We start from the raw sequence: 72,089 nt of genomic DNA on the forward strand, positions 1-72,089 counted from the left end.
GTCTAGCTCTTACTCAGGCTGGTCTTGAACTCCTGAGCTAAAGTAATTGTCCTATCTCAACCTCCCAGAGTACTAGGATTACAGGTGTGAGCACCCATGCCTGGCTCTCTTTGATAATCTTACTATGTCACCCTTTGTAGAGTGTTGTGGTGTCATAGCTCACAGCAACCTCAAATTCTTGGACTCAAGCAATTCTCTTGCCTCAGCCTCCTGAGTAGCTGGGACTACGGGCACCCATCACAACACCTGGCTATTTTTTTTTCCTTAGCAGGCCCGAGCTGGGTTCGAACTCACCCTGGTGCATGTAGCTGGCACCCCCTAACCACTGAAATATAGGTGCTGAGCCCTCTTCAGTAACCTCAAGTAATGTCTTTAGCCCTGAACAGGCAATGCCTTCCCAATCTTTTCATTTATATGTTTTGTTGCTTTTTTTTTTTGCAGTTTTTGGCCGGTGCCAGGTTTGAACCCACCACCTCCTGTATATGGGGCTGGCACCCTATTCCTTTGAGATTTTTTTTTACACGCTAGGTATATATTAACTTCTTCTCCAGTCCCCGCATCCCATTTTACAGATGCCAAACTGTGACACAGAGAATTTAAACAACCTGCTCAAACGTCTGATGCATAAAGCAGAGCTCTTGGCTTTGTTTAAGGCTCTCTGGCTATTTGTGGTAACTGCTTCCTTATTACGCCCACACAATGCTTTCTGTACCTGCTTACCTGGAGCTACCTGGCTCCTCCCTAACTACCTCTAGGGGGTGCAGATCCATACAAGGCTGGTTAGGAATAGTAAAGAGGGTTCAGGCTCAGACCCTGTCCATGATTCTAGAAGAATTTTTTTTTTTTTCCTTTTTCCTGAGTGGGAGCAGATTCTCTACTCCGAGCTTTGTAGTGAAGTGTATTTGGCTTTGAGCAAGTTAGAAGCAAAGGGACTTGGGCTTCCTTATCTCAGTCAACAGAACCAAGACTATCTTACATCCAATCAGTTGGCTGCATAGTTTTTTAAGCCATCTGATTCTGGGTCTTCTCTTCCCATTTATTGTAAACCGAGATAAAATCTTTTTGTTTCTTTATTTTCTTTTGCAATTTTTGGACGGGGCTGGGCTTGAACCTGCCACCTCCAGCATATGGGGCCGGCACCTTACCCCTTTGAGCCACAGGTGCCACCCAAATCTTTTTGTTTCTTTGAGGCAGTCTCACTCTGTTGCCAAGGCTAGAGTGCCATGGCAATAGCCTCGCTCGCAGCAACCTCAAACTCCTGGGTTTAAGTGATCCTTCTGCCTCAGTCGCCCAAGAAGCTGGGACTACAGGTGCCGGCAATAACATCTGTAAAAATAGATAATTTTCCTATTTTTAGTAGAGACAGGGTTTGGCTCTTGCTTAGGCTAGCCACAAACTCATGAGGATTCAAGAGATCCTCCCACCTTGGCCTCCCAACAATGCTAGGATTTCAGGTGTGAGCCACCACACCTGGTCTCACTCACAATTTTAAATAGATAAAATCAGGCCATTAAGAAGATTTTATCTAGGTGCAATGCAGGTGCAATCATAATCCTAGCACTCTGGAAGGCAAAGGTGGGTGGATCACTTGAGCTCAGGAGTTTGTGACCAGCCTGAGCAACAGTGAGACCTCATTTCTTTTCTTTTTTTTTTTTTTTTTGTAGAGACAGAGTCTCACTTTATGGCCCTCTGTAGAGTGCCGTGGCCTCACACAGCTCACAGCAACCTCCAACTCCTGGGCTTAAGCGATTCTCTTGCCTCAGCCTCCCGAGCAGCTGGGACTACAGGCGCCTGCCACAACGCCCAACTATTTTTTGGTTGCAGTTTGGCCGGGGCTGGGTTTGAACCCACCACCCTTGGTATATGGGGCCGGCACCCTACTGACTGAGCCACAGGTGCCTCCCGAGACCTCATTTCTACTAAAAATTAAAGGGCGGTGGCTGTGGCTCAAAGGGGTAGGGTATGGTCCCATATGCCAGAGGTGGTGGGTTCAAGCCCAGACCCAGCCAAAAACCACACAAACACACAAAACATTAAAAAAATTAGCTGAGGGCGGCGCCTGTGGCTCAAGGAGTAGGGCCCCGGTCCCATATGCTGGAGGTGCTGGGTTCAAACCCAGCCCCAGCCAAAAACCAAAAAAAAAAAAAAAAAAAAAAAAAATTAGCTGGGCATCAAAGCAGGTGCCTGTAATCTCAGCTACTTTGGAGGCTGAGACAGGAGGATCACTTGAACCCAGGTATTTGAGGTGGCTGTGAGGTAGGCTGATGCTGTGGCACTCTATCCTACGGCAACAGAGTGAGACTCTCTCTCTCACACACACACACAAAAAAAAAAAAAAAAGAAAGAAAGTAAAAAAGAAACCTGAGTGAAAGGATTCCTACCCTGGGTTACACCAGCGTTAGCTTACCTCAGAGTGGAAGAATCTCACACCTCACACTTGCATGATCTTCACTTGATAGTGTCATGGAAACCAAAACAGAAATAAGAAACTTTCCTCCAACTCACTAGAAACTGAAAGGAGAAGAATACATAATTGATAAGATGAGCCAGCTTCTCTAAAGATAAACAGTGCTGGAGGCAGGAGAGGAGGAGTTCTTTGTGGAGGACTCAGTAGGTCTTCATTGAGAGTTCCAAGCACTCTGGGCACCTCCTCACCCTCTTCTCTGCAGCACCTCCCTGCCGGTCGTCTTTCCTTTCCCTAACTCTCAAGATTAGCACAGGACGTTCAGGAAGGCATTTAGACAGTGATTCTGCTTCCCTTTCTTTGTCCTCTCCCTTTGTATTCCTCTTCCTATTTCTTCTGTTTCCACTTTCCCTAAAGCCTGGTATTACTCCAGATGAAGTGAAGATTTAAGGCAGGAGAAGAAGGGAGGTTGAAAGTCACAGATTTTTTTTTTTTTTTTTTTTTTTGAGACAGAGTCTCAAGTTGTCATCCTGGGTAGAGTGCCAAGGTGTCACAGCTCACAACAACCTCAAACTCTTGGGTCTAAGTGATTCTCTTGCCTCAGCCTCCCAAGTAGCTGGGACTACAGGCACCGGCCACAATGCCTGGCTATTTTTCTGTTGCAGTTGTCATTGTTGCTTAGCTGGCTCTGGCTAGGTTAGAACCCACCAGCCTTGGTGTATGTGGCTGGCACCGTAACCACTGTGTACAGGCGCTGAGCCTCTTTTTTTTTTTTTTCCTGAGATAGTCTCAAGCTGTCTCCCTGGGTAAAGTGCCCCGAAGTCATAGCTCATAGCAACCTCAAACTTGTGGGTTTAAGTGATTCTCTTGCCTTGGCCTCCCAATTGGCTGTGCTCGCCAAAACGCTGGCTATTTTTCTTTGTTGCAGTTGTCATTGTTGTTTAGCTGGCCCTGGCCAGGTTGGCACCCACCAGCTTTGGTGTATGTGGTCAGCGCCCTAACCACTGAACTATGGACACAGCCCGAAGTCACAGATCCTTATTCTAAATTCTTCTCTTTCCCATTTTTAGGCCTTGAAACAAAAAGATGATCTCTCCCCACTCAAATAAAAAACCTTCTAAAAATGTAAATGTGAGATATAAGTCATTGATTTGACATGTTGGTGAATTAAACCACAGTACACAATCTAGTGCAAATGTCCGTATGGTAAAATGATTTTTATTTTCAGTAGATACCCAGAAATGGGATTGTGGGATCAAAAGGAAGGTCTACTTTTAGCTTTTTGAGTGTTCTCTATACTTCTTCGTCTTCTTCTTCTTTTTTTTTTTTTTTTTTGAGGCAGTCTCACTTTGTTGCCCTGGGTAGAGTGCCATGGCATTACAGCTCACAGCAACAGACTCTTGGGCTTGAGTGATTCTCTTGCTTCAGCCTCCCAAGTAGCTGGGACTATAGGTGCCTGCCACAACACCCAGCTATTTTTTTTTTTTTTGAGACAGAGCCTCAAGCTGTCACCCTGGGTAGAGTGCCGTAGCATCACAGCTCACAGCAACCTCCAACTCCTGGGCTCAAGCGATTCTCTTGCTTCAGCCTCCCAAATACCTGGGACCACAGGCGCCCACCAGAACACCTGGCTATTTTTTGGTTTCAGCTGTCATTGTTGTTTGGTGGGTCCAGGCTGTATTCGAACCCACCATCTCAGGTGTATGTGGCTGGCGCCTTAGCCACTTGAGCCACAGGCGCCGAGCCCACACCTAGCTATTTTTAGAGATGAGGTCTCACTCTGCCTCGGGCTGGTCTCAAAGCAGTGAGCTCAGGCAATCCACCTCAGCCTCCCAGAGTGCTAGGGTTACAGGCATGAGCCACAGCTCCTGACCCATACTTCTTTACATACTTTGCAATACCACTGGCAGTGTGAAAGTGTTTCCTTCTCTCCACATCCACACTAGCACCTGCAGCTTTGGGATTTTGTAACATGGGCTATTCTCACTGGCGTTAGGTAATATCTCAGAGTGATTTTGATTTGCATTTTTCTGATGATTTGAGATGATGAGCACTTACTCATGTGGTCATTCGCCTATCTTCAGAGAAGTTTCTCTTCACGTCTCTTGCCCACTTATCAATGGGATTGCTTACTCTCTTTTTTAAAATTAGAATCTAGTACTTTATCTATTTATTTTGTTGTTGTTGCAGTTGTCATTGCTGTTTTCGCCAGGGCTGGGTTCGAACCCGCCATCCTTGGTCTATGGGGCTGGCACCCTACCTACTGAACCACAGGTGCCACCTCTTTTTTTTTTGAGACAGAGTCTCAAGCTGTCCCCCTGTGTAGAGTGCTGTGGCATCACAGCTGACAGCACCCTCAAACTCTTGGGCTTCAGTGATTCTCTTGCCTCAGTCTCCCAAGTAGCTGGGATTACAGGAACCCACCACAACACCCAGCTATTTTTTGGTTGTAGTTGTCATTGTTGTTTGGCAGGCCTGGGCTGGATTTGAACCCATCAGCTCTGGTGTATGTGGCTGGCGCCCTAGCCACTGAGCTACAGGCGCCAAGCCTGCTTACTCTTTTCTTGTTGATTAGTTTGAGTTCTCTATAGATTTTAGTTATCAGCCCTTTGTCAGATTCATAACATGTGAATATCTTCTTCCATTCAGAAAGTTGTCTGTTTGCTTCAGTTGTTATACCCTTAGCTGTGCATATATGACATTCTTGAAGGGACAAAACTATAGAGAAAATAAAACAGATCAGTAGTTGCCAGGGGTCAGGAGAGAGAAAGGAGAGAGAGAGATAAATAAGCAGAACACAGAATTTTAGGGCAGTGAAACTACTCTGTATGATACCATAGGAGTGGACACATGTGTTATATATTTGGCCAAACCCATGGGATGTACAACACAAGGAATGATCCTAATGTAATTTATGAACTGTGGTGACAATGATGTGTCACCGTAGGTTCACTGATTATAACAAATCTACCACTCAGGGGTGGGATGTTAATACCCTATTTTCCCGAAAATAAGACATCCTCCAAAAATAAGACCTACTTACAGGAAAGATAAGATGTCCCCTGAAAATAAGACCTAGCCCAACTTTGGGAGCACACCTTAAAATAAGACACTGTCTTATTTTCGGGGAAACAGGGTAGTAGGGAAGGCTGCGGGGGGAGGTATAGGAGGATATATGGAAACTCTTTGTACTCTATGCTTAATTTTGCTGTGAAACTAAAACTTCTCTAAAAACAACCTATTAAAAAATAATTATTATTATCATCATACAATGTTGATTTTATATCAAATATGTGGAACTTCATTCCCTGTCTCTGGAACAGATTTGGCCTAAGGAAAGCATATTTTAATCCTTTGTACTCTAGAACTTAGAATGGAGTGGGAAAACAATTTGGGGACATGAGGCTAAAATAAAGGACCCATGACAGTATCTCCAGCACTTCATCTCCTCCGCTGCCTTAGTGGCAGGCCTAGCCAGGCCTTCTGCCAGGCTCTTCTCTGTCTTCACTCTCCTTCCTGTTGGCACAAGTTCTCAGTAGCTAGAACATAGGGTGTGGTGGGCAGATGTTTGTTCTTAGCTCTGTGCAATTCTAAAGAGCTGAACTGACTTCTAGTAGAAAAGCTGAGGTCAGCATTCCACCTTCAGATGCTTCCTGTCTTCTTGTTTGGCTCCTACAAAGTACAAAGTCTCACTTTGTTGCCCTTGGTAGAGTGCCGTGGTGTCATAGCTCACAGCAACCTCAAACTCTTGGGATCATCAACCTTTTCTTATTTTTGAGTTAAGCAAAGAGACTGTGCTCATTATTCATGAAGGTTACTCAAAATTCTGACTGGGAAACAGCACATACAAGACTGCCCTAGGTGCCTGAAAACATTCTCAGGTGTCGCTTTATGAAGAGAGAATTGCCCTCTTTTTTATCCTCTTATAAACTAGGAGAATATTGTCAAGATCATCTTAGGGTACTCCTCAAAAAAGATTTCAGCTTTTAATTATCTGCGATAAGTTTCTTATTTATTTATTTATTTGAGACAGATTCTTACTCTGTCACCCTTGGTAGAATACCATGACATCATAGCTCACAGCAACATCAAACTCATGGGCTCAGGCGATTCTCTTGCCTCAGCCTCCCATGTAGCTGGGACTATAGGTGCCCAACACAAAACCTGGCTACTTTTAGAGATGGGGTCTTGCTCTAGCTCATGCTGGTCTTGGACTTGTGAGCTCTGGCAATTCATCACCTTGGCCTCCAGGAGTGCTAGGATTACAGTTGTCAGCCACCACACCAGGCCTAGCAACAAGTTTCAGTGTCAGATTAGCTTTGGAGGAAGCCAGATGGCTGGATAAGAGAGAAGACTTTTGCATCATGGGCAAGGTTTTGAATTTAAGAACTGCTGATTTAGGTGGCGCCTGTGGCTCAAGGAGTAGGGTGCCGGCCCCATATACCGGAGGTGGCGAGTTTAAACCCTGCCCCGGCCAAAAACCGCAAAAAAAAAAAAAAAAAAAAAAGGGCTTGGCACCTGTGGCTCAAGTGGCTAAGGCGCCAGCCACATACACCAGAGCTGGTGGGTTTGAATTTAACCCGGGCCCACCAAACAACAATGACGGCTGCAACCAAAACATAGCTGGGCATTGTGGCGGGTGACTGTAGTCCCAGCTACTTGGGAGGCAGAGGCAGGAGAATCGCTTGAGCCCAGGAGTTGGAGGTTGCTGTGAGCTGTGATACCCAGGGCGACAGCTTGAGGCTCTGTCTCAAAACAAACAAACAAACAAAAAAACTGCTGATTTCAGGCCAGGCGTGGTGGCTCATGCCTGTAATCCCAGCACTCTGGGAGTCCGAGGTGGGTGGATCACCTGAGCCCTGGAGTTTGAGACCAGCCTGACCCATCACCTCACCTCTAGAGGTGAGACCCCTCACCTCTAGAAATAGCCGGGGGTTGTGGCTGGCTCCTGTAGTCCCAGCTATTCAGGAGACTGAAGCAAGAGAATTGCTTGAGCACAGGACTCTGAGGTTGCTGTGAGCTATGATGCCCACTGTACTTGGGGGGACAAAGTGAGACTGTGTCAAAAAAACAAAAACAAAAACAACCCTCTACCCCCCTGATGATTTCTAGCAGTGTAGCTTTTGGTAAATTGCCTATCATCACTAACCATAGCTTTTCTTATCTGTAAAGAAGGAAATTCCATGCTTATCTCAGATTGCTCTCAATTGGGACCATGTCCAGTGCACTGCCTGACCCATCAGCTGAGTTGTGTAAATGAAGAGCTCTTGTAACTCTTCTTCTAGGTTCCACTTTCCATACCAAATCCTAATCCAAGCTATGGTCTAGTAAGAATTCATCTTCGATATTATAAACTGGTAAGTGTCCAGAATTTTTAAGGCCCAGAGAGAATTATGAATTACCTATCCTGTATTCTTCCACAGATAAGGAAATGATCCCCTGGGGGATTAGGGAGACTTTCTCTGGGTAATTATAGAACAAAGGCTAGAATCCAGCATTTCTGTTTCTGAGTTGAGGTCTTTGTCCCTGGTACCACACCACCACGCTGGGTGCAGTGGCTCATGTCTGTAATCCCAGCTACTTGGGAAGCTAACGTAAGAGGATTACTTGAACGTAGGAGTTCAAGACCAGCCTGGGAAACACACTCATTTCAAAACAAAAACACACCAGTGGCTTCTCTCTTTACCCAGACATGTAAGGAACTCCCCCTTATAGAGTAGTCCTTCCTTATTTATGATTTTGCTTTCCACAGTTTTCAGTTACCCTCGGTCAACAGTGGTCCAAAAATATTAAATGGAAAACTCTAGAAATAAGGATTTCGTAAGTTTTAAATTGCACACCATTCTGAGTAGCATCCTGCTCTGTTCTCAGCTGGGATGTTATTTATTTGTTTGTTTGTTTGTTCGTTTTTGAGACAGAGCCTCAAGCTGTCACCCTGGGTAGAGTGCCATGGCATCACAGCTCATAACCTCCTCCAACTCCTGGGCTCAAGCGATTCTCCTGCCTCTGCCTCCCAAGTAGCTGGGACTACAGGCGCCTGCCAAAACGCCCGGCTAGGCCTTTTGGTTGCAGCCCTCATTGTTGTTTGGCGGGCCTGGGCTGGATTCGAATCTGCCCACTCAGGTGTACGTGGCTGGCGCCTTAGCCGCTTGAGCCACAGGTGCCAAGCCGGGATGTTATTATCCCCTTGTCCAACGTATCCACATTGTATCCCCTCTCTACCTTATCTGCCTGTTAGTCCCTTAGCAGCACTCTCAGTTACCACATTGACTATTCTGGTATCGCAGTGCTTGTGTTCAAATAAACCTTATTTTACTAAATAATGGTCCCAAAGTCAAAAGTACTGATGCTGGCATATTATTATAATTGTTATATTATTAGTTATTGTTGTTAATCTCTTACTGTGCCTTATTTATAATTAAACTTTATCATAGCTATGTATGGATAGGAGAAAATACAGTGTATATAGAAATCAGTACTATGAATTGCAGTTTCAGATGTCTTCTGGGAATCTTGGAACGTATCCCCCATGGATAAGGTGGGACTACTGCATATGCCAGAATTGCCTCTAGAATCATGCTTTGTTATATTTGGCATGGACAGAGTGCAGTGTATCACAGTACATGCCAGAACCACTGACATCCCCCACCAGCACTGAGCCCCACATTGTACTTTCTGTAATGTCACAGGCTTGAATCAGTCTCAGGATTCAGCAAACCCCTATCATCTGGGGAAAACATTTTCCTACTATTCCTTCTGTAAGAAGCCAGAGCTCTTGGCTTGACACCCGTAGCTCAGTGAGTAGGGATCCAGCCACATACACTGAGGCTAGTGGGTTCGAACCCGCCCGGGCCAGCTAAACAACAATGACAACTGCAACAAAAAATGTCCAGGCATTGTGATGGGTGCCTGTAGTCCCAGCTACTTGGGAGGCTGATGCAAGAGAGTCACTTAAGCCCAAGAGTTTGAGGTTTCTGTGAGCTGTGATGCCACGGCACTCTACCGAGGATGACATAGTGAGACTCTGTCTCAAAAAAAAAAAAAAAGAAGAAGAAGAAGAAACAAACACACAAAAAAACCAAGAAGCCACAGCTCCCAGACTCCTAAATAGAGAAGGGAAGAGGTTGGGTGTAGAACTTGCCTCCTACTTCCAGTGAGACAAGACAATGAAGCACAAAGCCTGGGGATTCTCCTTCCAAGTCGGTGAGGGCGGTAGGACCAGAGGAGCCACATCTCTGATCTCACAACTGAAAATACACCCCAACACTGGCAAGGATCCCAGAAGAATGACCCCCTGGGCCAGAGGTTTTCTATCCTTAGAGTTGGCAAAGGCTCCTAAGAAGCCACCAAAAAAGGAAAGAGGATGAACAGTCTCAGAGCCCCGCCCATATGCTGCCTGTGCAGTTCTCCTTTTATCTTCTTTATTTATTGCTATTCCATTTAAAACTTCATTTGAATAAGCACTTTTGCTGCTATTTATGCATACACACATTTTCTTAAACCAGACCTTTCTATTCCTTATAGCTTCCCTTATTTCTTTGCTTGAAAAAATATGCAAGCACAGGAGTCATGTTTGGCTTAATGTCCTCTTTGGGAGAGTTGCTATGCCCCAGTTGAGAGAAGAATAAAGACAGTATTTGGAAAAAGCTATACCTCCTAGGGTGAACAGTTTCTGTACATGATTTTTCACATCACAGTTACCAGCGCAGCGTTTTTTTTTTTTTTGAGACAGAGTCTCACTATGTCGCCTGGGTAGAGTGCTGTAGTGTCACAGCTCACAGCAACCTCCAACACTTGGGCTCAAGTGATTCTTTTGCCTCAGCCTCCCCAGTAGCTGGGACTATAGGCACTCACCACAATGCCTGGCTATTTTTTGGGTGAAGTTGTCATTGTTGATTTTACCTGGGCTGGGCTGGGTTCGAACCCACCAGCCTCAGTGTTTGTGGCCAGAGCCCTACCTACTAAGCTACAGGTGCTGCCACTTTTTTTGGAGGTGAGGATACAGAGTCTTATTCTATTGCTCAGGGTAGAGTGCAGTGGGGTCATCACAGCTCACTGCAACCTCAAACTCCTGGACTCAAGGGATCTTCCTATCTCAGGCTCCTGAGTAGCTGAAACTAAGGTGTGTACCACCATGCATGGCTAATTTTTCTGTGCTATTTATTTATTTATATTATTATTTTTTTTTTGCACTCTGGGAGGCCAAAGTGGGTAGAGTTGAGTGCCATAGAGTCATCATAGCTCACAACAACCTCAAACTCCTGGTCTCAAGTAATCCTTTTGCCTTAGCCTCCTGAGTAGCTGGGACTATAGGTACCTGCTATGACACTTGGCTAATTTTTCTATTTTTAGTAGACTTGGGGTCTCACTCTTGCACAGGCTGGTCTTGAACTACTGAGCTCAAGCGATGAACCCACCTCCCAGAGTGCTAGGATTATAGGCTTGCCCCTCCATGCCTTTTTCTGTGTGTTTTTTTTAAAATGTTATTTTATTTTTCTATTTTATTTTATTTATTGATTTATTTATTTTTGTGATTTTTTTTTTTTTTGGCCGGGGCTGGGTTTGAACCCACCACCTCCGGCATATGGGACCGGTGCCCTATTCCTTGAGCCACAGGCGCCGCCTATTTATTTATTTTTATTTTGAGACAGAGTCTCACTTTGTCACCCTTGGTAGAGTGCTGTGGCATCATAACTCACAGCAACTTCTTGGCTCAAGCCATTCTCTTTTTTTTTGGCTGGGGTTGGGTTTGAACCCTCCACCTCCGGCATATGGGGCTGGCGCCCTACTCCTTTGAGCCACAGGCGCCGCCCCTCAAGCCATTCTCTTGCCTCAGACTCCTGAGTAGCTGGGAAAATAGGTGCCCACCACAATAGCCAGGTATTTTTAGAGACAGGGTCTCACTCTGTCTCAGGCTGGTCTCGAACCTGTGAGCTCAGGCAATCCACCCACCTTGGCCTCCCAGAGTGCTAGGGTTATAGGCATGAGTCACCATGCAGGGCCTCTTTTCTGTGTTTTTTAGGGACAGGGTCTTGCTATGTTGCTCAAGCTGGTCTTGAACTCCTGGCCTCAAGTGATCCTCTCAACTTGACCTTCCAAAGTGCTAGAATTGTAGGTGTGAGCAACCACACCTGACTTTAGCACTGTATTTTTTAAGGTCTCCTGAATCTCTGTAAATGACTCTTCTTTACAAGTTGAGTCTCTGAACAACACTTGCCTATCATGTATCCCAGTTTATCAAGGATGCTGTCCTTGTGGGCCACAGGATGCCCCCAGTTAGCATGGCCACACTTGACATATTTGTTCTGTAAGGCTCAGGTATGGGTTGCCCTGCAAAAGAAGCCTCTTGTCATCCAAAGTCAGCTTCCTCCGGAGGACAAGGAAAGGGAAGGCTATGCAATGGTCTACAAGGTCCTAGTTCTTGTCCCAGGGCTGCATAGTCTTTTGGTGATGGGTGCAAAGAGATATAGAGGTACAGTAAGATGGGATTGGATTATATTCAGTGGGATCTCACACTGGAGAGGATCTCAATACAGAGAGTGTAGGGGAGTTTTCATGGGCAGATCCATAGTGACTCAACATGTGTCAAGTGGTAGGGGACAGCCACTGCTGTAATCACAGGGTGTAGCTGTATTTACTAAGAGACTTGTCACTTTGCTATCTCTGAATTCAGGCAAAAGGGCAAGAAAGTGTCAAGTCTGAGCTCCAGTCTCATCCAGTCTTGATGGTTTTTCATTATTACCCAATTGAGCTCAAAGAAGAGACCTGGGCCAGGTACAGTGGCTCACACATGTAATCCTAGCACTCTGGGAGGCTGAGGCAGATGGATTGCCTGAGCTCATGAGTTTGAGACCAGCCTGAGTCAGAGACAGACCTCATCTCTAAAGAAATAGCCAGGCGGGCGGCACCTGTGGCTCAGTGAGCAGGGCGCCGGCCCCATATGCCGAGGGTGGTGGGTTCAAACCCAGCCCCGGCCAAACTGCAACAACAACAACAAAAAAAATAGCCGGGTGTTGTGGCGGGCGCCTGTAGTCCCAGCTACTTGGGAGGCTGAGGCTAGAGAATCGCTTAAGCCCAGGAGTTGGAGGTTGCTGTGAGCTGTGTGAGGCCACGGCACTCTACCGAGGGCCATAAAGTGAGACTCTGTCTCTACAAAAAAAAAAAAAGAAATAGCCAGGCATTATGGCAGGCGCCTGTAGTCCCAGCTACTTGGGAGGCTGAGGCAAGACAATTGCTTAAGCCCAAGAGTTTGAGGTTGCTGTGAGCTATGATGGCACAGCTCTCTACTGAGGGCACCATAGTGAGACTCTGTCTCAAAAAAAAAAAAAATAAATAAAGATGAGACCTTAGTAAGAGAGAGTAACAACTGTTATGCTGAAATCAAGAGTCTGCATTACCAGGGAAACACAACTTATACATCCTCCTGGGGCGTCCTCCTGTCCCCGTAACCCAGCGGTTCTCCACCTGTAAGTCACGACCCCTTTTAACAATGAAAATACATTGTGGCATTGGGAAGGTTGAGAACCACTGCCCTAACCACTGGGTGAGTCAAGGGTTGTGATTTTTTTTTTTTTTTCTCGGTTGTGATGTTTTTTACATAGCTGAAATATCTGGGGCCCATCACTTAACTGATTTTGGTCTCAGGCTCTGAATCTGAAAATTTAGGAAGACTTGCTAGGTGTTTCCTAAGGAATATACTGATGATAACTAACATTCATACTGCACTTTAAACCTTAAAAAGCTTTTCAACACAGTTTGTCATTTGGTGCTCATTCAGCTACAAAGATGAAACCATCTTCATGCCACAGATGAAGAAATTGACTCAAAGATGCTAAAGGACTTCCTCGAAGTTTCTGTGTGAATGGCTTCTGATTGAGTCTAGTTGGAAAACAGTTAAAAACAAAGACAGATGCCTACGGGCAATAGGAGCATTGAGCAGGAGCAGCCAGTGCTGTTTGGAAGGTCTTCTGGGGGAACAGAGAGATGTGGAGGACAAATAGGAAGAGGTGGGAAGATATGAGGGGGCGAAGGAACAAAGGGGACAGAGAGAAAGAACTCAAAGGAATTCCATACCCAGCATTATCCAGTTGCATAACTAAAGGGGAGGGGAGGAGTGGCCAGTGGAGAGTTGTAAGCTAAAAGTGATGTAATTAAATTTTTGTTTTAAAAGGATCTCCTCATGGAGGCGGTGCCTGTGGCTCAAGGAGTAGGACACCAGCCCCATATACCGAAGGTGGTGGGTTCAAACCCAGCCCCAGCCAAAAACTACAAAAGAAAAAAAAAAAAGGATCTCCTCTCCTGGGGGGCAGAGTGAAGAAACTTCTAGGTTGGTATTGAAGGGGGCTGAGATCTTGAACCCAGGTGAGAGATAAGGATTAATGTGATGTTTATGGGGTTGGAGAGAAATGGCTTTATTAGAAAAATATTTAGGCAAGGAATAATGTATAGGGCTTGGTGGTTGATAACGTGTGGTGGTGTATGAGAGAGAGCAACTTAAGAGGATACCTGGGTTCTCAGGTAGCTGGGAGGCCGGTCAGGCCTTTCCCTGAGAAGATAGACACTTAGGGAGAGACAAGCTTGAGAGTAAGGATGCCCAGTTTACTGAACTAAATTTAGATACTGGGTGTGGTGTGGTGGCCACACTGCTAATCCTAGCACTCTGGGAGGCCAAGGATTGCTTGAACTTAGGAGTTTGAGGTTGCTGTTACTTAGGCTAATGTCATGGTGCTCTAGCTTGGGTCAATAAGTGGGACTCTGTCTCAAAAGAAATAAATAATGAACTGGGTGTGGTAGTTCATGCCTGTAATCCTAGCACTCTGGGAGGCCGAGATGGGTAGATTGCCTGAGCTCACAGGTCTGAGACCAACTGGAGCCAGAGCGAGACCTCATCTCTAAAAAATAGTCAGGCATTGTGGTGGGTGCCTGTAGTCCCAGCTACTCAGGAGGCTGAGGCAAAAGAATGGCTTGAGCCTGAGAGTTTGAGGTTGCTGTGATCTATGATGCCACAGCACTCTACCAACTACCAAGGGTGATAAAGTGAAACTTTGTCTCCAAAAAACAAACAAAAAAGATTAAAAATAAATAAGTAAACTTAGCTAGGCGTTGTGGCGGGTGCCTGTAGTCCCAGTTATTCGGGAGGCTGAGGCAAGAGAATCGCTTAAGCCCAGGAGTTGGAGGTTGCTGTGAGCTGTGTGAGGCCACGGCACTCTACCGAGGGCCATAAAGTGAGACTCTGTCTCTACAAAAAAATAAATAAATAAAAAAAAAAAGTAAACAAATAGGCCAGGTGCCGTGGCTCACACCTATAATCCTAGTACTCCAGGAGGCTGAGATGGGTGGATTATTAAGCTCAGGAGTTCGAGACCAGACTGAGCGAGAGGAAGCCTCTGTCTCTACTAAAAATAAAAACACTAGCCGGGCATTGTGGCAGGTGCCTTTAGTCCCAGCTACTTGGAAGGCAGAGGTAAGATCACTTGAGCCCAAAAGTTTGAGGTTGCTGTGAGCTAAGATGATGCCATGGCACTCAACCTAGGGTGACAGAGTGAGACTCTATCTCAAAAAAAAAAGAAAAGAAAAGAAAAGAAAAGGATTATCCTTTTTAAAGCAAAAATTATCACCAAAATCACCCCTAGAATCTGCCAGTGCTCACAAATTAGTGCCTGAATTAAGTTGGTGTTCGTTTTTTTTTTGTTTCACAGAGACCATTTTAGGGTTGGCCGTGAAAGGAAGCTTCTAAAAAGCCACTGGGGAAGAGTTGAATTTCTGAGGCTAAGGGGGTGGACTCAGTCTCACTTCCTCTGTCTTCTCATCTGGGCTTCCTGTCGTCACAGTGTGATCATATTTTTTCTCTGTTCACTTCTCCTTTCACACAAATAGCCCTGGACGCCCGTGTTACCAACCTTGTCTCAGCTGCCAAATTCTGCTTGAAGGACTGAAAAAGGTAAGACTCAAGACATTTTAACCCAGCTTGCCATCTTATGTGGGCTAGGCTATACCTTCACAGAAGTCTTAACTCCCTAGTACATGTAAAATTTCCTGCATTGTTTCACAAATGGTGAAGAAAGTTAAAAAAAAAAAAAAATCAGTAAGATCCTAATAATATCCCCAAAGGCAGTCAGGTCAGAAATAAGTTTTTTTTTTTGAGACAGAGCCTTGTTCTGTCACCCAGGCTAGAGTGTAATGGCATCGTCATAGCTCACAGCAATCTCAAACTCCTGGGTTCAAGAGTTCTTTTCTCCCTCAGCCTCCAGAGTAAATGGGACCACGGGTACCTGACACTATGGCCAGCTTATTTTTCTCTTTTTAGTAGAGACATGGTCTCACTTTGCTTAGGCTGGTCTTGAACTCCTAAACTCAAGCAATCCTTTCACCTCTCCCTTCCATACGGTTAGGATTACAGGCATGAGCCTCTGGGCTCAGCCCCGAAATACTTTTCTACTTACCCAGGTTTGCATTTTGTGATAGATCTCTTTGAGTTAGGGCATTCATGTGCTTAAATTGCTACAGAACTTGAATTACTGTGGGTAGTAATTTCTGTGTGAAATGAAGTTGGAGAGATTTTTCTATGTGCTCTTGGTCTTTGAAAATTGGTTGTGTGATTTCTTTTGTTTTTTTCTTTTAACTTTTCTTTATTTTGAAAATAAATTTGTCCTGCTTTGGGGGAGTTGGTTAGAATTGTCCTTTCTTTTATGAAAATATGATGTTAGTAGTTGAAATTTCTTGTTATATTGATTTGAAAATGAAAAGTTAGCAATATTGCATTGTTTCTCATCCAATCTCATCAAATTTCTTTTACTAGACTATGAAATCATATATTAAGGATGTCTTTTTTTTAATTTTTTTGAGATAGAGTCTCACTATGTCATCCTCGATAGAGTGCTAAGGCGTTACAGCCCACAGCAACCTCAAACTCTTGGGCTTAAGGGATTCTCTTGCCTCAGCCTCCCAAGTAGCTGGGACTACAGGTACCCGCCTTAACACCTGGCTATTTTTTGTTGCAGTTGTCATAGTTGTTTTAGCTCGTCTGGGCCCGATTTGAACCCACCATCCTTGGTATGTGGCCAGTGCCATAATCACTGTGCTACGGGTGCTGAGCCTTTTTTTTTTTTTTTGAGACAGTCTCAAGCTGTCACCCTGGGTAGAGTGCTGTTGCATCACAGCTCACAGCAACCTCCAACTCTTGGGCTTCAGTGATTCTCTTGTCTTGGCCTTCCAAGTAGCTGGGACTACAGGAGCCTGCCACAATGCCCGGTTATTTATTTATTTCTTTATTTTGGTTGTAGTTGTCATTGTTGCTAAGGAGGCCTGGGTCAGGTTCGAACCCGCCACCCTAGGTGTATGTGGCTGGTGCCCTTGCCAATTGAGCTACAGGTGCCGCCCCGAGCGTTTTTTTTTTTTTTTTTTTTTTCAGACAGAGTCTCACTTAGTTGCCCTGGGTAGAGTGCTGTAGTGTCACAGCTCACAGCAACCTCAAACTCCTGGGCTTAAGCGATACTACTGCCTCAGCCTCCCAAGCAGCTGGGACCACATGCGCCTGCCACAAGGCCCAGCTATTTTTTGGTTGTAGTTGTCATTGTTTTTTGGCAGCCTGGGCTGGATTCGAACCTGCCAGCTCTGGTGTTTGTGGCTGGGACCATAACCGCTAAGCTACAGGCGCCAAGCCTGTGTTTGTGTGATTTTTAAAAGTAAGAAGAAAATCCACATCCAGCTGGGAGATGTGGATCTTCTCCATTTGAGAAATTTTTAAAATTAAAGTGAATTATTCCTTGGATCCACTAAACAGAAAAGCAACTAATAATCACAGCACCAAGATGCCTTTAGTAACTGTATTTTAAGAGGTGAAAACTAGACACCTCTAAAAGATACTTAGATTATTGGCTTTTATTATTATTATTATTGAGACAGAGCCTCAAGTTTTCACCCTGGGTACAGTGTTGTGACATCACTGCTCACAGCAACCTCCAATTCCTGGGCTCAAGCGATTCTCTTGCCTAAGCCTCCCAAGTAGCTGGGACTACAGGCGCCTGCCACAATGCCTGGCAATTTTTTGGTTGTAGTTGTCATTGTTGTTTGACAGGCCCGGGTTGGATTCGCATCCGCCACCTCTGGTGTATGAGGCTGGTGCCTTAGCCACTTGAGCTACAGGCCCCGAGCCAGATTAATGGCTTTTGAAAAGCAGGAAGAGCATTTTGATATTCAGGGCTCCCCCAACTGTTTGATAAGTTAGTTATCAAACATGAACATTGATAAATATTATAAAAAGCAACCCACAAAACTTGATATTGCAATAATTTCCAATTCCTGCACTAACTAATGATTGAATTTGTAAGAGCTCAGAAAAGTGAGAGCCAAGCTTTGTCTTTTTTTTTTTTTTTTGTGGTTTTTGGCCGGGGCTAGGTTTGAACCCACCACCTCCGGCATATGGGACCGGTGCCCTACTCCTTGAACCACAGGCGCCAACCCCAAGCTTTGTCTTGACTTTTGTGACCACTGTATCAGAGCGTTCACCACAGCAAACTCCATATCAGAGTGTTCCTCTTCTAAGATCTGGGAGAATCTCCGATCTTATTATGATCTGATTATGCCTGGAGGCTTGAGGGGAAAGTTCTCTGCAACCACACCCACCCACCTGAGAGCTGGGGGTGGGGATGAGCGAAGGCTATAGATTTCCAAAGCACCTCAGGGGCTATCTGGCCTTCAATTTAAAAATAAGACCAGACACTTTAATGAATTCACTTAATATTTAAGTGTTGGGTGCCTCCAAGGGAGGTGAGATAACATACTATGTGCGTGCTTTGGAAGAAAATTGAGAAAAAGAAGAATCTTAAGTGCTGGATAAACAAAGAAGTTTTGCTTTCTCCATCTTGAGAGGAATCTGTACTGTTGTGAAATTGTGGTTGAATGAGAGCAAAGGCTGAACTGAAACATAATTTCCTGTGATGTTTCCTGTGTGGGCCAGTTAAGAGTGTTTAGTTTTTAAATGAAAGGATTTGGAATTTTGAGATCCTTGGCGAATGACTGAAAGCCCAAGCCTTCATAACTATGTTTACTACTATCCAAGTGACCTCCCTTTCTTCATTGACAAGAGGCACAGATTATAAAGACAAACTCCAATAAGCCTTGATTTCTTGTGCCCTCCGGCTGACCTCTGATAACCCAGAGGCCCTCAGTCTCCTGTTCTCCTTCTCCACTCCTCTTTTGCAACATAGTGATGGTCAGAAATAGTGCCTAGTGCTAGCAACACAAGGGTAACTGAAATGGTTATCCATCTCAAAGCCATTGTAGAGTCTAGCATGGAGGACAGACACAGCAATACACAATACCACATGTTCTTTTCTGTAACAGATGGAGAATGTGCACAAAATACGGGAGGAGTTTAGGAGTGTTCCAAAGACTCCTTGGAAGAGGCGATGACTACTGGGGTTCACTTTCAAAGAAGTATGAATTTGCTAGGGAGGCTGGGGGTAATAACATTCCAGACTGAGATGTCATTCTCTATGTCTTCACCATATAAGAGAAGCCACAGAAGTGTGTACCCCCGAGCATGTTAGAAATGGGCGTAAGCAAGTGAGGCTATAGTATAGCAAAGCAGTATTGTAGGACCCCAGCGAGTGGAAAGCCCTTCCTCTACTTGGTGCCTGAAAGTGGAAGTTGAAATCACTGACCAGATAGGTCATGGGCCTAACTCTGGGTGAGGCTACACCCAAGACAGCCACGTGGCAGAATTGATAGAATATGGCTTGAAATGAGGGAGAGTCAGGGTTTTTCCTCCTCAACTTAGTTTTCCACTAGATCAAAAGGAAGGGTGAAGCTTTTTGCAAGGTTACATTCTTTTTGCTCAGCTTCCGTTCCAGGAAACACTATATTAACTCAGTTACAGCAGTCTGGTTTCCTAGATTAGTCAGCCCATACCACTTCTTGTACGCAATGAACATCCACAGTGTGTAGATGACCCTGGGCCCTGGAGACCAGGCACCGACCCTCAGGAAGCTCCCTGGACTCAGCTGCAGAGTGCTGATCTGTGTAGCCCAGGGAAACCACACTGTTACGCAGAGCTGGACTCTGAGTGGCTGCTGGGGCAGAGGAGGGACGGATGGAGCTGGGGCCTTGGTGGTCAGTTAGGGAAGGCTGTCTGGAAGTAGGTTTTGGGAAAGAGAAAGGTATGCATTACCGTATTCCCTTTTCTTTTCTCTTTCTTTCTTTTTTTTTTTTTTTTAGAGACAGAGTCTTACTTTGTCACCCTCGGTAGAGTGCTGTTACATCACAGCTCACAGCAACCTCCAGCTCTTGGGCTTAGGCGATTCTCTTGCCTCAGCCTCCCGAGTAGCTGGGACTACAGGCGTCTGCCACAACACCTGGCTATTTTTTTGTTGCAGTTTGGCCGGGGCCGGGTTTGAAGCTGCCACCCTTGGTATATGGGGCTGGCACCCTACTCACTGAGTCTCAGGTGCCACCTGTATTCCCTTTTCTTACAGATTTCTTTTTTCTTTTTTTTGAGACAGAGTCTCACTATGTCACTCTTGGTAGAGTGTAGTGGTGTCACAGCTCACAGCAACCTCAAACTTTGGGCTTAAGCGATTCTCTTGCCTCAGCGTCCCACAGGCGCCTGCCACAACATCCAGCTATTTTTTGTTGCAGTTGTCATTGTTTACCTGGCCCCAGCCAGATTTGAATCCACCAGCTCAAGTGTATGTGGATGGCACTGTAACCACTGTGCTACAGGCGCCGAGCCAGAGATTTCTTTTTAAATAGGCACTGTTAGACTGTAGTTTGCTTACGTACAGACAGATATTTAGGGAGTATTTAATATAAACAAGCAAAAAATTATAACTTAATTGTTAATCCAATTGATCTGAAACCAATATGCTGAAAATTAAATATTTAATATATTTTTGTTTTGCCAAACTTTTGTTTAACATTTTCTATTTCAGAGGAACTAGATTGAGAAATAGAGGTGAAAATCAATTTTGATACCTCACATCTTTTAAAACTTCTTCAAGTAAATTTGAGTTCATGGCTTAGTATTTACTTTTTATCAGGAGCAAATAGAGGCGTTAAAGAATTATCCCATGGTTCATTCTTCTAAAAATAACTATGGTAGCAACTCAGTGTTTCTACTACTAAGAACCTGGTTTGTAATGATTTTGAGAACAGAATCTTTTAGATTGTTTACTTGTTTTCAACTTTTTTATTTTTTTTCAACTTTTTTATTTTTTTTGAGACAGAGTCTCACTAAGTCACCCTCAGTAGAGTGCTGTGGCATCACAGCTCACAGCAACCTCAGATTCTTGGGCTTAAGCGATTCTCTTGCCTCAGAGTTTTTTTTTTAAAGAATTTTTGACAAAAACTACAGAAAAATTTTTTAAAAATAGCATGAAAAATGTCTAAACACCTTTCATTGGATTTCCCAAAGGTTAATGTTTTCTCACATTTGCTTTACCTTTCCCTGGCTTTTTCTTTTCTTTTCTTTTTTTTTTTTTTTAAAGACTGAGTCTCACTTTGTTGTCCTTGGTAGAGTGCTGTGGTGTCACAGCTTACAGCAACCTCCAGCTCTTGGGCTTAGGTGATTCTCTTGCCTCAGCCTCTAGAGTAGCTGGGACTATAGGCACCTGCCACAATGCCTCGCTATTTTTCTGTTGCAGTTTGGTCGGGGCCAGGTTTTGAACCCGCCACCCTTGGTATATGGGGCCAGCACCCTACTCACTGACCCACAGGTGCTGCCCTTCCCTGGCTTTTTCATTTGAGAGAAATTGGTTACATGATGTCCAACCTTTACCGAAGATACTTTAGTGTGTATTTCTACAAACAAAAACATTCTCTTACATAGCCACTTTATGATAACCAAAATTGGGAAATTAACACAGATAAGAATATTATTATTATTATTTGAGGCAGAGCTCACTTTAACGCCCTCAGTAGATTGCATGGCATCACAGCTTACAGCAACCTCCAACTCCTGGGCTTAGGTGATTCTCTTGCCTCAGCCTCCCAAGTAGCTGGGACTATAGGTGCCCACCACAACACCCGCCTATTTTTTTGTTGCAGTTTGGCCAGGGACGGGCTCGAATCTGCCACCCTCGGAATATGGGGCAGGTGCCCACTGAGCCACAGGTGCCGCCCACTGATAAGAATATTATTAACAATCTATAGATTTTATTCCAATTCTACCTATTACCCATTAATATTATTTATAGCAAAAGAAAACCTCTAGTCCTTTATTGCCTTCAACTGCCCTGTCTCTTTAGTCTCTAGCCTGAGCAGTTACTGAGTTTTTCTTTGTGTTTCATCAGGGCACTATTCTTGAAGATTCTAGGCCAGTTCATTTTTAGAATGTTTCTCTACTTGGGTTTCTTCATGATTCAATTCAGGTCTCTGAGTGCTAGGATTACAGGCTTTGTATTTTTCTTTATTTATGGTACTCAGCCTATTCTTTTTTGCACTTTTTGGCTGGGGCTGGGTTTGAACCTGCCACCTCCGGCATATGGGGCCGGCGCTCTCCTCCATTGAGCCACAGGTGCCGCTCCTCAGCCTACTTTTTTTCTCTTCTTTAAATCACTAAATTCTCTTCCCTGACAGAAGCTAGGAAGGGAAAAATTTTTTTCCAAACCACGATTTCAGGAAGGAATAAGACCTACATGCTTGCCACATTGCTGCAGTTGAGCGGAGGCACAAAACGGGCGCTCAGGACTGTGGAAGGACCATGAAAGACTTTGGGGCCTGAAAGACCTTGACCTGCACTGTCCTTGTTGATTCTGTGACTCTGTGCCAGGCCTGCATGCTGTGTGAGCTTTGGCTTTTCTGTTTGCAAAATGGGGCTAAAGACACCTAAATTGCAATGTTGATTTGAGGTTTATAAATAATATACGTTTATGAGGAATTTGTACTTTGTGATGTCCAGTGAACTATCTATCTAAAATTACTTGGACTAGCAACCTGTTTGGGACCCCTTCCATTGTACTGGAAGATTTTCTATCCTCTAATAAACTATCATTCTATTGCTTCTGAAAAAAAATTTTATTTGGACAAGAAGGTCTTAATTAGGGGACCCTCATAGAGAACAGACTTATGCTCCTATTTAGAAAAACATTTTGTTAATCACAGCTTCAAATATCTTTTTTTCAAGAAAAGCTCCTTTTATATTTTTATTTATTTTAATTAATTCATTAATTAATTTTTGAGACAGAGTCTCACTTTGTCACCCTCAGTAGAGTGCTGGTGTATCATAGCTCATGACAACTTCAAACTCTTGGGCTCAAGCAAACCTCTTGCCTCAAACCTCTTGCCTCAGCCTCCTGAGTAGCTAGGACTATAGGTGCCTTACATAGCCTGGCTAGTTTTTTCTATTTTTAGTAGAAACAAGGTCTCGCTCTTGTTCAGGCTGGTCTAGAACTCTTGAGCTTGACTTGAACATTCCACCCTCCTCACCCTTCCAGAGTGCTAGGATTATAGGTGTAAGCCACTGCGTCCACCCAGTCAAATCCTCTTGTACACAAATTGACAAATAGGTCTGCACACAGAGAAAAATATATAGAGAAATGTCTGGAAAGGTGTTCTCCAAAAATGTTAATGATGGTTTTACCTGAGAGATGGAGTTTCAGATTTTATGCTTTCTTCTTTGTATTTTTCTTTATTGTTGGAATTGTTTTACAAAGGGCACATTAAACTTCTCTTAAAAAAGGTATTTCCAAGACGTGAAAGAAGCAAAGGATTAAAAGCCTTCTGGCTCTTGTATTTTATTCCTAAAAATGTGTCAGAGAGCTTATGGTCACTCTTAGGAATGGACTGTGGGGTAAACTCTGAACTTGATCTTTTAGCCAGTGTTCTCTGAACCAGGTACTCAGGTATCAGGCCATCCAGGAAATACTATCTCATTTAGTCCTCAGAAATCCTATGAGGTAGGTATGAATATCACCATTTTAAACATTAAGGAAATTATGTAACTTAGGTTAAGCAAGTTGCTCAAGGCTACACTTCTTTTTTATTATTTATTTTTTAATTTCAGATTAATATTAGGGTACAGATGATTAGGTTACATTGTTTGCTGACAAACTCTCACCTAAGACTACACTTCTAGTAGGTTGTACTAATGGAATTGAAAACTAGATCTGTCTGATTCCAAAGTTAGTGTTTATGAAACTATCTGTATTCCATGGAACACTATATTCTTTGAGCGGTTTATAAGTAATTTTCTTTTTTTTTTAACTTTATTCAAATTAATACGAGGGTACAATATTTAGGTTTCATTATTCTCCCTTCCAGGGCAAAGTTCCATTTGTAGAAGAGCCCCTCACCCAGGGGGCGTGTTATACACCCTCACAGTGTGCACATTAGGTGAGATCCTGCCTCATGCCCTCCCTCCCTCTGCCATATGTTGTTGCAGCCCCATGGCCCTGATCGCGATCACAGCAGGAAGGAACCAGGCGTGATGCGGTTAGAAGTACAAGCTTTGCAGGAGGCGGGCTAACCTTGATTGCAGGGTAGCCCCAATCAATCTGTGCAGTAACCTTTTATTGAGACAGTACAAGACAGGTGAGGGGAGTATTAGACAATGACTACGTGCCTAAGGATTGACATGGGCTCAGGTTCTTTCTCTGCAAGGAGCACCTACAGATCAATCGCCCGAGGGTCTGCCCCCCAGCTGCAAGTCATGTTGCTCAGAGGTCGTCTGGCTCTTGACATCCTTTCCTCTACAATAGGCGTCCTCAAACTGCGGCCCACGGGCCACATGAAGCGGTGTGAATTGTATTTGTTCCCGTTTTGTTTTTTACTTCAAAATAAGATATGTGCAGTGTGCATAGGAATTTGTTCATAGTTTTTTTGTGTGTGTGTTTTTTTTTTTGGCCAGGGCTAGGTTTGAACCTGCCACCTCCGGGACCGGTGCCCTACTCCTTGAGCCACAGGCGCCGCCCATATAGTTTGTTTGTTTGTTTGTTTATTTATTTATTTATTTATTTTTGTAGAGACAGAGTCTCACTGTACCGCCCTCGGGTAGAGTGCCGTGGCATCACACGGCTCACAGCAACCTCTAACTCTTGGGCTTACGTGATTCTCTTGCCTCAGCCTCCCGAGCAGCTGGGACTACAGGCGCCCACCACAACGCCCGGCTATTTTTTTTTTGTTGCAGTTTGGCCGGGGCTGGGTTTGAACTCGCCACCCTCGGCATATGGGGCCGGCGCCCTACTCACTGAGCCACAGGCGCCGCCCAGTTTTTTTTTTTTTTAAACTATAATTCGGCCCTCCAACCATCTGAGGGACAGTGAATTGGCCCCCTGTTTAAAAAGTTTGAGGACGCCTGCTTTACAATATGTCCTCCCCCCTCCCACTTCCCTCTACCCCCAGACTGGACTATAATGGTGTTTTATTGTTCTTAGGAACATGTGGTTGTTTATATCTTGATTTCATGTTAGTATGGAGTACATTGGATATTCATCTTTCTATTCTTGCTTTACTAAGAACAATGTATTTCAACTCCATCCAGGTAAATGTGAAAGATGTAAAGTCTCTGACTTTTTTTTTTTTTTTGAGATAGAGCCTCAAGCTGTTGCCCTGGGTAGAGTGCTGTGGCATCATAGCTCACAGCAACCTTGAACTCCTGGGCTCAAGCAAGTCTCCTATCTCTGCCTCCCAAGTAGCTGGACTACAGGTGTCCACCACAACGCCCGGCTATTTTTTGGTTGCAGCCATCATCGTTGTTTGGTGGGCCTGGGCTGGATTTGAACCTGCCAGCTCAGGTGTATATGGCTGGCACCTTAGCCGCTTGAGCCACAGGCGCCGAGCCAAGTCTCTGACTTTTTAATGGCTGCATAGTATTCCACAGTATACATATACCACAGTTTGTTGATCCACTCATGGGTCGATGGGCACTTAGGGTGCTTCCATGACTTGGCAGTTTTGAATTAAGCCACAATAAACATTCTAGTGCAAATGTCTTTGTGGTAAAATGATTTATATTCTTCTGGTAGATACCTAGTAATGGCATTGCAGGTCAAATGGAAGGCCTACATTTAGATTTTTGAGGATTCTCCATACTTCTCTCCAAAAGGGCTATATTAGTTTGCAGTCCCACCAGCAGTGTAGAGTGTTCCCTTCTCTCCACATCCACATCAGCATCTGGTGTTTTGTGGCGTTGCGATATGGGCTAATCTTTCTGGGGTTAGGTGATATCTTAGAGTGGTTTTTATTTGCATTTCTCTGATGATTAAAGACAATGAGCATTTTTTCATGTGTTTCTTGGCCACTCGTCTGTCATCCTCAGAGAAGTTTCTATTCAAATCACTTGCTCACTTATAGAGAGTGTTGTTTGCACTTTTCCTATTGTTTAATTTGAGCTCTTGGTAGAGTCTAGTTATCAGGCCTTTGTCAGATTCATAACATGCAAAAATCTTCTCCTATTCTGAGGGCTGTCTGTTTGCTTTGTTTGTGGTACTCTTTGTTGTGCAAAAGCTTTCTAGCTTGATCAAGTCCCAGTTATTTATTTTTGGTGTTGCTACAGTTGCTGGGGGAAGTCTTCCTCATAAAGTTTTTTCCCAGGCCAATATCTTCAAGTGTTTTCTCCACACTCTCTTCTAGAATTTTTATTGTTTTGTGTCTTAAATTTAAATCTTTTATCCAATGAGAATCAATTTTTGTCAATGGTGAGAGAGGTGTGGGTCTTGTTTCAGTCTTCTGCATGTGGATAACCAGTTCTCCCAGCACCACTTTTTTTTTTGAGACAGAGCCTCAAGCTGTCGCCCTGGGTAAAGTGCCATGGCCTCACAGTTCACAGCAACCTCCAACTCCTGGGCTCAAGTGATTCTCTTGCCTCAGCCTCCCAAGTAGCTGGGACTACAGGCGCCTGCCACAACATCCAGCCATTTTTTTTGTTGTACTTGTCATTGTTGTTTGGCAGGCCTGGGCTGGGGATTCGAACCTACCAGCTCTGGTGTATGTGGCTGGTGCCTTAGCTGCTTGAGTTGCAGGTGCCGAGCTCCAGCACCACTTGTTAAATAAGAATTCTTTTCCTTACAAAGCCTTTCCTTACAAAGGCTTATCAAAGATTAAATGACAATACGTGGCTGGGTTCATCTCTAGATTCTCTATCCTATTCCATAGATCTGTAGCTCTATTTTTATGCCAGTACCATGCTGTTTTGATCACTATAGCCTTGTAATATAACCTGAAGTCTGGCAATGTGATGCCTCGATGCCTCCAGAATTGTTTTTGTTTCTAAGAACTGTATTTGCTGTTTTTTTGTTTGTTTGTTTTTGTTTTTTTTTGCCGGGGCCAGTTATGAACCCACTACCTCTGGTATATGGGGCTGGCACCCTACTCCCTGAGCCACAGGTACCACCCTAAGAACTGTATTTGCTATTTGGGTTTTTTCTGGTTCCATATGAATGGAAGTACTATTTTTTTCAAGATCTTTTAAGCAGGACATCGGTGCTTTGATGGAGATTGCAGTAAATCTATAGGTTGCTTTGGAGTAAGTAATTTTCAGTATAAGAATATGCTTGTTCTTATAAAAAAGTAATTTTTCTCTTTTCTCTTAGAGACCCACAATGTAAATTAGCTTATAACAAAGTTTTTCAGAAGTCATTGATTTAAAAAACTGGAAAGAAGAAATAAAGGTCAAAAAAAAAAAAAAAAAACTGGAAAGATAGCCGGGCATTGCGGTGAGTGTCTATAGTCCCAGCTATTCAGGAGGCTGAGGCAAGAGAATCCCTGATTTTGAGGTTGCTGTGAGCTATGACGCCATGGTACCAAGGCTGTCAGAGTGAGACTCTGTCTCAAAAAAACAAAAAACAAAAAACTTGGAAGAGTGGTAAGGGAATGAAGGATAAAAATCTAATACCTACTGGGTATAATGTACACTATTTTGGGTACATTAAAAACCTTCACTTTAGCATTATACAATTCACCAGTATAACCAAAAATCACTTGTACCTCCTAAATCTATTGAAATGATGATGATGATGATTATTTTTGAGATAGTCTGACTTAGTCACTCTTGGTAGAGTGCTATGGCATCTTAGCTCACAGCAACCTCAAACTCTTGCATTTAAGTGATCCTTTTGCCGCAGCCTCCCAAGTAGCTGGGACTACAGACGCCCACCATAACATCCGGCTATTTTGTAGAGACAGGGTCTCACTCTTGTTCAGGTTGGTCTTGAACCTGTGAACTCAGGCAATCCACCCAGCTTGGCCTCCCAAGTGCTGGGATTATAGACATGAGCCATCGTGCCTGGCCAATCTATTGAAAATAAAAAAAAAAAATTAAAAGAATACATTTTTAAAAAGAAAGTGATAAATGCCATAAAACAAAATCAGAATAAAATACTGTGGAATTTAGAGAAAAAAATATATTTTTTTCTTTCTTTCTTTTTTTAGAGACAGAGTCTCACTTTGTCGTCCTCGGTAGAGTGCCGTTGCATCACAGCTCACAGCAATCTCCAGCTCTTGGGCTTAGGCGATTCTCTTACCTCAGCCTCCCGAGTAGCTGGGACTACAGGGGCACACCACAATGCCTACCACTACCCTCGATATATGGGGCCGGTGCCCTACTCACCAAGCCACAGGAGCTGCCTGAGGAAACAAAACAAAACAAACAAACAAACAAAAAATATATATATATATATTTGAGACAGAGCCTCAAGCTGTCACCCTGGGTAGAGTGCCATGGCATCACAGCTCATAGCAACCTCCAACTCCTGGGCTCAAGCGATTCTCCTGCCTCTGCCTCCCAAGTAGCTGGGACTACAGGCACCCGCCACAATGCCTGGCTAAAATGAAAGGTTTAATAAAGGTTCTATAGAGATGGAAAACAATAAAATAAAATAAAATAAAATAAAATAAGGCTGGATGCGTTGGCTTACACCTGTAATCCTAGCACTCTGGGTGGCCGAGGTAGGTGGATTGCTTGAGCTCAGAAGTTCAAGACTACCCTGAGCAACAGCAAGACCTGTCTCTACTAAAAATAGAAAAACTAGCCAGGCATTGTAGTGGATGCCTGTGCTGCCAGCTGCTTGGGAGCCTGAGGAAAGAGGGTTGCTCAAGCCCAAGAGTTTGAGGTTGCTGTGAGCTATGATGACACCATATCACCAGGGTGACCAAGTGAGACTTGTCTCAAGAAAAAAAAAAATGAATAAATAAATTAAATAAAATAACATTTTAACAATTTAAAAAAACTGTTAATTAAATTTTTGTTTTATTTTTACTTAATCCATTTACTTCCAACTTCATTTGACCATGGATTCTTTTTTTTTTGTAGAGACAGAGTCTCACTTTATGGTCCTCCGTAGAGTGCCGTGGCCTCACCCAGCTCACAGCAACCTCCAACTCCTGGGCCCAAGCGATTCTCTTGCCTCAGCCTCCCGAGTAGCTGGGACTACAGGCACCCGCCACAATGCCCGGCTATTTTTTTTTGGTTGCAGTTTGGCCGGGGCTGGGTTTGAACCCGCCACCTTCGGTATATGGGGCCGGCGCCCTACCGACTGAGCTACAGGCGCTGCCCAACCATGGATTCTTTTCACTTCCTTTTTTCCGTATCCTGCTTTATTTGTTTGTTTTTATTTTTTAATTTGTTTTTGTTTTTATTTTTGTTTGAGGAGAACCTGTAAATGTAATATCTGTGTAATGTCAAAACTATCTTGCTGCGTCTCTAGATTGGCTTCTAAAACTGAACCAGATAAGACTGAAGATCAAGATCAGATAAGTTCTGAAGATAAAGAACTGATAGAGGTTCTTGAAACTTCTATCCAATCTTAAACAATTCTGAGCTTTCATTAAATTCAAGAGTAAATAGGGCTGCAAGTACATGTCAAAGAAAAGACAGGGATAGATATTTTCTCAGACCAGCGTCATTGGAGGAAACTAAAGGGCAATGGTCATCCTGTCCTCCAGGTTGGGTAATGGGAAGTAATCACAGCTAAGTACAGTTTGGTTAAGAAAGTTTCCTGGAAAAATGTGGCTCTCTGCCCAGAGCCATGAGTCACAGGACTGGGAGTCACAGGCTCTGACTGCAGGAGGCTGTCAGTTCCTCTAGACCAGGTGTCCTCAAACTTTTTAAACAGGGGGCCAATTCACTGTCCCTCAGACCGTCGGAGGGCCAGACTATAGTTAAAAAAAAAAAAAACAAATTATGGGCAGCGCCTGTGGCTCAAGGAGTAGGGCGCCGGTCCCATATGCCGGAGGTGGTGGGTTCAAACCCAGCCCCGGCCAAAAAAAAAAAAAAATTATGAACACATTCCTATGCACACTGCACATATCTTATTTTGAAGTAAAAAACAAAACGGGAACAAATACAATTCACACTGCTTCATGTGGCCCGTGGGCCGCAGTTTGAGGACGCCTGCTCTAGACAGTGGTTGGCAGGGTGGGAGGTTCAATCACTGGGCAGTGACTGTGAAAAAAGGGAAGAGGAAGTAGAGTAGCATTCTCTCTGTATTTATATATAAATGGGCCCATTGACCTATGTATAAAATAAAAGTAGAGATGATCTTCACTAAGTGGGCAGACTTTCTTCTTCAATTTGGTATGACTAAGAGAATATCAGGGAGGGAGGAAGAAAAGGCTCTTTTTTATCTATGAAGGAAGGAATCGGGGGGACATCCCTAGATTTGTGGGCCACCTCACTAGGTGGCACTCTGTGACAATTAGGTTACACGGGCCTGAAGCAGCTGTCATAGGATCCCCTAATTATTTCTTCATTCAGCAATCATTATTATTATTAGTATAATCAAGGAGCACACATTCTAGAGACAGAAGAGATGCCTTAAAAACAAAGTAGCGGGCGGCGCCTGTGGCTCAGCGGGTAGGGCGCCGGCCCCATATGCTGAGGGTGGTGGGTTCAAACCCAGCCCCGGCCAAACTGCAACAAAAAAATAGCCGGGCGTTGTGGCGGGCACCTGTAGTCCCAGCTGCTCGGGAGGCTGAGGCAGGAGAATCGCCTAAGCCCAAGGATTTGGAGGTTGCTGTGAGCTGTGTGACGCCACGGCACTCTACCGAGGGCGATAAGGTGAGACTCTAGTCTCTACAAAAAAAAAAAAAAAAAAAAAAAAAAAAACAAAGTAGCTTGGCTCGGCGCCTGTAGTACAGTGGTTATGGCGTCAGCCACATACACTGAGGCTGGTGAATTCAAACACAGCCTGGGTCAGCTAAACAACAATGACAACTGCAACAAAAAATAGCTGGACATTGTGGCATGCGCCTGTAATTCCAGCTACTTGGGGGGCTGAGGCAAGAGAATCGCTTAAGCCCAAGAATTTGAGGTTGCTGTGAGCTGTGACGCCACGGCACTCTACCAAGGGCAACATGGTGAGACTCTGTCTGAAAAAAAAAAAAAGAATAAAAAAACAAAACAAAAAAAAACAAAGTGGCTAGCCTAATGGCAGAGATGCAGTAGTATTACAAGTACTTGTATATACTTGTATAATTGGGTAGCATGAAAGTTGGGTGTGAAGAATTAGACCCTTCATGGAAAAGGGACAGTTACGCTGAGTCAGGGTGATTGGTAACTAACCAGATTAAGAGGTCAGAGGAGAGGAAAGAGCAAATTTTAGATAAGAAACATGAGCAAAAGTAAGGAAGGAGGCAAGGAAGCATTGAGACAAGTATTAAATGATGTCTGCTAAATTTTAAAGTATAATGCAATGAGTATTGCCACAAGTTTGGCACAAGAGACAGGAAAAGTTAGGAGGGGTCTTTGACATATGTAAACAAGCATAAATCCATTCCCACAGTAAAGACAAAGAACACATTCATCACTCTCAAAAGATTCCTCTGGCCTTCTATCATTCCTTCCCTGATCCTCCTCTGCACACCTGCCCTATCCACCTGTGTCCCAAGAAATCATTGATCTGATTCTGTTACTATAGATTAGTTTTCACTTTCTTTTTTTTTTTTTTCCTGAAGTTTTTGGCCAGGGCTGTGTTTGAACCCGCCACCTCTGGCATATGGGGCCGGCACCCTACTCCTTTGAGCCACAGGTGCCACCCTAGTTTTCATTTTCTAAAATGTTACATAACTGGAATCATAACAGTTTTTGCAGTTTTGGGCTGGGGCTGGGTTTGAACTCGCTACCTCCAGCATATGGGGCTGGTGCCCTACTCCTTTGAGCCACAGGCACTGCCCAGAATCTACTCTTTTTATCTACCTTCTTTCACTCACCATGATTATTTTGGGATTCACATATGACGTTGTAGTGTACATTGATAGTTCATTCTTTTTTATCACTGAGTAATGTATCATTTTACACATATGCCATACTATCTATTCACCTGTCAATGTTCATTCGAGTTGTTTCCAGTTTGGTACTAATATAGATAAAAATTCCATGAACATTTCTTCACAAGTCCTTGTGTGGAATTTTGCTTTCATTTCTTTTGGGTATATACTTAAAAGTAGACCAGCTGGATCATATGCTAAGTATATGTTGAACTTTTTGCAAAATCAGCAAACTGTTTTTCAACACGGGTATACCTTTTTTACATTCCTCCCAACACTGTATGAGAGTTGTACCATATCCTTGCCAACACTTTAAAATAGTGTGGTTAGTTTGTTAAAAACATTTAAGCCATTTTAGGAGGTTGTATATAGAGGAATCCCATTGTGGTTTTAATGTGCATTTCCCTAATGACTAATGAAGTAGAAATTTTTTTCGTGTGCTTATTTGCCATCCGTGTAGTATCATTTTTGGTAAAGTGTTCTCTTTTGTTTAGAACTTTTGCCCTTTTTTAAATTGGCTATTTTCGTACCATTGTGTTTTGAGAATTGTTTTTGCACTCTGCATTCAAGGGTTTTATCTCTTGTGTGATTTGGAAATATTTTCACCCCTTTGTGATTTGTCTTTTTTTTTTTTTCAACCAAGCCAGTCTGGAAGGTATGTCTTTTTGTTTTCTTTTTCTTTTTTTTTTTGTAGAGACAGAGTCTCACTTTTTATGGCCCTTGGTAGAGTGCCGTGGCCTCACACAGCTCACAGCAACCTCCAACTCCTGGGCTTAAGCGATTCTCTTGCCTCAGCCTCCCGAGTAGCTGGGACTATAGGCGCCTGCCACAACGCCCAGCTATTTTTTTTTTTTTTATTGTTGGGGATTCATTGAGGGTACAATAGGCCAGGTTACACTGATTGCAATTGTTAGGTAAAGTCCCTCTTGCAATCATGTCTTGCCCCCATAAAGTGTGACACACACCAAGGCCCCACCCTCCTCCCTCCTTCCCTCTTTCTGCTTCCCCCCCCCATAACCTTAATTGTCATTAATTGTCCTCATATCAAAATTGAGTACATAGGATTCATGCTTCTCCATTCTTGTGGTGCTTTACTAAGAATAATGTCTTTCACTTCCATCCAGGTTAATACGAAGGATGTAAAGTCTCCATTTTTTTTTAATGGCTGAATAGTATTCCATGGTATATATATACCACAGCTTGTTAATCCATTCCTGGGTTGGTGGGCATTTAGGCTGTTTCCACATTTTGGTGATTGTAAATTGAGCTGCAATAAACAGTCTAGTACAAGTGTCCTTATGATAAAAGGATTTCTTTCCTTCTGGGTAGATGCCCAGTAATGGGATTGCAGGATCAAATGGGAGGTCTAGCTTGAGTGCTTTGAGGTTTCTCCATACTTCCTTCCAGAAAGGTTGTACTAGTTTGCAGTCCCACCAGCAGTGTAAAAGTGTTCCCTTCTCTCCACATCCAAGCCAGCATATGCAGTTTTGAGATTTTGTGATGTGGGCCATTCTCACTGGGTTTAGATGATATCTCAGGGTTGTTTTGATTTGCATTTCTTTAATACATAGAGATGATGATTTTTTTTTGATTGCAGTTCAGCTGGGGCTGGGTTTGAACCCGCCACCCTCGGTATATGGGGCCGGCGCCTTACCGACTGAGCCACAGGCGCCGCCCGTCTTTTTGTTTTCTTAAGTCTTTTGAAGATCAGAATTTTTAATTTTGAAGAGTGAAATTCATTAATTCTTTTATGTAACATTTTGTAAAAAGAAAACTAATTTATAGCAACAAAAAACCAGATTGCCTCAGGACACAGGTGAAGAGAGGAGGTGTGTAGAGGAGGATCAGGGAAGGGATTATTCTGCAACAAAAGAATAAATGAGGCATAGCTATGTTTCCTGCACCCCTATTGAATTATCTGTTTTTAACTGAAAACTCTAACCAAACTTGCAGATATTTTCTCCTATATTTTCTTCTGGAGTATGACTATTTTAGATTTTATGTTTAGATCTATGATGCATTTTCAGTTATAATTTTATATGGTGAGAGGTATAGATCAAAATTCATTTTTTGCATATTAAAATTCAATCATTCCAGCATCATTTGTTGAGAAAATATCCTTTATTCTCTAATGCATTAATTTTTCATCTTTGTTGAAAATTGATCGTCAATATATCTCTGTACCTTCTTTTTTTTTTTTTTTTTGTAGAGACAGAGTCTCACTTTATGTCCCTCGGTAGAGTGCCGTGGCCTCACACAGCTCACAGCAACCTCCAACTCCTGGGCTTAAGCGATTCTCTTGCCTCAGCCTCCCGAGCAGCTGGGACTACAAGCGCCCGCCACAACGCCCAGCTATTTTTTTTGTTGCAGTTTGGCCGGGGCCGGGTTTGAACCCGCCACCCTCGGTATATGGGGCCGGCACCTTACCGACTGAGCCACAGGTGCCGCCCTGTCTGTACCTTCTATTCTGTTCCCTCGATCTGTTTATCTTAACTTCTCTAGTCTGTTCCTTAATCTGTTTATCTTACTTTATAGAAAGTAATGAAATCAGGTAGTGTTTGCTCTCCAACTTTGTTCTGTATCAAATTTATTTATTTTTGCTATTATAAGTCCTTTGCACTCCCAATTGAATTTTAGAATCATTTTCTCAAGGCCTACCAAAAAAGTTTCCTGTTATATTGATTGAAATTACAATCTATAGATAAACTTGGGAAGAAGTGAAATCTTAACAATATTGTCTCCCGATCCATGGACATGGTCTATCTTTCCATTATACATCTTTTCAATTTATCTCAGCAATTTTCTTAAAATTTTGCATGTATGGATCTTTTGCATCTTTTGCCAGATTTATCCCTAACTAAATATTTCATATTTGATGCTATTGCAAATAATCTTTAAAAGTATTCGATTTCTCTCATGCCTATAATCCTTGGCCTCTGGGAGGCTGAGGTGGGTGGATTGCTTGAGTTCTGAAGTTCGAGACCACCCTGAGCAAGAGTGAAACCCCTTTTCTACCAAAAATAGAAAAACTAGCTGGGCATAGTGAGGCTAAGGCAAAAAGATCACTTGAACTAGGAGTTTGGGATTGTTGTGAGCTAGGCTGACATCATGGCACTCTACCCAGGGTGACAGAGTGAGACTCCATCTCAAAAAAAAAAAAAAAAGCATTTTATTGTTGCTAGTGTATAGAAATACTATTGATTTTTGTAGATTGAATCTTCTTCTTCTTTTTTTTTTGTGGTGGATTCTTTTACTTTATTTCTCTAGCTACTGATGGTAGCTTGTACCTGATAACCTTGCTACGCTCACTTATTTTTATTTTTATTTTTTTTTGAGACAGAGTCTCACTTTGTCACCCTTGGTAGAGTTGAACTACGATGCCACAGCATCATAGTTCACAGCAACCTCAAACTCTTGGGCTCAAGTGATTCTCTTGCCTCAGCCTCCCAAGTAGCTGGGATTACAGATTCCTGTCACAATGCCTGACTATTTACAGACAAGGTCTCGCCCTGGCTCAGGCTTGTCTTGAACCTGTGAGCTCCGGCAATTATTGCCTTGGTCTCCCAAGTGCTGGGATTACAGCATGAACCACCACGCCCAGCCCTACTTCTTAGTTCTAATAGATTCTTTATGTAGATTTATTCAGAGAAAGAAGAAATTGTAGATGACATAATTGTCTTTGTAGAAAATTGTAGATGACATAATTGTCTTTGTAGAATTGTCTTTTCTACAAAGACAATTATGTCATCTGTGAGTAAAGCCACTTTTATCTTTTTTTTTTTTTCTCAATTTGGATCCCATTCCTTTCATGCCTCATTGCACTGGCTAGAATCTCCACTATAATGCTGACTATAGTGTGCTAAGAGTAGATAACCACTGGCTTTCTCTATGGCTGATTTTCTAGTCCACCCCTAACCTTGAGGACTCTCTTCTCAAGCAAGTGCCCAGGTTCTAGGCACTAATGCTGCACATGGTGCCAAAGTGCAGGCTTGGTCTATGTCACCATGGGTCATCCTCTTCTAAGAATAGCTGTCTTGTCTCCTTCTACAGTGCTTAATTCAATGTCAGTCATGCGCTTGCTCAGTTGTAGCAAAAGTTAATATCCAAGATGAATCAATTGGTAATTCAGTTCAGAAATTAAGAGAGCAGAAAATTTGGGGAAACTTTCCAGAAAAGAGCCATAATTCATGTCCCAGGTGATGTTGGAGATCCCTGAACCCTAAACGTTTGTGCCCTCTGATTGTGTGGTGCCACTTTGCAGAGCCAGTTCACTTATGTCTTTTCTTCTTCCTTCTACCTTTCAGGGCAAGAATATCCAGAATGGGCATGAGTAGCTTGAAACTGCTGAAGTATGTCCTGTTTTTCTTCAACTTGCTCTTTTGGGTAAGTGTATCTCTTCTGAGCATGGCTGAGCTCACCTTCCCACAGCTGAACTCTCCTTCTCTCTCCTCTAATGAAGAGGCTGGTGTGGAGTACAACCCCTATATGTCTGGGTCATGTTCAGCATAGCTAGCCTAGGAACAAAGAATCATAATTTCCCTCCCCATTTCCATCCTTCCAGAGTATAAGCCTGAAACATTGAAAGGTACTAATGGAGTTATTAACAGAGGTGCCATTTCTGTCTGAGAGCTTTAGGCTACTACTGTTCACAGATGATATCCACAGGTGAGAAACATAAGACTCGGCATTCTGGGTATTGAGTACCTCTGTTTTTCTTGTCTGTTTTACTTTTCTGACCCCTTGGAAGAATAGCTGATGGAAAAGTCACCCTTGGGGGGGAAGTTTCACTGTACAAATTCAGCAACTGAATTTCAGATATAGGATGGGTTGGTATGCATGTATCTATTGTAAGTTTAGCTTCTCTAGTTTTCTGCCTAGCAAGATAAGCTTCCTCAAGCAGGGAATCTCTACTTGGTTGTGGTTTCCCAAGGGCAGACCATGTGGACGATTGAGAAGACAAGGAATTGGGTATCTAAGGCATGAAGTTAGACCTGTATATGGTGAAGACATTATGTGGCTCAAAGGAGTGATCTTTTCTTGGCATCTGGAAATGGGTAGTAAGAAGTGTGAGTGAGGCTCCACACAAAGAAGTTAGGATTACCTCTATTTTAGGAGCATAGGGAAGCTGGGCAAAGAGGCTGTTCATGAGAATCTGTTTTTTTGTTTTTTTTTTTTGAGACAGAGTCTCACTCTGTCACCCTGAAGAGTGCCATGACATCATCTTAGCTCACAGCAACCTCAAACTCTTGAACTCAACCCTCCCAAGTAGCTGGGACTACAAGTGCCTGAAACAATGCCCCACTAGTTTTTCTCTTTTTAGTAGAGACAGGGGCTTGCTCTTGCTCAGGCTGGTCTTGAATTCCTGAGCTCAAATGATCCTCCCACCTTGGCCTCCCAAGTGCTAGGATTACAATGTGAGATACCATGCCAGGCCTGTTCATGAGAAACTTGAATGGACAAATAGGAAAAGGTGATTCTGGTTGGGAGCAGTGGCTCATGCCTGTAATCCCAGCATTTGGGAGACAGAGGCAGGTGGATTGGCTGAGCTCACAAGTTCGAGACCAGCCTGATCCAGAGTGAGATCTCGTCTCTAAAAATAGCTGGACATTGTGGCAGGCACCTATAGTCCCAGCTACTTGAGGCTGAGGCAAAAGAATTGCTTAAGCCCAAGGGTTGTAGATTGTTGTGAGCTGTGATACCATGGCACTCTACCAAAGGAGATTAACTGAGACTCTGTCTTCAAAAAAAAAAAAAGAACCACATTTTGCCTCTGAATGTTGTGGGATTCTTCTTTTCAGTTCTGTGGCTGCTGCATTTTGGGCTTTGGGATCTACTTCCTGGTCCACAACAATTTTGGAGTGCTCTTCCATAAATTACCCTCCCTCACTCTCGGCAATGTGTTCATCATCGTGGGCTCCATTATCATGGTGGTTGCCTTCCTGGGCTGCATGGGCTCTATCAAGGAAAACAAGTGTCTGCTTATGTCGGTGAGTCCTATAACAGTAGATGTGGCACCCAAAGTAGGGGGAGATAATACCTTAAATCTGAGGCAAGATGTTCCTTGGTAGATTATCTATGGGCTCAGAGAAATCATAAGAACACGGGACTAGTACCCCAGCTCAGCCAAGTCTGTCCGGATAAATAGTATTTTATTTCCGACTGAGATCCTAGGAACAGGTGGGAGAGGGCATTGCTATTCTTTTTGGTATCAGTTTTACACTGTTAATAATGATCTCCATCATTCCAAAATCTCTTCATAGCACTTTATTTTTTTCTTTATAATTGGTTGAAATCAAGTGTCATCTATCTGCCTAAATCTTCCTCATGTTAACAAACACTTTTAGGATCTAACTCAGAGTCACTAACTGATGGAAAAAATAATCTCTAGATGCTTCTGAGCATAATGGGCCTCCCGAAATGTCAGAAGATGCTTCCTTAACTCATTTCTGTACAAGATACTATACAGTGTGAGTTATCCAACTTAGTTGGCATAGGCTGTAGCCATTGAGGTATAATGTGAGATGTGCTAGAACTTTGTGATTGCTCCCTAATGTTTAACCCTCCTGAGGAACACCTGAAGGCTTAGGTTTTGCCTGTAAGCACTGTGCAAAGGAGCTCAACATTTCTATAGTATGCTGAGAGCAGAGCCTGGTGTAACAGTGCCACTCTGTCCATCGGCATGGGGTTGTAGTCACCTTTGTTCTTCCTTAAGTCTTTTAGTTAATGTTCTTTCCCTTATGAGTCAACTCTTAAAGTGGAACCAAAAAAAAAAAAAAATAAACAAATAACAGTCCCTGTTCTCAGACAGTGCTCAGACTAATGGCAAAATATGGGAGATAGCAGACATGGAATGAATGTTTTAAGCAGTCAGCCAACATTGGAGTTGAGATAAAAAAAGGTAAAAAAGAAAAATAAGTGAAAATATTTTTTTCTTTTGTGTATAACTAACATTAATGGAGTAAGCACCTGAAGTTGGAAACTTGATTAAGTTAAACTTGATTAACTTAGAGGCATGATTAGAGCCCCTGTTCCCCCATCTGCATAGGACTCCTCTCTACCTTCACCAACACCAGTCCTCCACCTCACGATAGCCTTGTCTTCTAGAAAAGACCAGGCCCCAAACTCTATAGACACATGGTTTAGTTTACTGGCCTTTTGGTCAAATATTTCAATAGGCTCATGCTCAAATTGCCTAATTTATTCAACAGGTAATGCTATACATGTGCATGGCACTCTAAGAGTCACAATGGGTAAGAGAGAACAGAATTAGAAGACATTTGATATGCCCTCCAGAGTCTCATCATAGAAAAAACACATATTCCTCTAAATAAGAGAAGGCTTAGCAAGGAATGAGAAGCAGGAACAGGACAATTCTGCACATATGCAGATAACCACAGGATGCTTCTAGGGCAGAGTGGGAGTAGAGGGAGAACTAGTATGAGTGCTATAAGCTTGTCTCTGCTTTGCTCAGTTCTTCATCTTGCTGCTGATTATTCTTCTTGCTGAGGTGACCTTGGCCATCCTGCTCTTTGTGTATGAACAGAAGGTAAGTTATAAAGAATATAACTCATTGTCTTTTTACTAAAAGTAGAGAGAATGCAGTGAAGAAGGAATTGGCACAAAATAAGTCCTGTGATAGAGATAGAAATGAAATGGAAGAATGGAGGAAAGACAGATTAATTGTAATTGAGAAAAGAAAAAAATTTCATGAAAGAGATTGTCTTTGCGTGGCACTCTGAAAGATGACTGGGAAGAATAGTAAAACAAGTTTGTCTTCCTCCCACTTGCTTTCCTCTGTGTATTTGGCAGTAGAGAATATATGTCTCAGTGCCAAGGATGGCTCTTGCTTGAATTGCCCTTTTTCATTCCTCTGTAAAGCCAGAGCCAAGGGTGAACAAAAGCCCACTGTATACTTCTTCCTCCAAGGCATTATCACCCTCAGCACTCCTGCCCACAGATAAACACTCTCCCTATACCCTTAGTTCTGAGGGGACCATTTGCATGGGAGAAGTTCCAAGCAAGTGGAATCAAAAGCCTACACTAGAAATTCTTTATTCTTTTGAATTTACATGCTTGTTACAATGTCTCTTCTGTTGGACTGTGCCCTGCCCAGCTGAATGACTATGTGTCTGAGGACCTGAGAAACAGCATTCGTCGTTACTACTCAGACAACAGCACCAAGGTGGCGTGGGACTCCATCCATTCATTTGTGAGTACAGATGGAATCCTTTTCAGATCAGCCTGGACTTTATTTTCTAGCTTCAATTCCTGGCTGCTAGTTCCTTTCCTGAAAGTTGCAGAATCTAAGGTCCACAGCCTTGAGGTCCAGGATAACGCCTTTGTTGTCACAGACAGGGGAGCCTGGAATCAGTCCGATTGGTACAGTGTACATGTCTCTTTCATTCCTTACTGACTCAAATAGTCTTTGTCTCAGGCTGGTCTTGAACTCCTGAGCATAGGCAATCCATCTGCCTTGGCCTCCCAAGTGCTAAGATTACAGGTGTGAGCCACCGTGCCTGGCCTCTATTTTTCTTTTAATCTACAGTAGGTTAGATTTGTGGGGCCCTCTTTGTCATGCAATTTGTGGGGCCCTCTTTGTCATGCAATTTGTTTGTGAAAAGAAATTAGATCCTATAGAATTCCCTACCTTTTAGATGTGGCTAATTGCTTCCTCGAGGTATTTTGGTGTCAGGGATCATTGTCTCCCATATGGTCTATGAATCTAGCTGCTTGATGCAATTTCTGTTTTATGGTAATCCTGCCTTTGCTGGTAATTCCTGTTGCATCATGCTATCAGGTACATAATAAATCATGATCCTGTTTTCTGTCATCCTAAGACTGGTTGGTAGGGCCAGGTTTGGTTATCCTGATCCCTCCATTGTAAAGTCCCCTAGGTTCCTTATTCTTGATCTATAAAATCTAAATAGATTAAAAAGCATGCCCTCTCTACTTTACAGTGGTCTTACATAAATGAAATGGTATGACTATTTGAAAGCATTTGTTCTAAGAAGCCCCTAGTAGTCAAGCCAATTCTGGACTTTGTGTTATAGAGTCAGATCTGAAGGGCCCACCCTTTCTTCTAATATCCACAGCTTTTCTGTTGACTTTCTAACCATCATGGTTTGGGGGGTTTTGGCTTCTAGCTACAGTGTTGTGGCGTAAATGGCACGAGTGATTGGTCCACAGGCCCACCACCATCTTGTCCCCGAGATCCAGAAGTGACGGTAATTTTGTTGTTGACTTTTCTGTTACTAGCTTCTTTGTTTAATTTTTAAATTGCTTTGGAACCTGCAGTCATAGAGGATCTAAATCTTCTATTTAGAAATAGGAAAACTTGTGGGGCGGCACCTGTGACTCAGTCGGTAGGGCTCCGGCCCCATATACCGAGGGTGGCGGGTTCAACCCGGCCCCGGCTAAACTGCAACCAAAAAAATAGCCAGGCATTGTGGCAGGCGCCTGTAGTCCCAGCTACTTGGGAGGCTGAGGCAAGAGAATCACTTAAGCCCAGGATTTGGAGGTTGCTGTGAGCTGTGTGAGGCCACGGCACTCTACCGAGGGCCATAAAGTGAGACTCTGTCTCTATAAAAAAAAAAAAAAAAGAAAAGAAATAGGAAAACTTGAATAAAAAAGAGATCAGGGTGACAACCCCAGGTTAACTAGAAAAACAGGAATAAACTCACTTAGGCCAGGGACATTATGATTAGTTTCGATACACTAAATTATTACATTAGTGGGGGACAGTTTGATAAAGTGGCAGAGGGTTCAGATATTTCATGAGTAAGAAGATCTTCTTATGGTTGAGTGAAATTTATAGAGTCAAGATAGATATCATCTCCCTGTGCTCGTTTCACTGCTCTTCTTGCTTGGAGATGGCAGGATCCAGCCTCTTAGTAAATTGCACCATAAGAAAGGAGTAAGAAGTTGGAGGAGAGAGACTTGGTGGAACTGTTGAAAGAGCCTGCCCACCTAATTTGAGCCTCTAAAATAGGCTCTGAGAAGAAGCTCAAGTCATCTTCCACCTAGAACTAAATCCCTAAGGTCCTGTCAGCCTATGTTACTCTCTCCTGAGATTATTTGAAAATCTCCAGAATTTTTCATGTCTTAGGAGAAAGTCAAAGACACCAATAAACTAACAACTGTCCTGGAGTTTGGTAGGACTATGATAAATTTACTGGTTGTTGAAGCAGAAAGTTAAAGGCAAACCAATTTTAGGATTGCTTAGCCTGTATTCTTATTTGTGAATCTTAAGTCAGCACTGAGTATTCAAAGAACACAGAACATCTCTTATGTCCTGTGTATTGGGAGCTAGTTTAACTCAGTAGGTTAGGGTCTAGTATTTCTTTCTTTTTTTGTTTTTGAGACAGAGTCTCACTATGTCACCCTGGGTGGAGTGCTATGGCATCACAACTCACAGCAATCTCCAACTCTTGGGCTTAAGCAATTCTCTTGTTCAGCTCCCAAGTAGCTGGGACTACAGGTGCCCACCACAATGACCGGCTATTTTTTGTTGTAATTCTCATTGTTGTTGTTTTAGCTGTCTTTTTTAGCTGGGTTTGAATCCATCACTCTTGGTATATGGGGCTGGTGCCCTACCCACTGAGCAAAAGGCACTGCTCAGGGTCTAGTATTTCTACATTAGCTGTGCCACCATAATAACAACACTAGACAAGTCTTTAGTTTAATATTCTCTACTTTATGCTTGTTTCCTCACGCATGCAAAGAAAATAAAAATACAATACCTGACCTAAGTGTCTTTATATTACATAAGACAAAATGAAAAGTACTGTATCTTCTAAATAATCCTCCTGATAAAGTTGAATTATAGAGTAATATCATTTGTACTTATAATTTTGTCTAGGGTTGCTATAAAAAAGCAAGACTCTGGTTTCATTCCAATTTCCTGTATATTGGAATCATCACCATCTGTGTTTGTGTGATCCAGGTAAGAGCTTTACCGTTGGACTTTTGTGAGAATGAGTTAAGTCATGTAAGGTTCTAGAAGTACCAGGTGCATAGTATGTGAACAATAATGTTAGCTATACTTACTTTTTTAAATTTCAGATTAATATGAGGGTACAAATGATTAACTTAGAATGCTTGTATTTGTTAGCTAAGGTCCCTGTTGTTGCCCTTATAGTGTGCTCATTAGGTAGGAGCACACCAAAGCTATTTTTATTAGTATCCGAGTTCCCCCAGCCAAATAGCAAATTCTGTTATTACCAATTCAATCTAAGGCATACGGAAAATATGCTATAAGAACATCTATCTCTCTAAAAAAAAAAAAAAAAGAACATCTATCTAGGCCAGGCACAGTGGCTCACACCTGTAATCCTAGCATTCTGGGAGGCCAAGGTGAATGAATTGCTTGAGCTCATGAGTTTGAGACCAGCCTGAGCTTTTAAAAGCAAGACCCTGTCTCTACTGAAAATAGAAAAACTGAGGCAAGAGGATTGCTTAAGCCCAAGATTTGGAGGCTCCTGTGGGCTATGATGCCATAGCACACTACACTATGGAGGTCCACAAAGTGAGACTCAGCGTCGTAGCTCACAGCAATCTTGGGCTTTAGCAATTTTCTTGCCTCAGTCTCTTAAGTAGCTGGGACTACAGGTGCCCACCACAATGCCTGGCAATTTTTTAGAGATGGAGGTGTCACTCTGGCTCAGGCTGGTCTCGAACTCGTGAGGTCAGGCAATTCACCCACCTTGACCTCCTGAGTGCTGGGTTTACAGGCATGAGTCACTGTGCCCTGCTGTATTGCTATTCTTAAATTATAGGGGAGAAAATCTGAGAGGAAATTGGAAGTAATGGTGGGAAGGGTAATTACAGCTTGAAGGATATGTTCTTTTTCTTGGGAGCTAATACCTGGATTCATGGGAAAAATGACTTCTCTTACAAAGATGTCACATTGCCCAATTCTTTCTGCAGGTATTGGGGATGTCCTTTGCACTGACCCTGAACTGCCAGATTGATAAAACCAGCCAGGCCCTAGGGCTGTGACCTGAAACTGCTCTGTGCTGGAGAGACTTGTTTCATCTCTGGAAATCCAAAGCCATTTATAGCATGAAGTTCTAAATGATTGCCTGCTGGACTGGCATCTTTGTTCTCCTCCCATATCTTCCCTGTGTAGTTCCCTGTCTTATAAAACCAGAGAAGAAGGTGTTGACCAGTATTTTCCATCTCAGTCAGCAAGACTACCTTCTACCCACTGATAGCAGCAGCCATGTCTCCTAAGGTGGTGAAACTAACACCTGTGTGGTTTTTGGACATAAGCAGCCAAGAGAACATGTGACACTAAGAGCTCAAGATCAAAGGTTGGGGTCCAAGATATTAATTTTTTCATTTTCCTATTGTCAAATTAGTCTTCAGCTTCCAAATCATGCCCAGTCTGTTCTTTAAAGTCAAGGAAGAGACAAACTGAAGTGAGTCCTGGATCTAGATTCACTGGATCGTTGTCACAACCCTCTGTTTCTTTTTGGCTAGAGGCCATGGCTATAGGAATGACAGAGTACATTTTCTTCAAAGGGCCAGGTTTCATGTCACTTTCCTTATTTAAATGTCTTATTGGTTTATTTTATGTCTTTCTGAAAAAACTATCCAGTGTTCATAGCCTGACTTCAACCAGTGTTTTAGCTAATAATCCCATTCAAAGGAGTTCTAGTGTTATGTCTCTCTCGGATAAGGTTTTGTTAATGTACAATTTTAACTCTTCATTAAATAAAGTAGCTTATCATCTCAATTACAACATCTTTATTCCTATATACCAAACAGTCCTTCCGTGGCTCAGCCTGATTGCCCTGCCAGCAAACCAGGTGGTTTATCTATTCCTGTACAAAAAATTACTCCAAGGGCGGCACCTGTGGCTCAAAGGAGTAGAGCACTGGCCCCAGATATTGGAGGGGGCAGGTTAAAACCCAGTCCCAGCCAAAAACTGCAAAAAAAAAAAAAAAAATTACTCCAAAATTTAGTGGCTAAGCATAACAAACTTATTATCTCACAGTTTTTGAGGGTCAGGAATCTGGGAGACTCTTAGCTGGGTGTTTCTGGTTCACAGTCTCTCACATAACTTTAATCAAGACTCAGCTCAGGGGCGGCGCCTGTGGCTCAGTCAGTAGGGTGCCAGCCCCATATACTGAGGGTGGCGGGTTCAAACCCGGCCCATGCCAAACTGCAACCAAAAAATAGCCGGGCATTGTGGTGGGTGCCTGTAGTCCCAGCTACTTGGGAGGCTGAGGCAAGAGAATCGCTTAAGCCCAGGAGTTGGAGGTTGCTGTGAGCTGTGTGAGGCCACGGCACTCTACCGAGGGCCATAAAGTGAGACTCTGTCTCTACAAAAAAAAAAAAAAAATACTCAGCTCAGGCTACCATCATCTCAAGGATCAACTGGAAGGAGATGTACTTTCAAGCTCTCTTAACCGACTGTTGGCAGACCTCATTAACTCAGGCTGGTCTCCAACTCACGTGCTCAAACAGTCTGCCTGCCTTGACTTCCCAGCATGCTAGGATTACAGGCGTGAGCCACCACATGGTTTTTGTTCTTAAGGTTTTATGTAGAATCTCCCACCTCCCTTTAAGGAAACTTAGTCATTTTAAATTTTCCTGAGGCAAAGTATCAGAGAAGTCATTCTCTTGAATATCACAAGTATCAAAAGTATCTTATATTCAACATGTACAAAAAGAACTTATCATTGGATCTTCCAAACATGCTTTTCTTCTTTGTTCCCCATATCAGTGAGTGATAACACTATTCTCCCACTTTTCCTAGCCAGAAACCTGGGCTTTGTCCTTAATTCTACCCAATCCTTCCCTCCCAATAATCAGTCACAGTTCTAATTATTCACCTACCAAGTATTATCAAATTCATTTATTCTCCTCATTTCATTTCTTGCCCATATTCCTTCAATAGTCTTCTATCTGTTCTCCTAGTATTCACCATTGGCCCCATTTAAACTATTCTCCACGTGGGAACCAAAAAAATCTTCCTAAAACAAAAATATAATAAGAACACTTCTTGAAACGCTTTGATGACACTGTTACTCTTATTTTGTCTGCCAGGCCCTGCACGAGGTATCTCTCCAGCCTCCCTCTTGTCATTCTCATTTTTTTATTCACTGAAAGAAAATAGCCCATAATGCATCTTAAATAAAGCATGCTTAGATTTACCTTTTATTTTTTTTCTTTTCTTTTTTTTTTATTAAATCATAGCTGTGTACATTGATATATTCATGGGGCATCATTCACTAGCTTCACAGAGATTTACCTTTTAAAAGTATATATATAAACCCGTCATAATAAGGCTTTATGAACAAAGGTAGGAATCATCCTTTAATATCATGTTCTCAATACTTACTTTACAGTTCTCTTTGTTAAACAATTCCATTCACTGAAAGAAAATAGCTTCTAGTGCATCTTAAAGAAGCATGTTAGACTTCCCTTTTTTGCTGTTCTTATTCTTGTATTCTGTACTTTTATTATATTAGTGTTTAGTTGCTCTAGATTTTACCTATATTTATATATTTTCCCTACAAAAACCACTGATTTCCTTCATCTGGATAATTTCTATCCTTTCTTTCCTATAAGGAAATTATCCCTAATCTTTCAGAGTTTATTGTTTGTTGCGGTCTTTCCAAATATGAGACACCATGCTAAGACCTTTATATTCTTCCTCCAATTTAAATTAAAAGTGTCTCTTAAAAGAAAAAAAAAGAAAAAAATAGTGTCTCTTGTATGTATCTCCATAACTCATAGAAACTTCATAGGTCTTAATAGAATCTATCACTTTTTTTTTTTTGAGACAGAGTTTTGCCATGTCACCCTCGGTAGAGTGCTGTCGTGTCATAGCTGACAGCAACTTCAAACTCTTGGGCTCAAGTGATGCTCTTGCCTCAGCCCCCCAGGTATGTGGGACTAAGGGCACCCGCCACAATGCCTGGCTATTTTTTTGTTGCAGTTGTCATTGTTGATTTTAGCTGGCTCTGGGCTGCATTCAAACCCACCAGCCTCAGTGTATGTGGCTGGCAATGTAATCACTGTGCTACCAGTGCTGAGCTGATTCTATCAAATTTTAATTGCTTATTTATTTAATTGCAATTTTAATTGCTTATTTATTTGTCCTTTTTTTTTTTTTGAGATAGTCTCATTTAGTCACCCTCAGTAGAATGCTGTGGTGTCATATAGCTCATAGCAACCTCAAACTCTTGGGTTCAAGGAATTCTCTTGCCTTAGCCTCCTGAGTATCTGGGGCTACAGGCACCCACCACAGAACATGGCTATTTTTAGTGGCAAGGTCTCACTCTGGTTTAGGCTGGTCTTGAACCTGTGAGCTCAGGTAATCCACCTACCTGGGTCTCCCAGAGTGCTAGGATTATAGCTGTGAGCCACCATGCCTGGCCTATTTATTATTTGTCTTTAATAACCATCAGTTTGATCAAGTTCGGAAAGGGAGAGAAAAAGTACACATTAACAATACACATTGGGTCAAACCACAGATATCATAAAGATTTTAAAGTTCATGAAAGAATGTGATACATTTAGGGTAAATTATTTTGAAAAAAGTAGGCTCAGCACCCATAGCACAGTATTTATAGCACCAGCCACGTACGCTGAGGCTGGTGGGTTTGAACAGAGCCCAGGCAAGCTAAAAAATGACAACTGCAACAGAAAAATAGCCGGCATTGTGACAGGCACCTGTAGTCCCAGCTACCTGGGAGGCTGAGGCAAGGAATCACTTAAGCTCAAAAATTTGAGATTGCTGTGAGCTATGACACCACGCACTCTACCGAGGGCAACATAGTGAGACTCTGTCTCGAAAAACAAAAAGGAAAAGTATAAGTGCTATGGATACTAGTAGTAGTAATAATAATATGTTTTTCCTTTTAGTAGTAATAATAATAATAAAAAGAATTTAAATTGACTGAAAAAATAAAAGAGGATTTCTCTTTCTGATAAAATAGCAAACAATGTTGCTAGACTAAACTTTCCAGTATAAACAACTAAAATGCTAGATAAAAACTTTAAAAGGTTTTCTTCTGATCATTATTAAGCTGAAAAGAAAATAAGGAATATTTAAGCCAGAGACCAAGTGATGGTAGGAACCAAGGAGGTAAGAGGAATTTGAGGGAATTTGGCAAACTGGGTAAACTAGGCAAACTAGGCAAACTAGGTTTCGGTGTTCATAGGCTCATAGCATATGGGATATGGGAAACACACTCCAGGGTCTGCCTAACATTGGACCTAAGATGAGATGTTTTTAGGCCAGAGACTCCAAAGAGCTCTAACTTTAGTGTAAGAGTGTACTATAAATATGTCTCACTTTCACCAAAGGCAACATGAAAATATGTCTGAAACTTAGCCATAAACAGAGGAAGGTAATATTCTTAAAAAGTTGAATCCAAGAAATACAGTAGAATCCCTCAGTAACAGAATGGAGCAGGCAGAAGAAAGGATCTCAGACACTGAAGACAAAACTTCTGAACGTTCCCAAATTCTCAAACAGGAAGAAAAGTGGAGAGCAAAAATGGATCATTCCCTGAGAGAATTGTGGGACCACTCGAAAAGAGCAAACATTCGCCTCAGGAATCCCTGAAGAGGATAGTCGGAAAGGCAAAGATACTCCAAGAGATAATTGAGGAGAACTTCCCAAGGATGGCAAGAGACACTGAAATTCAGATAGCAGACAGTTTCAGAACCCCAGCATGACTCAACCCAAACAAAGAATCTTCTAGACACATTGTAATTTACTTCACTAAAGTTAATATGAAGGAGAAAATCCTGCAAGCAGCCAGACAAGAGAAAATCATAACCTACAAGGGGAAGAACATTGGAATGACTGAAGATCTTTCTGCTGAAATTTTCAAGCCAGAAGAGGATGGCCATTGACCTTCAATCTCCTAAAATAAAACAACTTTTAGCCCAGGATCCTGTATCCAGCTAAACCGAGCTTTATTTATGATGGAGAAATTAAATGCTTTAATGACATACACATGTTGAAGAAATTTGTCATAACCAAATAAGCTTTTCAGGATATCCTCAGACCCATTCTCCATATTGACCAGCACAATGCTCTACTACCAAAGTAAACACACTCCGAAATTCTTGACCAAAATCCAGTTTCCACAGTGGTGAAAAAAATTCAAAATGTCCACTGGACTTTCAGAAAACTTGACACTCAAAATACTACCAGGCTTATCAATACTCTCAATTAATGTGAATGGCTTAAACTGTCCTCTTAAGAGGCACAGGTTGGCTCACAGGGTACAAAAACTCGGGCCATATTATCTGCTACATATAAGAGTCTCATCTTACCTTAAAGGATAAATATAGACTCAGGGTGAAGGGATGGGCATCTGTAATCCAGGCAAATGGAAATCAGAAAAAGGCAGGCTTGGAAATTTTATTTATACATACACCAGGATCTAAACCAAAGCAAAAGTAAGGAAAGACAAGGATGGTCACGTCATATTTGTTACAGGAAACACTCAAACATGATGAGATGTCAATTATTAACATTTATGCACCCAACCAGAATGCTCCTCAATTATAAAGGAGACCCCAACAGACATGAGCAATTTAATTAATTTTCCAGCACAGTAATAGTTGGGGATTTTAATGCCCCTTTGGCAGTATTGGATAGATCTTCCAATAATAAACTAAGCAAAGAAATTTTGGGCTTAAACTTGACCATGCAACAGTTGAATTTAACAGACATCTACAGAACATTTCACCCTAACAAAACTGAATGCATATTCTTCTCTATTCTCCAAAATTGAGCACATCTTAGATCACAAGCTAATAGCAGCAAATTTAAAAGTATAGAAATTATTCCTTGTATTTTCTTGGATCATCATGCAATAAAAGTTGAACTCATCAATAACAAGTATCTGCACACTCATACAAAGAGATGGGAACTAAATAACTTTATGCTGAATGATAGCTGGGCCATTGATGAGAATAAGAAGGAAATTGCCAAATTTTGGGAACAAAACAATAATGAATAAATGAATTATCAGAACTGTTGGGATATTGCAAAAACAGTCAGAAATTTACAGCATTGCAAGTCTTCCTCAAGAGAATGGAAAGAGAGGAAGTCAATAACTTTATGAGACATCTTAAGCAACTGGAAAAAGAATTACATTCCAACCACAAACCCAGCAGAAGAACAGAAATAACTGTTAAAAAATTAGGGCAATTAAATGAAATTGAAAACAAAAGAACTATTCAAAAGATCAATGAATCAAAAAGTTGTTTTTTTGAAAAATTCAACAAAATTGATAAACTTTTGGCCAACCTAACCAAAATAGAAAATTAAAGTCCATAATATCATCAATCAGAAATGACAAAGGTGAAATAATAACAGACACCTCAGAAATTCAAAAAATCCTTAATGAATGCTACAAAAAATTTTATTCTCAGAAATATGAAAATATGAATGAAATTGACCATTACTTGGAAGCACATCAACTTCCTAGAATTAATCAGAAAGAATTGGAAATGCTGAACAGACCCATATCAAGTACTGAAATAGAATAAACTATATGAAATCTCCCAAAAAAGAGTCCAGGACCAGATGGCTTCACATCAGAATTCTACCAAACCTTTAAAGAGGAACTAGTACCTATATTACTTAACCTTAAGGAATATTTCCCAAAATATTCTATGAAGCAAATAACAACTTGATCTCCAAACCAGGAAAAGACCCAACAAGAAAAGAAAACTATAGACCAATATCTTTAATGAACATAGATGCAAAAATATTCAATAAGATCCTAGCAAACAGAATCCAGCAACACATCAAATGAATTATACATCAGGACCAAGTGGGTTTTATCCCAGGCTCTCAAGGTTGGTTCAATATATGTAAATCTATAAATATAATACATCACATAAACTAAAAAACAAAGACCATATGATTCTCTCAATAGATGAAGAAAAAGCTTTTTGACAATATCCAGCATCCTTTCATGATCAGAACACTTAAGAAAATAGGTATAAAAGGGACTTTTCCTAAACTGATAACACTTAAGAAAATAGGTATAAAAGGGACTTTTCTTAAACTGATAGAGGCCATCTACAGCAAACCCACAGCCAATATCATATTGAATAGAGTAAAATTGATAACATTTCCACTCAGATCACTAACCAGGCAAGCTTGCCCATTGTCTCCACTGCTTTCTTTTTTTTGGCAGGTTTTTGGCCAGGGCTGAGTTTGAACCTGCCACCTCCAGCATATGGGGCTGGTGCCCTACTCCTTTGAGCCACAGTCATGGCCCTCCACTGCTTTTTAACATTGTAATGAGAGTCTTAGCCATCTCAATCAGGCAAGAGAAAGTGATCAGGGTATCCAAATAGGGTCAGAGGAGATCAAACTTTCACTCTTCACAGATGATATGATTTTATACCTGGAAAATGGGGCTGGCGCCCTACCCACTGAGCCCCAGGTGCCACCCAGCAAGGCTGGTTTAACACACGCAAGTCCATAAATGTTATTTCCCTTATCAACAGAAGCAAAAACAAATACCATATGAGCCTCCCCTTAGATGCAGAAAAAGCATTCGATAAAATCCAGCATCCTTTTCTAATTAGAACACTGAGGAGTATAGGCATAGGTGGCACATTTCTTAAACTGATCAAAGCTATCTATGACAAACTCACAGCTAATATTTTACTGAATGGAGTAAAACTGAAATCTTTTCCAATTAGAACTGGAACCAGACGATGTTCCTCTCTGTTGCCATTACTATTCAATATAGTGCTGGAAGTTCTAGCCAATACAATTAGGCAACACAAAGAAATAAAGGGCATCCAAATGGGAGTACCGGAGGTCAAAATTGTCTCTTTGCTGACAATATGATCTTATTCTTAGAGATCATTCTTAAAACTCCAAAGACTCAACCACAAGACTTCTGGAAGTCATCAAAAAATAATGTCTCAGGATGAAAAATCAATGTCCACAAGTCAGTAGCCTTTGTATACACCAATAACAGCCAAGATGAGAGGCTAATTAAGAACACAACTCCCTTTACCATAGCTTCAAAGAAAATGAAATACCTAGGAATATACTTAACAAAAGAGGTGAAGGACCTCTACAAGGAAAATTATGGAAATAGCAGAGGATATTAACAAATGGAAGAATTTACCATGCTCATGGCTGGGAAGAATCAACATTGTTAAAATTTCTATACTTCCCAAAGCAATCTACTGATTCAATGCCATCCCTATTAAAATACCAATATCGTACTTTCAAGACTTGGAAAATATGATTCTGCATTTTGTATGGAACCAGAAAAATCCACATATAGCCAAGGCAGTTCTTACTAATAAAAACAAAGCCAGGGCACCAGCATACCAGATTTTATGCTGTATTACAAGGCCATAGTGGTCAAGACTACATAATATTGGTACAAAAATAGAGACATAGACATTTGAAATCAAATTGAAAACCAAGAAATGAAACTAACATCTTACAACCACTTAATCTTTGGTAAGCCAAACAAGAACATACACTGGGGGAAAGACTCACTATTCAATAGATGTGTCTGGGAGAACTGGGTATCCACATGTAAAAGACTGAAACTGGACTCGAACCTTTCTCCACTCACAAAAATTGCTTCAGGATGGATAAAGGACTTAAATTTAAGGCATGAAATGATAAAAATCTTCAAAGAAAGCATGGGAAAAACACTGGAAGATTTTGGCCTGGGGAAAGACTTTATTAAGAAGACTGCCATGGCAATTGCAACTACAACAAAAGTAAACAGATGAGACTTAATGAAACTGAAAAGCTTCTGTACAGCTAAGGAGACAGCAACTAAGGCAAATAGACAACCTACACAATGGGAAAGGATATTTGCATACGTTGAATCAGACAAAAGCTTAGTAACAGATCTATAGAGAACTCAAGTTAATCCACATGAAAAAAGCCAACCAATCCCATATATCAATGGGCAAGAGACATGAATAGAACCTTCTCTAAAGAAGACAGACGAATGGCTAGCAAACATCTGAAAAAATGCTCCTTGTCCCTAATTATTAGAGAAATGCAAATGAAAACCACCCTGAGATATTATCTAACCCCATCAAGAAGGGCGCACATAACAAAAATCTCAAAACTGCAGATGCTGGTGTGACTGCAAACTAATACAACCTTTTTGGAGGGAAGTATGGAGAACCCTCAAAGAACTCAAGCTAGACCTTGCATTTAATCCTGAAATTCCATTACCGGGCATCTTCCCTTAAGGAAAAAAACTCTTTTTTCATAAGAACACTTGCACTAGACTGTTTATCACAGCTCAATTTACAATTGCCAAAATGTGGAAACAACCTAAATGTCCACCAACCCAGGAATGCCCACCAACCCATATGCAACATAACAAGCTGTAGTATATGTATACCATGGAATACTATTCAGCCATTAAAAAAATGGAGACCTTACAGTCTTTGTATTAACCTGGATGGAAATGGAACACATTATTCTTTTTTTTTTTTTTTTTTGTAGAGACAGAGTCTCACTTTCTTGCCCTTGGTAGATTGCCATGGTTTCACACTGCTCACAGCAACCTCCAACTCCTGGGCTTAGGCAATTCTCTTGCCTCAGCCTTCCAAGTAGCTGTGACTATAGGTGCCTGCCACAATGCCTGGCTAAGGAACACATTATTCTTAGTAAAGCATCCCAAGAATGGAGAAGCATGAATCCTGTGTATTCAATTTTGATATGAGGACAATTAATGACAATTAATAACATGGTGGGGGTGGGGGAAGGGGAAATCAGAGAGAGAGAGAGAGAGAGAGAGAGAAGGAGGGCGGGTGGAGAAAAGGAAGAGCAGAGAGAGGGAAGGAGGAAGGGGGTGGGGTCTTGATGTGTGACACACCTTTTGGAGGCAAGGCACAATTGTAAGAGGGACTTTACCTAACAAATGCAATCAGTGTAAGCTGGCACCCTCAATGAATCCTCAACATTAAAAGAATATGTTTGTTGGATATATTGTGATGATTTTATGGGAGTGTACATATCTCTAGAGTCATAAAGGTGCATACACTAACTATGTATAACTTTTGCTAGGTCAATAATACCTTAGGAAGTGTTTTTAAAAAAGAAAACAAAGCACTATGAACCAAGAGAAACAGAAAATGATTGAAACAGACCCATAAAACTTTAGATATTGGAATTACTTGACACAAAATGTAAAATGCCCATGTTTTTCATTATTTTATTTTATTTTTTGTAGAGATAGAGTCTCACTTTACTGCCTTCGGTAGAGTGCCATGATGTCACAGGACTCACAGCAACCTCTAGCTCTTGGGCTTCCGCGATTCTCCTGCCTCAGCCTCCCCAGCAGCTGGGACTACAGGCGCCTGCCACAATGCCCAGCTGTTTTTTGGTTGCAGTTCAGCCGGGCCTGGGTTTGAACCTGCCACCCTCAGTATATGGGGCTGGCGCCCTACTCACTGAGCCACAGGCACCACCCCATGTTTTTCTTTATTTACAGGAGGAAAGAACAACTTTAAAATATGTTCCGAGAAGAAACTAAAGAGTAAGCATTTTTTTTTTGTAGAGACAGAGTCTCACTGTACCGCCCTCGGGTAGAGTGCCATGGCATCACACGGCTCACAGCAACCTCTAACTCTTGGGCTTACACGATTCTCTTGTCTCAGCCTCCCGAGCAGCAAGACTAAGCATTTTTAAAAGTGAAAATATAATAATTGAAATCTTATAAATAAACAAATGTGTTTAATAGATACAACACAACTAAAAGGAACTAATAAATAAGATTTATATGAGGAAATAAATCAGAATGTAGCTGTAGTGTAATGAATTACATCTCCCCCCACAGGATATTCCCAGATCCAAACCCCTGGTACCTGTAAATGTGACCTTATTTAGATAAAGTGTCTTGTGTATGTAAGTTAAGTATATTGAGAGAAGATCATCCTAGATTTAAGGTGGACCCTAAATCTAACATCTGGCACCCTTTGAAAAGAAAAGAGAGAGATGTTGGGGAGACAGACACCAAGAAGGTGACTCAGAGGGAAGGCCATGTGAAAACAGTGGCAGAGACTAGAGTGAATGTGCCTACAAGCCAAGGAATGCCAAGGATTGCTGACAACCACTGGAAGACAGAAGAATGACTTGTAATTACTTCTCTTTCAGAGCATCTAGAAGTAACCAACCCAGAAAATATCTTGATTTTGGACTTTGGGCCTCCAGAACTGTGAAAAAATAAATTCCTGTTGTATGACACCACTAAGTTTGTGGTAATTTGTTCAGGCAGCTATATGAATCTATCACAGTGTACATAGAAAGTGCAAGATGTGAAGGTTAGGTGAAGAAATGATGAGTACAGAGTTAGAAAGTCTAACAGAAGTGCAACTGGAGTTGCAGAGAGAGGGTAATCAAAGCATAGTAGACACAATACTTGAATTTACAATGACTGAGAATATGGGAGGTACAATCCACAAACAAGACCAATGAATTACTTTCATGAGGGAAAAAAGAAAATCACACTTAGACACATCATAGTAAACCTGTACAAAATCTAAGAAAACAGTTTAAAGGATCCATGGAGAATAGCTAGAGGAACAAGACAGGTTACCTTTTAAGAAATGACAGTTGGATGGAACATTGTTTTATCAGTAGCAAATATCCCCAGGATACAATAGACTCAAAGGCTGAATTTGAAATAAGAATATCCCTTGAGATATAAAACCTAGAGATTTTGTCACCAACAGACATTCATTAAAAAAATTCTAAAGATGGCTCGGTGCCCATAGTACAGTGGTTATGGCGCCAGCCACATGCACCAAGGGTGGTGGATTCCAACCTGGCCTGGGCCTGCTAAACAACAATGACAACTGCAACCAAAAAAATAGCCAGGTGTTGTGATGGGTGCCTGTAGTCCCAGCTACTTGGGAGGCTGAGGCAAGAGAATCGCTTAAGCCCAAGAGTTTGAGGTTGCTGGGACTTCAAGCCAAGGAATGTCAAGTATTGCTGACAACCACTGGAAGACAGAAGAATGACTTGGAATTACTTCTCTTTCAGAGCATCTGGAAGTAACCAACCCAGAAAATATCTTGATTTTGGACTTTGGGCCTCCAGAACTGTGAGAAAATGTAGTGTCTATACTTTTGTGATGCCACAGCACTCTACCGAGGGTAACATAATGAGACTCTGTCTCAAAAAAAAAAAAAATTTCTAAAGAATAAATTTCAGGCACAAAAAATGTAATCCAAAATGGAAGGTCTGAAATGCAAAAAAAAAAAAATCAAAGAGGAAAAAAGTGGTAAATATGCAAAAAAATATAAATGACCATTGATTCTATAAAACTATTTTAACAATGTATTGTTCAGGTTAAAACACTAAACAACAAGAACTCAAGAATAGAATAGAGTTAAAACAGCAGTTCTCAACCTGTGGGTAATGACCTGTATTAAAGGGCTGTGGCATTAGGAAGGGTGAGAACCACTGAGTTAAAATGTTTATTTTCTATCTAGGGGATAAGTAAATATTTTAGTTAATTTCAGAGTTTGATAAGAAGTATAGACACTACAAGGAGAGACAAAACAGTTTAAAACTTTTAATATAATATAATAATAATAAAACAATATTTATTCAGTTAAAGAAAAGTTAATGAGGGAGAAAAAACAGTGAACACACTTGATAAACGTAAAGAACAAAATAAGAGGGTAAAAAATTCCTAATTTATCAACAATTAAATTGAAAGTAAATGGATCATATGAACTAGTCAAAGACAGAAATTGTGATAAAAATAATTCAAAGTATATATTGTTTTTGTTTTTTGAGACAGAGTATCACTATGTCACCCTTGGTAGAGTGTCATGGCATCATAGCTAACAGCAACCTCAACTCTTGGGCATAAGTGATTCTCTTGCCTCAGCCTCCCAAGTAGCTGTTGTCACAGGCTATGATGCCTGGCTATTTTTCGGTTGCTGTTGTCATTGTTGTTTAGCAGGCCCAGGCTGGACTCAAACTCGCCAACCTCGGTGTATGTGACCAGTGCCATAACCATTGTGTTATGGGAGCTGAGCCAGTATTTATTGTTCCTAAGAAAAATTTCTAAAATTTTAAATTATTTAAAACATACAGGATATATCCTTTGGTGCCTTTGGCTCAGTGGGTAGGGCGCCAGCCCTATATACCAAGGGTGGCGGGTTCAAACCTGGCCCCGGCCAAACTGCAACAAAAAAAATAGCCAGGCATTGTGGTGAGTGCCTGTAGTCCCAGATACTCAGGAGGCTGAGGCAAGAGAATCACCTAAGCCCAGTAGTTGGAGGTTGTTGTGAGTTGTGTGATGCAACGACACTCTACCGAGGGTGATAAAGTGAGACTCTGTCTCTACAAAAAAACGAAAAAAAGAAAAGAAAAGAAAAATATCTCTATATATTTAGAAATTAAGAAATGTGCTTCCTAAAAATCCAGGGATCATATAAGAAGTCATAATGGAAATTAGAAAATATTTTAAACTGAAAAATAACATAAGTACTATATATCACGATCTATGGGAAGCAGCTAAAACTTTGAGATAATTTATAGCTTTAAATGTATATGTTGGAAAAAAATAAAACCCAAAAGTTAATCAGCTAGCATCTCAAAAAGTTAGAGAAAGAACAGCAAAAAAAAAAAGAAAAAAGAAAAATCCTAAACTTATTTTTTTAAAGACCAGAAGGAAGAACAATTAGAGAAGTGAAAAACTAGAAAGCAAACTTAGATAAAGCCAAAAGTTTGTTCTTTAAAAATTTGGTAAAATTGACAAAACTCTGGTGATACTGGGTGGAGAGAAGGGGAAGGAAAGAGGGAAAGAGAGAGAAAGAAACAGAGAAAGAATACAAAATAGCAGGAATGTAAGTACAGCACCATGAACACTGTGAAGACATTAAACAGACAATAAGGGGATCATTAACCAGAATAAGTTAGATGATGCTATAGTAACAAGCAATTCTCAGTGGCTTAAAATGACAGATTTTGATTTATTTTTTTCACTTTTTCCTCTGTTATAGTCAACATAGTTAAAGACCCAGTCTTGCTCTGTCACCCAGGCTAGAATGCTGTGGTGTCAGCCTACCTCACTGAAACCTCAAACTTTTGGTTCAAGTGATCCTCTTGCCTCAGTCCACTGCATATCTGGTACTACCATTGTGGTACAAATTTGAAGTGGACAAATATCCAAAGTATATCATTATGTAAACAAAAAATTCTAGATATACCAAGATACAAAGCCAAGTGACCTAAAATCAAAGGAAAATACAGACAATAGAAATAGACCTAGAGGTTATTAGAGCCAGCATTCCACCACTTCTGGCTAATTTTTCTATTTTTAGTAGAGACAGGGTCTCCCTTTGTTCAGGCTGGTCTCATAGTCCTGACCTCAATGGAATCCTCCTGCCTCGGCCTCCAAAAATGCTAGAATTACAGGTGTGAGCCACCGCATCCAGCCTATTATAAAGTTCTTGTCTGATATGCCCAATATAAGCATAACTTCTGGGTCTATTTCTTTTTCTTTCTTTCTTTTTTTTTTTTTGGTAGAGACAGAGTTTCACTTTACTGCCCTCCGTAGAGTGCCGTGGCGTCACATGGCTCACAGCAACTTCCAGCTCTTGGACTTATGTGATTCTCTTGCCTTATGGGTCTATTTCTTTTTTATTTATTTATGTATTTATTTATTTTTATAGTCAGAGTCTTACTTTGTTGCCCTTGGTAGAGTGCTATGGTTTCATAGGTCACAGCAACCTCCAAGGTCTCAGGCGATTCTCTTGTCTTAGCCTCCCGAGTAGCTGGGACTATAGGCACCTGCCACAGCGCCCGGCTACTTTTTTGATGCGGTTTGGCTGGGGCTGGGTTCGAACCCGCCACTCTTGGTATATGGCACCAGTGCCCTACCCACTAAGCCACAGGCACCGCCCTCTGGGTCTATTTCTATTGTCTGTATTTTCCTTTGATTTTAGGTCACTTGGCTCTATATCTTGGTATGTCTAGAATTTTTTGTTTACATATTGATACAGTTTGGATATTTGCCCACTTCAAATGTTATGCTGAAATTTGATCCCCAAAGTTGAGGTGGGACTTATTTGGAGGTTTTGGTTCGGGTGGGGGCAGATCTGTCATGAATGGCTTGGTTCCATTCTCAAATAGTAACGAGTGAGTTCTCTCTCATGAGAGCTGGTTGTTTAAAAGCCTGGCACCCCTCCCACTGCTTTCTGACTGCCTTACTAACAAGCTTACTCCCCATTCACCTTCCCTGAGGTCCTCACCAGAAACAGGTGCTGGTGCCATGTTTCTTGTGCAGCCTGTAGAACCTCAGTCAGATAAACCTCTTTTCCTTGTAAGTTATCCAGCCTCAGGTGCATCTTTATAGCAATGCAAAACAGACTAAGATAAATGCCAAACATTTTATGTTAAAAATTGAGAAGTCTCCATATGATGTTATTTTTCTTCACAGGGGGCTTACATTTTCCCCTAATGGACATTTAGAATAGGGCTGCCCTGCCATCCTAATCTAATCATGGGCTCAGTATGGGGATTTTTTGGTAAGACTCTCACTATTTATGTTTCACCTCCTTTGCTACATCATAATCCTCAGAGGGAGTTCACACACCTGAGAGTCAGGTATGTTCCCTAGAACCCTACATTCTGACTGGTCCCAAATTGAAATCCTTTTCTTTTTAATGCCATAAGACTGTGGGAAATGTCACTCTGCATTTCAGAGTTTTTTTTTCCCTTTAAAACTTTATAGCACCCTGCTTTGTATAGATTCAGAACTTAAGTATCTTAAAGGGGAAACTATTTGAATGTTAGAATCAATTCTCCATTTGTCCCTTCTTGTTGGGACTCTGTCTCTCAAGTTTCTGTTTTTTTGTCTATCTCCATAATAATGCTAAAAGCTCTTCCATTTCTGTGCTTTGTGATTTGCCTTCTGCATGGACTCTTTTCCCAGATACTAACTGGCTAGTCTACGTCCAAAATAGCCAAATATCCAAATGGGAGAACAGCTATGAAATAGTGGGCTACTTTTCCATAGTATAGTGGGAAAAATGCAGGTTCCCCACTGCACAGCAGAAACATTGTTACAAAACTGACTAGGCAGGTACCAACATAAACACTAGGACTGGGAAAAGTCCCAATATTTTCTTGTGTTCATCAACACTTTCATGCTTTGAAGTAGCCAGCGCAGACCAGCCCTGACTGCCTTAGAACTGCTTCAGTTGTCTTATAGTGACCTTTAGTTAATTGTAATACTAAAACCTCCACCTTGTGGAAAATTGTAATATCATTAACATAACATGTATTGCATGACAGCATATGATGATGGTACTGTACCCATGTGATTTGTTTCACTGTGAACAAGCAAAGATAGAATGTAAAAGCCCTACATTACTCAGAGCTCTCTTCAAGAAGATATTTAAGGCAACACCATAGAGAGGGCAGATGAAGATTTTGCACGCATGAAAGATCCTATGAAGGAAATTCCTGGACCTCCCAGGAGCATGCATCCTTGTAAGTAATCTCTAGTAAACTCATCTAACTTGTCAAGCTGGAGTTGTCTGAGTCCTTCCTTGGGCCTCTTGGTTCCCCGTGTGCAGTGACACATGCCTGTAGTCCTAGCTACTTGGAAAGTTAAGGCATTAGGATCACTTGAGCCAACTTTCCAACATTTTAAGCTAATGCCTTAACTTTCCAAGTGAGCAATGATCACACCCCTGTGCTCTAATCTGGGTGACAAAGTGAGATCTTGTCTTAAGACAAACAAATCTGATAAAGTGTATTTCTAAAACCCTATAATGAGTATCAACCCAAATAATGATCCATTGAAGGCTTTCTCTGTAAGATCAGCAGTAAGATTTCCATTTTGTTCTGAAAGTTACTAGAAGTGCAATAAAGTTAGAAAAGGAAACCAGGAAGGAAGAATGGAAATTATATATATATAATATATAATATATTTAAAGATAGAGTCTTATTCACTTTGTTGCCCTTGGTAGAGTGCTGTGGCATCACAGCGCCTGCCACAGGCACACACCACAATGCCCAGCTATTTTTTTATTGCAGTTTGGCCGGGCTGGGTTCCATCCAACCTACCATCCTCAGTATATGGGGCCGGCACCCTACTCACTGAGCCACAGGCACCACCTGGAAGTGATACATTTTTAAATTCTCATTATTCACCAATGTTGTGATTATGAAAACAAAATTTCAAGCTTTAACAGATAAGTTATAAGAATTAATAAGAGAATTTTCAAATATTATTGGATATAGCATCAAAATATTGCAACCAACTATATTTCTACCTACCAGAAACAGAAAATAAAAAAGAGATACCAATTTTTTTTTTTTTGAGACAGAGTCTCACTTTGTCACTCTCAGTAGAGTGCCATGGCGTCACAGTTCATAGCAACCTGAAACTGTGAGCCACTGTGCCCGGCCTACATTTTTTTTTTTTTTTTAACCTATGTGCTTTTTCTGTCTGGCATCCTATCCTGGCTCATATATTGTATTTAGTTGCTTTTTTTTTTCCTTCCTTGCTGCAGCTGTTTGTTGTTTTTTGTTTGTTTGTTTTTTTTTTTTTGTAGAGACAGAGTCTCACTTTATGGCCCTCCATAGAGGGCCATGGCCTCACACAGCTCACAGCAACCTCCAACTCCTGGGCTTAAGCGATTCTCTTGCCTCAGCCTCTCGAGCAGCTGGGACTACAGGCGCCCGCCACAACGCCCGGCTATTTTTTGATTGCAGTTTGGCCTGGGCTGGGTTTGAACCCACCACCCTTGGTATATGGGGCCGGCGCCTTACCGACTGAGCCACAGGTGCCGCCCTTGTTTGTTTGTTTGTTTTAGACAGAGTCTCACTATGTTGCCCTCAGTAGAGCACCATGGCGCCCGCCACAACGCCCTGCGATTGTTGTTTCTTGAAGTTGTCATTGTTGGTTAGCTAGTCCGGGCCGGGTTTGGGACCAGGTTCAAACCCACCAACTTTGTTGTATGTGGCTGGTGCTATAACTACTGTGCTATGGGTGCTGAGATTTTTTTTTTTTTTTGAGACAGACTCTCACTTTGTAGACCTTGGTAGAATGCCCTGGCATCATAGCTCACAGCAACCTCAAACTCTTGGGCTCAGTGATCCTTTTGTCTCAGCCTCCCAAGTAGCTGGGACTACAGGTGCCCCTGCAACACCCAGCTTTTTTTTTTAAGAGACAGGGTCTCACTCTTGTGCAAACTCCTGAAGTCGGGTAATCCACCCACCTTAGCCTCCCAAAGTGCTAGGATTATGGGCACAAGCCACTCCTCCCTGCCCTGCAACTGTTCTTGTCTTTTTGCTTATTTTTCATGACCCTCACACATCAGAAGACTGTCAGTCAGTAATGTAAAATGTCCCTCAATCTGAGTTTATCAGATACAAGGTTTTCTCCTAATTGGAAATATGATCATCTGCTCAGGCTTTCACAACAACAAAAATACTCAGATTGGCTCGGTGCCCATACCTCAGGGAGTAGGGCGCCAGCCACATGCACCAAAGGTGGCCGGTTCCAGCCTAACCTGGACCTGCTAAACAACAATGACAACTGCAACCAAAAAAATGGCTGGGCATTGTGGTGGGCACCTGTAGTCCCAGCTACTTGGGAGGCTGAGGCAGGGGAATCGTTTGAACCCGGGAGTTTGAGGTTGTTGTGAGCTGTGATGCCACCATATTCTACCGAGTGCAACACAAAAACTCGGTCTCAAAAAAACAAAAACAAAAACAAAAAAGCAACTCAGAGTAGGTGGTTGAAACAACAGAAATTTATTTCTCATAGTTTGGAAGCTGGGATTGAGAGTATAGATGATTCAGTGTTTGACAAGGGATCTCCTCCTGGTTTATAGATGCTCACCTTCTGATTCTATCCTCACGTGTCCTTTTCTCTGTGTACATGCATGGAGGGGTGGGGGCTTGAAGAATAATCTCTCTGGTGTCCCTTCTTATAAGGACACTAATCCAATTGGATAAGGGTCCCACACCTATGGTCTCAAGTAATTATAGCCTTAACTTTTTTATAGGCTCATTTCCAAAATTCAGTGACACAGGGTTAAGGGCTTAACAGATGAGTTTTATGGTGGACACAAATGTTCAGTCTATGACAGAAGGGTTTTGTATTATTGGCAAAACTCTCACATGCAAAATTTTTTTTCTCTATGAATCATATCAAGAGATTTGTAACATTAATATGTCATATTGGTGTTTACATAGACTGCTTGGATAAATTCATGTTTGCTTGTTTTCTCTACTGTATAGTTGTACCTTTCCCTTAACAGTTATGGAGAGATATTTTAAGACCATGTGAATCCTATTTCTGTTCAAACTTTTGTCCGCTTGTTTTACCATCCATTGGTGAATCTTGCCTGCACCATTATTACTCAGGTATTTGCAGTGATGATTCTTTTTCCGTTCCTTTTTAAAAGTTCATTTATTTTATTGTTTGGGATTCATGGAGGATACAAAGAATTATGTTACACTGTATTTGTTAGCTAAAGAAAAAGTTCCTTTTTAAATTGGAATTCAACTATAATGAAGAGCTACCTCTGTGCCCCCATTTATGCATTTTATTTTTATATTGTTATAAATTCATAGGTATATTCTAGGGGTTCAAATGCTATTATTATTTATTTTGTTGTTCAATGTATTTTAATTTTGTTTATTATGAGGTTCTTCAGGTTTGCTCCTATGGTGTTTGTTTGTTTGGTTTTGGGTTCTTTTGCTTTGTTTTGGAGTAATTCTTTATCTTATGACATCCAGGCTCACCTTGTATTTTTCTTGCTCAGTTCTGGAATCAACTTTTTCAGGGATCCCTGATTTCTTATGTTGGAGAGTGGTGTTCAGAAACCAAGAAATGGTGCTAGGTGTGCTCATTGTTCTGGAGGCTCACTGCTTCTAGGCCTTTAAGAGATGGGAAACACATGAATATATCCTGTCACAAACATACATTCACATGTATATTTCTGAGTCTATCTGTTTTAGTTAATTAAAAACCATGAATTTATACTGACACCTCTTATTCCAATCCAACATCACAGGTTACATTTTAGTCCTTCTTTCCTTGTAATGTCTTTCTCCAATAGTAAGAAACCAGGCTATCATTATGTATGTGTATTTATTTGTTCAATCCTAGTGTACATGTAAAGGTAGTTTCAGGATTGCTAACTCATACACCTGTGAGAAACCCTACGTGCTATGACTGGATCATAGCACTTAAGTACAGTTCTTTTTGTCTTAGACTTTTAGTGCCTAGAGGTCCTCAAACTTTTTAAACAGGGGGCCAGTTCACTGTCCCTCAGACTGTTGGAGGGCTGGATTATAGTTAAAAAAAAAACAAACTATGAACAAATTCCTAGGCATACTGCACATATCTTATTTTGAAGTAAAAAAACAAAACAGGAACAAATACAATCACATCGCCTCATGTGGCCTGTGGGCCATAGTTCGAGGACCCTTCTACCGTTGCTTAGTTATTTTCTTCCTGATACCTTGGTGTAGTATGTTATTCATTTTTTCTTTATTTTTTTGAGACAGTACTATTTTGTCACCCTTGGTAGAGTGCCATGGTGTCATAGTTCACAGCAACCACAAATTCTTGGGCTTATGTGATCCTCTTGCCTTAGGCTCCCAAGTAGCTGGGACTACAGGTGTCTGCTACAATGCCTTGCTATTTTTAGAGATGGGGTCTTGCTCTTGGTGTGAGTGATCTCAAACTTCTGAGCTCAAGCAATCCAACAGCCTCGGCTTCCCAGAGTGCTGGGATTATAGCTTGAGCAACCACACCCAGGCTATGTTATTCATTCTTACTACATTTACTTTCATCAGTTAGTATTTGTATTTCACTATGGGAGTCCCCCATTTCCTGGTTGGTTTGAATCATTTATTTATTTGGGAGTATGTGAGATGTTATGATTTTCTTTTTCTTTTTTTTTTTTTTGGTAGAGACAGAGTCTCACTTTATGGCCCTTGGTAGAGTGCCGTGGCCTCACACAGCTCACAGCAACCTCCATCTCCTGGGCTTAAGCGATTCTCCTGCCTCAGCCTCCCGAGTAGCTGGGACTACAGGCGCCTGCCACAATGCCCGGCTATTTTTTTGGTTGCAGTTTGGCCAGGGCTGGGTTTGAACCCGCCACCCTCGGTATATGGGGCTGGAGCCCTACCGACTGAGCCACAGGCGCCGCCCCGAGATGTTATGATTTTCAAAGTAGACCTATACAAAAAGATATAATCAGAGAAATATCACTCCACCTCATCCTTGCTAACTCATTCTCCTCATCATTTTATCCCCTTTTTGTAATTAGTTTTTTAACTGTTTCTTTTTCTTTTTTTTTTTTTTATTTAATCATAGCTGTATACATTAATGCAATTATGGGGTACAACGTGCTGGTTTTATATACAATTTGAAATATTTTCATTGAACTGGTTAACATAGCCTTCATGGCATTTTCTTAGTTATTGTGTTCAGACATTTATATTCTGCATTTAGTAACTTTCATCTGTACTCTTCTAAGATGCACTGTATTTTTCAATGAGTAAGCATATAATTATGCATTTTCTTGTATCTCTTCTTACATGTAGGGTAGCATGTTATCCACCCTTTTGTAATTTATTTTGTTCACTTTATAGTCCATCTTAGAAATCTCTCGGTGTGTAGCTCAGTGTCTGTGGCTCAGTGGCTAGGGTGCCAGCCATATACACCAGAGCTGGCGGGTTTGCACTTGATCTTAGCCAAAAGGCTGAGAAGCGATAGACCTATCAGGTTTGAATCCAGCGCAGGCCTGCCAAACAACGACAACTACAACCAAAAAAAAAAAAAAAAAATTGCCGGGCATTGTGGTGGGTGCCTGTAGTCCCTGCTACTTAGAAGGCTGAGGCAAGAGGATCGCGTTAGCCCAAGAGTTTGAGGTTACTGCGGGCTGTGACACTATGGCACTCTACTGAGGGTGACAAAGCAAAACTGTCTCAAAAAAAAAAAAAGAAATCCCTCTGTGTTAGTTTACAGAGCTCTTCTTCATTCTTTCCTTATAGGCATTTAGTATTCCATTGTGTATCATACCATATTCTTTCAATTATGTATTATGCAAAAGAACCTGGAAAAAATTAACCATATGTGGTACGATACCCTAGTCCAGATGTTGACCTTGGGAAATATACATGCTGGCAATAAAATGATTGTAATGGAAACATGTGCAGGCTTGGGGCTGGGTGCAATGATGGAATGAATGGGAGGTTTTGGCTCCATTATTCAGCTGTATCCAGGAAGTGGGCCTGTTCGAGGAGCAACAGCATGTTCTGGATTTCCCCAATCTTTCCTCTATGGTCTTTACGAATTCTCCCTCAACAAAGTAGACAGTCTCCTAAATGGAACATTTTCCATTGAGATGTTATCTGCAGAGCCAAAAGACAGCGCTTCAGTTGAAGAAAGTAATGGCACACTTGAGGAGGAAAAACAGATTTCAGAACAAGAGAATGAAGGCAGCCTGGCAAAGACCCCAGAAGGCAATCACTCAGAAGAGCAAGAAACAATGGAAGTCATCTCTCAAGATCCAGAGATTAAGGAGCTGAAATAGAGAAGAAGCAAAAAGCATTAATTCAGGAAAAACAAAGGAGACAAGAAGAACAGAGGAAAAGACATTTAGAGGCTGCTATTATGCTGAGTGAAAGAAATGCAGATGGTTTAATTGTAGCTAGTCATTTTCAACCCACTCTTCGCTGGACTTTGTGGCCCCTTCAAGGATGTTCATGGTCTAATGTCAGTATAAACAGCCTTTGTTGGAATGTTATACAAAACTACAAGAGAGGAGGGGGTCATCAACCTCAGGCTATCTGAGACCTGACTCAGAAATTACCAGGTCTTGCCAGTTTGAAGTCATCCCAAATTGCTGATCAGTGGAGGTGGGCGGTACCTTCTCTTGGGCTTCACCATTGCCCATTGACAACCTTTAAGCAGATGCCAACCTTAAGTCCAACTCAAGCACTTTAGAAACATATAAGACTGGCCGGGCGTGGTGGCTCATGCCTGTAGTCCCAGCGCTGTGGGAGGCCGAGGTGGGTGGATTTCCTGAGCTCCGAGGTTCGAGACCAATATGAGCAGGAGTGAGCCAGAGTGAAAGGCCGAGCATTGTGGTGGGCACCTGTAATCCCAGCTACTCGGGAGGCAAAGGGCAAGAGTCACTAAAGGAAGAACAGAGAAAAAAAAAAGAAAATAAGAAAAAAAAAAAAACCCTTCAAACTAAGAAGAGTGAAAGCCAGCTGAAATTGAAAGCAAAAATTAAAAAAAAAAAAAAAAAGAACATACAAGACTGAGGAGCCAGCAGCTAAAAAACCGGAAATGCTCAGCGTCTGACTCTTAACCTTTTAAGAGTTACTTTGATTTTTGTTCTAAGAGACATCATACAGTTAGTTATTAAATTTTAGATGCCATTACTAATCGTTTATTCATATCCTGAGAATAAGAACATGCCTATACATTTGTTCCTGAGAAGAATAAATAAGCCTTTTGTTTACTTTTTTTTTTTTTAGAGACAGAGTCTCACTTTATCACCCTTGGTAGAGTGCTGTGGTGTCACAGCTCACAGCAACCTCCAACTCCTGGGTTTTAGGCGATTCTCTTGCCTCAGCCCCCCAAGTAGCTGGGACTATAGGCGCCCGCCACAATGCCCGGCTATTTTTTTGTTGCAGTCTGGCCGAGGCTGGGTTTGAACCTACCACCCTCGGTATATGGGGCCAGCACCCTACTCATTGAGCCACAGGCGCTGCCCACCTTTTGTCTACTTTTGATGCAGCTGGGTTTGGTCTGTCCGAACTGCAGCTCTGAGGTATGCAATGCATTGATGTGGCCAATTGTATATATTTAACAAAAGTCCTCTGAGGACTTCAAAATGCTCCATGTAATTATCTTGAGAATTTCAGCATCCAAAAGATGTGTCTATATAAGACTTTGTTTATATTTTAAGCTAAGTGAAATAACAATACAGCTAAAAAACTTGGTGGGTATTTACAGGAAGGAATTTGTGGAGGAAATTTCCTCTGTTCATTCCTTTCTCTTCACCTAAGCAATATGGGTGTGTGTGTGTGTGTGTGGCTTATGGTACCAAAATGTCCATTTTGTTCTCTGCAGTCGAATAAGCTTTCTTAAAGTGCTATGTTTTATTATATTAATAGTTGACAACCTGGGAGTGTTCTGAGTATTTGTTTTAAGTTTTGTTTTGTTTTGTTTTGTTTTTTGTGCATAGAAAGGTTCAGGTGTATCCAAAGGTACTTTTTTGGATTAATTTACCAATCCTCTCATTCTTTGTTCCAAATAAAGTAACTAGAATTTTTGTGTAGTATTCAATTAAAGGAAACAGAAATGGAAAAAAGCCATAAAACCAAATAAGATCACCAAGAGAGTGAGTATAAGTGAGAAGCAAACCAAGGACTAAGACCTAGGGTACTTAGATGTGAAGATACTGAAGAGAAGGAATGAGCAAGAAGACAGAATGAGCAATCAATGAGATAGAAGTGTGGTCTTCTAAAAATGAAATGGAAGTACATCAAGGAGAAAGGAGGAAAATTGGCTAGTCTTTCAAATAAATCAGCACCCATTTTTAAAAACTATATAAATTTAAAAGAGCTCTACAGGGTATAACAGCTGGATAAAATGCATAATCTGAGATTTAATACTGCTTTGGAAAAGCCAATGGTAAATTATATTCAGGGGTCAAACTAAAAAATTTGGCTAGAGTATTAGAAGAGATGAAAAGTTATTGCTAGGAAAAGCTGAATGTTGTTAAATTCAAAGGCAGGAATCAGTTCCAGCCCCATCCATGTAAACATGAAAGAGGTAAAGTCTCCATCTTTTTTAAGGCCGAATAATATTCCATGGTGTACATATGCCACAATTTATTAATCTATTCATGGGATGAGCACTTGGGCTTCTTCCATGATGTAGCAATTATGAATTGGGCTGCAATAAACATTATTATGCAAATATATTTGTTATAAAGTTATTTTTGGTCTTCTGGATATATACCTAGTAGAGGAATTGAAGGATCGGTCTATTTTTAGATCCCTAAGTGATCTCCAAACATCTTTCCAAAAGGAATGTATTAGTTTGCATTCCCACCAGCAGTGCAGAAGTGTTCCCTTTTCTCCACATCCATGCCAACATCTCTGGTTTTGGGATTTTGTGATGTGGGCTAATCTTAACTGGAGTTAGATAATATCTCAAAGTGCTTTTTATTTGCATTTCTCTGATGATTAAGGATGATGAACATTTTTTCATGTATGTGTAGGCCATGCGCCTATGAATGGAAGAAAAATTATCCAATGTACTCAGCCTTACTATGAAACCAATTTATAGCTATGACCCAAATATAGCCCAAGAAGAGGGGGAGGGGAAAGGGGAGGATCAGTGGAGGGAGGGTAATTGGTGGGAACAAACCTATGGTGCATTTTACAAGGGTACATGTTAAATTTACTAAGTGTAGAGTATAAATGTTTTAGTACAATAGCTAAGAAAATACAGTGAAGGCTATGTTAACCAGTTTGACAAAAATATTTCAAATGGTATATAAAACCAGCATATTGTACCCCATGATTGCATTAATGTGCACAGCTATAATTTAATAAAAAAAAACAAAGGCATGAATCAGAACTGTAAAAATAAGGACCTTATTTTGGTAAAAATGTGTGCATATATATAAACATATATATATATATATATATATCACAGAGAAAAATCCAAAAGGATACATACCAATGTGTTAAAAGAGGTAAACTCTGGATGAAGGTAGCATGAAGCGTTAATTTTTGACATTTTGGCTTGCTATATTTTCTAAGTTTCTACAATACATATGCAATGCTTCCATGACGAAATGTTTAAACATTTTTTTCAAAGAAAGTAATGATTCATGAAGTCACATTTTTTGGATAAATCAAGACAATTGACAGTTGACCAATGGATCCAGCAACACGAAGTCACTGGTGAGCTTGACAAGATTTGTTTTAGTGGAGTAGAAGGAGAAAAACCTAAAAGTTTAGGGGAGAGGTCTCCAAAATGGTAGACTAGAGACATCTCTTCTCACCAACCACTCTCAGGAATATCAGGACAAGGGCCCTCCAGCCCCCTGTTACTGGATAGTCTGGCCCAGAATCATTGCCCTGATGACACAGTGAGACAGCAAGAAATCAAAGAACCTGGAAGCTCAGGCGCATTGAAAAACTTGCACAAAGAGGACATGCCTGTGTGCCTGCAGAAGTCAGCCTTTTGATATAGGGCTGAAGACAAGGAAGTTGTACCCTTCTGCTTTTTGAATGTTGGAGCTGGCACAAGTGGCATTGGGATGGCCTGAGAAGGCATGCAAAGTTGAATGGTGCACAATGGGCAGGTTTCGATTCTGGACAGCTCAGCCACCTGCAGCCAGGATGCCATCATTGTGGGAGAGCCATAGGGAAGAAAGAGCCCAAAGGGTTCCAGCACATGGTAGGCTTTGACTCTGCCTGTTGGGCTCAGGCAGTCACCCTTGGGTGAGCGGAATAGAATCTTCTGCCTACCCGACAAGCAACCACAGTCAGCTTAAAATCAAATATACTAGGAAAACAAAACTGGGTCTCTATGGCAACTAGCTTGGAATGTCCTACCAGCATCACACAGAGAAACAGTAGATTGCAAGCTTGCTTTTTATTTCCTAAACCCCCAGAGCACTACCTAGTACACAGGCAATATATGCATATATATGTGTGTGTGTGTGTGTGTGTGTATAGCTATATATTTTTAATTTTTTTACATATTGCATATATATATTGTGCTATATATTTTTAATTTTTTAAGTCCCTCCCATATATATATTACCTTCACTGGGGGTGGCAAAGTGAGACTCTGTCTCTAAATATATATATATATATATTTTTTTTTTGCCTCCACTGAGAGCAGCAAAATGAGACTTTTTCTCCTCAGTGGAGTGCGTCACAGCTCACAGCAACCTCCAGCTCTTGGGCTTTGGCGATTCTCTTGCCGCAGCCTCCCGAGTAGCTGGGACCACAGGTGCCTGCCATAATGTCCGGCTATTTTTTGGAGCCAGTTTGAACCCACCACCCTCAGTATATGGGGCCGGCGCCCTACTCACTGAGCCACAGGTGCTGCCCAAATATTTTGTTTTATTTTTATTTTTATCAATATCAAGGTTTCTATCTTTGTTACTGTGTTTCTGCCTTGTTTTTTCTTTTTCTCTTCTCTCTCTTTTCTTTCTTTTTGTGGACATTTTTCTCCTTTTCTCCCCTTTTCCTTATAAATTTCCCAAATGATAATTTGGTCTGTTTTGTTCTATTTTTTTTTTGTTGTTGTTGTTTTTATTGTTGAGACAGAGCCTTGCTCTGAGGCCTGGGGTACCATGACATTGGCTGAGTTTATGGAGGCTTTAGACTGCTGGGATAAGGGCATCCCTCTAGCTTTGGCCTTCTGAGGGACCAGATTGGCAGGACCCTGCTGTGACACACTTCTGATTTTCCTTTATAATTTCCAGACATGAGGTCTTGCTTTTGCTTGGGCTGGTAAGAAGCTTCTGACCTCAGGGTACCCTTCTGCCCTGGCCCCCCCAGAATCATGCAGATTGCTGGTCTGGATTACCATGCCCTGCCCAACCACTATATTTCTGTTTTTCTTTTTCATTCTGTTTTATGTATTTTATTTTCTATTTTTCCTTTTCTCCATTCTCATTCTTTTCCCATCTATCCCTTTTGTCCCTATACCAAAAGGACACTCCAACATGCAAGCACAGAGACAAGGAAAATTAAGGAGAAGAAACAAGAGAGAGGAGAAAGAAGGGAGAGGAAATAAACAAGAAGAAAACAGATATGATGAGGAACCAATAAAAACATTCTGGCATGGGCGGCACCTGTGGCTCAAGGAGTAGGGCGCCGGTCCCATATGCCAGAGGTGGCAGGTTCAAACCCAGCCCTGGCCAAAAAACCACAAACAAACAAACAAACAAAAAAAAACATTCTGGCAGCACAAAAAACTAGAAAAGATTAACTCCTCCCCCCAAGGGATCACAAGGCAGCTACCACAGAATATCTCATCTATAAAGAAATTGTGTAGGTGGCGCCTGTGGCTCAGTGAGTAGGGTGCCGGCCCCATATGCTGAGGGTGGTGGGTTCAAGCTCAGCCCCGGCCAAACTGCAACAACAACAACAAAAAAATAGCCGGGCGTTGTGGCGGGCGCCTGTGGTCCCAGCTGCTCAGGAGGCTGAGGCAAGAGAATCACGTAAGCCCAAGAGTTAGAGGTTGCTGTGAGCTGTGTGATGCCACGGCACTCTACCCAAGGGCGGTACAGTGAGACTCTGTCTCTACAAAAAAAAAAAAAAAAAGAAATTGTGTAAATAACAGAAAGGAAATTTAGAGTATGGGTGGCAAAAATGATGAAGGGAATTGAAGGTAAAATGGAAAATGACCAAAATAAAATCTAAAAATTGACCCAAGAAATGAATGAAAGACATGAT

General features: G+C 41.6%; 1 protein-coding gene and 1 pseudogene across 1 annotated transcript; both read left to right on the forward strand.

Moving 5' to 3' along the window:
• The first annotated feature begins 15,265 nt into the window (after nucleotides 1-15,265).
• Nucleotides 15,266-44,339, forward strand: CD53 (CD53 molecule). Its single transcript, XM_053591340.1, has 8 exons — nucleotides 15,266-15,344; nucleotides 35,908-35,986; nucleotides 37,402-37,590; nucleotides 39,075-39,149; nucleotides 39,717-39,812; nucleotides 40,747-40,827; nucleotides 42,462-42,545; nucleotides 43,529-44,339. The coding sequence occupies exons 2-8, from the start codon at nucleotides 35,924-35,926 to the stop codon at nucleotides 43,598-43,600; spliced, it is 660 nt and encodes a 219-aa protein (XP_053447315.1). The 5' UTR covers nucleotides 15,266-15,344; nucleotides 35,908-35,923; the 3' UTR covers nucleotides 43,601-44,339.
• Nucleotides 44,340-65,673: 21,334 nt separating this feature from the next.
• On the forward strand, nucleotides 65,674-66,961 carry LOC128585926 (tRNA (adenine(58)-N(1))-methyltransferase non-catalytic subunit TRM6-like; annotated as a pseudogene).
• The last annotated feature ends 5,128 nt before the right edge of the window (nucleotides 66,962-72,089 follow it).

This window comes from Nycticebus coucang, chromosome 5, assembly GCF_027406575.1.
Source record: "Nycticebus coucang isolate mNycCou1 chromosome 5, mNycCou1.pri, whole genome shotgun sequence".
Classification (NCBI taxonomy): domain Eukaryota; kingdom Metazoa; phylum Chordata; class Mammalia; order Primates; family Lorisidae; genus Nycticebus; species Nycticebus coucang.

What these genes read in the sequence shown, in the direction of transcription:
- CD53 (XM_053591340.1), top strand. Translation starts at nt 35,924, where the DNA reads ATGGGCATGAGTAGCTTGAAACTGCTGAAGTATGTCCTGTTTTTCTTC. An exon ending in TCTTCAACTTGCTCTTTTGG is followed by an intron (nt 35,987 to 37,401) that starts GTAAGTGTATCT and finishes TCTTCTTTTCAG; the next exon opens with TTCTGTGGCTGCTGCATTTT. An exon ending in CCCGAGATCCAGAAGTGACG is followed by an intron (nt 40,828 to 42,461) that starts GTAATTTTGTTG and finishes AATTTTGTCTAG; the next exon opens with GGTTGCTATAAAAAAGCAAG.